Raw genomic sequence first — 72,089 nt, forward strand, 5'->3', positions numbered from 1 at the left:
TGGATATGAAACAAATGTCTTCGGAATCAATGTTGAATATAAATGATTAATAAGAAAGCATCTTTTTACTACAGTATATTAATCTATTTCCCCTCTTGATGCTTTCTGCCCCCTCCCCTTTTCTACTTAAGTCAGTATCTTTTATACCTCTTCTGGTTTAAAACTGGTCATTAATGTCCATGAGCCTCTGATCTCCCACCTCTACCTCCCAATGCTCTAAGATCACTGACCTGGAGCACTATTTCCCATGAAACATCTGAGGGTCACTTTGCCCCTTTCCCAGAGACTGAGTCAAAACATCAAGTAGTATGTGCATGTGTAGTTGTTAACTGAGTCAACACCTAAGGGTTATCTTGCCCCTATTCAATAACTGAGCTCTATTTGGAGAACATTCACAAGGACTCAGGGAGCTGATGGAAAGTTCCCAACATTTCAGTATGTGGTGCGTGGGCAATTGTTAGGTCCTTGGTTCCCAGGGGAGGGGGGAGCATTACTGCTGAGACTGAGGGTTGTCAGACATGGCTTCAGAGTTCCACAGGGATACTGCATAGGAGTCTGTGGAAGCGTCAGAGTGGGTGACATTAGGGACGTGTTCTCCTTTTTCTCCACTGTGTAATTCCCTGCTATCCCAGCATGCCTTGCAATGGGTTGGGCCGTGCCACTCACTTCCCTTCTGTTTGAATTTTTGTTATAAATGTGAACCATTTCCAGGAGGGAGGTATACATTGAGATTGCCCTCCAGAGCACTGTGGGAGACTGTGAGACAGCAGGGCATCACTGGAGCACAGGATGGAGAAGAGCAACATGGGAGGATGGAGTGGAGCAGGGGGTGGATGGAGTGGGGCATTATGGGAGCACATGCTGACACCCAGCTGCTGACATCACAGTGCACAGGAAGTAAAGAGACCACTTCCTGTGTCCCTTTGAAGGAAATGCACATAATTACTAGAAGCCATCATGGCCATGGCTGGACATAAGGTTTGTCCGCAGTGCCTGGGGGTCAGGTGGGGTCACCCCCGACCCATGCTCCTGCTGTTGTGGGTTTTGCCAAATAGGACGGAGCTACAGCTACTGGCGGGCAAAGCCAAATGCTTTTCTTCAACAAGGCAGACAAAACGCTGCATATCGTGGAGCTATCCCTACTGGTGCATGAACACGGGTGCCCCACACAAGAATGGGCTCACCGTGTTGAATGTGGAACAGGAACCACCCATTCCTGAAGAAGATGCTGGGACCCCAAGTGTGATCCCTTACCCTCCACACATCACCAGTCATCTAAACTCAGCCCAGGAGTAGCAAATTTTATGTCCAGTCCGTAGGGACCCCAATAGACCACCAGCGAGACAGAATCACCAAAATGCAAAAGCAAGGTTAATTGTGTGCACAATACAAGCCTGCAGGGACCTCGTCAAAGCAGCTGGTGCAGCAGAGGCAAGAGAAGGTACTCTGCCCTTCTAGAGGGCATTATTTAAAGGCAAAACCCGAAAAGTTACATTAGCAGGGTGTGGGGTGACCGGCTCAATCCTGATTGGCTTATATGTAGGGACTTTTCAGAAATTTTGCTTTTGAACCTCGCCTGTTGCTTGTCAAGTTTTCTTATTGGCTGACCTTCGGGTGGTGACATTCTGTGGTTATCTGTACTTTCCAGATGGCTACCCTGTTACTTTTGCCCCTAGCCATTTCTGAGGACCGGATTTTTTTTTTCTTTCAGAAAATAGCTTACACAATACACAAGATGAAAGCAGAGGACAAAATGGGGAAACTTTGGTTCTTCACTGAGCACATCCCCTGCAGGGCCATGGGGATCCCCAGAGCAGATATCATGTGGGAACTGCCAGATCAGACCTGGATGACGACCATGGGGACACACCCATCATGACCAGGATGCCATATGTGGACATGCATGGGTTGCTTACCCTCCCGTGTGGCACACCCCCCCAACTCCAGGTTCTACCCCTACATGGCCAGCAACATGCTGGGCTTCAACTCCAGATGTCCCCACGCACATAAGCATGCACACTCTGCTCAGAGCTTTCTGACAGGGAGGACAGTCAGTGTGACAATGGCTCCCTGCATGGGGTTTTCACTGCATGGGGATGGTTTAAGCATTTGGACCATCCACGCTCCTTTCCACCCTAAAAAGAAATCCTAAATCATTGAGAAATTTCCTCAGGCTGCTCCCAAAATCCCTGGGGCCACAGTGGGGCTTGGGAAGTTGGATGTGATGTCATCTATGACGAAACCGATCTCTAGAGTCCAGTAGGATCTGTCTGACAGCAAACTGGTCTAGAGTCTCCTTGGAGGGCACTCAGGCACCTCCCATCATGCTTTGCTGCAGGACCCTGGGTCATTCTTTTCACTTCCAGGTTGCTTTTTTAGGGTCACTTGACTGTTTGTTTGTAGCATTTCAAATATGATGACATCATGATGCTGCTTGGTTATTATCTACCATATGATGTCATGACATTTCTGTTGCCTTCCTGACAGAGACATGATGACATCAAAACAGTATTTGGTTAGTCTCTGAGGGCAGATGACTTTATAATGCCGTACTTTGGCTCAGTATTAGAGACTTGATGGTATCACAATGTGTGTGTGGGAGTGTCCACCATCATCATCTGCATCTCTACCCATAAGTTCCCCTGCATGGGTCAGATAAGAAGCACAGGTGGCATTTATAACATATAACCATTTATTCTAATTATGACAATTGTATGTTAATTTGCTATGCGATACTTTATGCTAATTTATTACAATGACACGCAGATCTCTCAATCTGTAGAATCTTCTCTGTTTCCAGGAAAACAGGAAGGACCTGCTGAGGAAACTGAAGCATGGGCCTCCTGTGTCGTCATGCACAGGGTGGTAACTCAAATATTTTGAGGGATAAATGATGGACAAGAAGTACCTTGTGAGCACCCACTATCAGGAAGCATTGCATGAAGATCACCCTGCTTTCAGGGAATACCAAGTGAGAAACACCTTGCTCAGGGAGTACCAAGTGAGGAGCACCCTGCTCTCATGGTGCATCGAGTAAGGAGCTCCCCAGCAGTCAGGGAGTACTATGTGAGGAGCATCCCACTTTCAGGAAGGATTGTGTGAAGAACAACCTGCTGTCATTGAGCACAATGGGAGGAGCACCCATGTGGTAAGCGCAAGAGTCAGTGATTACTCTGTAAGGAGCACTACCGCTATCAGGGAGAACTGTGTAAGGAACCCAGCTATCATCAGTTCAACATCTAGAGAAAACTGCCTGGTGAACACCCCTGCATCAGTGAGCACCACGTAGGGAGCATGGTGTTCTCCATGAGCACTGTATGAGGACAATCCCTCTTGGCAAGCACTGTGGGGAGCATCCAGTTGTCAGTGAACATTGTTGGGGAGCACAGATTCTCAGGGAGCACCATGTGGTGAGCAGCCCGCCATCATAAGCACACGTAGGGGGTACCTCAAGGTCAGTGAGCAGTGTGAGACGCATCAGTAATGGTAGAACACCATGCTGGGAGCACCGTGCCATCAGTGAGCACCTCATCGGGATCATCCTGCCATCATGGAGCATTGCATGGGGAAGCAGTCCTCCATCAGGGAGCACCACGTGGGACGTACACCACCCTCAGTGAGCTCTGTGTGGCAAGCACATTGCCATCACGAAGCACTTCATGGGAAGCACCTGGCCCTTGGTGAGAATCGTGCTCACACATCCTCCCCCGTGCAGCCGCAGAGCGGGAAAGCAGCACCGCAGCAAGGCTGCAGCCAGGGCTTCCAGAGGGCGTTGAAGACAGAGAGCTGGTGGGGTGCGGGGGTAATGGTGGCTCGGTGCTTCCTCATAGCCACTGACATCCTGCCAAGCACTGTCTCGAACAGCGCTTCGTTGTCGGGGTTCAGCGGCCGTGACTCTGCAGGGTCTCGTGAGATGTCAAAGAGCAGGGGTGGGTCGTGGTGGGTGACATCACCAGAGCATGCGCACACACTACCTCCGTGGCAGCTGTCCGAGCCCTCCGGGGAGACATTGGGAGTGACATAATGGGCCTTCCACACAGTGTTGCCTGCACAGGAGAATAACCACATGACAAAGCAACTCCGTGGACTTCCTTTCATGTGACTCTGTGATTGTCATGGAGGAGGACCCCAGGGAACATGCTCCACAGTGGGGGGAGTCAAGACTAGGTAACGTCATTGTGAGGAGACCTTTGACCAGAATGGATTGTGCTAAGGTCATGGGACAGTCATCTGAAGATACTTTCAGAGGCTTCTTCCTGATCCACTTACTCTCCCTCACTTCCTCATCCTCTGCATTTCCCCTCCCTTCTCCACAGTTGAGCTTCCTTACCCCTTCCTCTTCCATTTACCCTTCACTTCCTCCCAACTTCCTTTTCCCCTTCTCATCACTTCTGGTACCCCCTTCTTCCTCTTCCACACCTGCTTCCTCTTCCAGTTCCACTTTCTACTCCTCTTCCCATTTCCCTCCTACTTTTTCCTCTTCCTGTCCCTTTTCCATTTCTCTTCCTACTTCCTCTTCTGTTTCCTCCTCATCACCTTTGCCCCCCACTTCCTCTTCTAACTTTTCCATTTCGTCTTCTCTTCCTACTTCCGGTTCCTCTTTGCTTCCACCTGGCCCTGTCTCCACTTACAGTCCCTCTGGTGCCACCGTACGCTGTGCAGGAAAATGCCACAATAGTGGAACAGGAACTCATGGTCCGAGTGCTGCACGTGGCCCTCCAGCAATGGCATCAGGTTCTGGCCATCAATCACTCTTTGTGCAGAAAAAAGAGGAAGTCAGTGGGAGGGAAAGGGGCGGGATTTCAGTACAAATTCTCCCCTGTCAATCATCCCTCAGACCCTGCCCACACACTGCCCAGTCCCTAATCACCTGTCCTGGGGGAGGATCCCGCCACCCACGTGACTTAGTGTGGGGAGCAGGTCCATGAGGCTTGTGGGCTCCTCGATGACTCGTCCTGCCTCCAGCACTGTAGGCCACCTGAAGATGCCAGGCACACGCACTCCGCCCTCCCAGCCACCCATGCCACTGCCTCCTGTCATATGACCAGCGTGAAAATGGGTAGGTGAGAGGGCTGAGTGAGAGCGAGGTGACTACTGCCCATTCCTGGGTCCCGGGTTCAAATCTTGAATCCTACCCCACCTTGGGGGGGTAGGGAGGAGGGGAACACAGTAGCACAGGTGGCCTTTGACCTCCACACAGAGCCTGGGGGGACAGTAGTGCATTTTGGGAGCTCTCACTCACCCCTGTAGACCCCATTCCAGCCACCAGCTCGGACCCCGCCCTCCTCGGCCTCCAGGCGGCCACCATTGTCTGATGTGAAGTAAACCAGGGTCTGATTGGTCAGGCGCTCCCGGTCCAGGGCAGCAAGGACTTTCCCTGGGGGGTGGAGATGGGAGAGGGGGGTATGTGGACAGTGTGTGAACCTAATGTGAGTGCATGGGGTGGAGCCAAGGGTGGGGGCAGGACCAAGGGTGAGCATGAGGGCATGGGCAGGGCTTCAGGTGAGCACATGTGGTGGAGTGGGGCATCGGTGGTCATATGAGGTGGGGGCGTGTCCTAGCTTGTGCATGTAGGTAAGGGGCCTCCCTACAATGAGAAGGTAGGCAGCTGTGGGGACCTACAATGAGCACATGGGGCGGGAGTGGGGCCTGCAGTGAGCACCCTCAGTGTCAGCCAGGATGTGGGCGCTGCGGGTCCTTGGATCACATGGGATGACATCACATTTGATTATTGAACAAGTTATTTCCAATGATGTCAAATGACAATATGGCTCTATCACTCAGATAACAGGATGCTTCATCATTAAATCATGCCATGAATCACCAGCTGACGTTGCAGACATCTGGGCAATCATATTTACTTCACGAACTCTTTACATATGCGATTTCTGCACTCAGTCATGTGACACTCACCCACCATCCAGTCTAGCTCCTCCACATTGTCCCCATATGTCCCAAACTTGCTGCGACCCACGAAATTTCCACGTGTAGGCAGCGGCGTGTGCACGTGTAGGAAGGACAGGAACAGCAGGAATGGGCTGCGCTTGTGCCTGTGACAGGAATTCAGGGGGCCACATGACCACTCCCGACATCCCACAGCCTTTTTGCCAGTCATTTCCGAGGATAAGCCCTCAATTAGCCCATGTCAATCATCCCTCAGAATACGTCCACAAAGCTCCCATGTCAATCACCCCTCAAGACCTGCTCCCAGCCCTTCTGTCAGACATGAAGTCACCTGTCGATGAAGGCCAGCGCCTCGCTCAGCATCAACCCTGCCGCCCGTGCCTCATCAGCTGGCTGCTGGATGACATCATGGTCACGCATGATTATGCAGTTCCACCTGCGCACGAAGCCGTAGCTGCTGAACCAGGACAGGAAGAAGAGTGCAGCCAGGAATCCAGAAGTGGCCATGAGCATCCAAGGGACAGGAAACCAGCCTGCCAGGCGGGGCACCAACAGCAGGAAGGGGAGGGTGGCCAGCACTGCTGACGTCACCCACAACTGGATACGCAGCCTGCGGTGCACTTCCGGCCAGGCACCAGCACTACAGTCTCCCAGCAGTCCCAGTGGCATCCCGTAGAAGAAGTCAAAGCCGTGGTTGAGCGGGTGTGCACAGTGGTCGCCACGAGATGCACAACTCATACCCAGGTGCCACTTACCTGCGTAGGCGGGACGGGTGGCAGGGTGACGTCATTGGCATGTCATTATGTTGACATCACACCCTTGTGTCTGTCTGCTTTTCACATATTCTAGGCCTGAACCATTTTCAGTGGAAAATACAGCCTGACGAACACTGGAAGCCCCCTCTACTCTGGGTGGTACCTCCCTCCATGCCAGGACTCCAGCATGAATCCATCACTCTGCAGTAGACTGCACATATCAGGTGACCAACTGACTTCCCCTTGGTGCAGGGCTGTCAGGAGGTGTGGGTGTTGATGACTGACAGGTGTCAATCATGGGGCACCCTGGTGTCAATTTTGTCAGGAAGTCCCACTCCCTAAGTTCCACCTGGCCACACAAACTGCAACACCCCTGATCCCCCTTCACCTATAACCCCTCACCCCTTCTCACTATGACCTCTCCTCACCTCTGATCTCTTCCCTTTCTTCCTCACTCCTTCCTTCTCCGACCAGTGACCCTTTGCCCCTCAATTATGAACCACTCACCTCCTTCACCTCTCTCCGTTCTGACCTGTGACCCCTCACCTATGACCCTCCATTTCCTCACCCTCCTCTCTGACCTGTGATCCCTCAGGCCTCCCCTCTGTGACCTATGACCCCCCTCCCCAACTCACCTCTTCCATCTGTGACATGTGACTCTTGACCCCTCCTTTCCTCCTCTGACCAGTGACCCTTTCCCCTCCCACCACTGACCCCTTACCTCTCACCCATGACCCCTTCCACTTAGAACCCTCCGCTCTCCTTTCTGAGCCCTGACCTATGAGTCCTGTGCGGTATCCCCTGTGTTGCAGCATCTTGGCGAAAGTCGTCTCATTGCTCGGGAGTCCGCCCGACCCGCCCAGCCACATGACATCACGGTACATGTTGTTGGGTGACGCCATGCCTGGGGAAGCAGAGGTCAGGAGGTCACGGCACTGCCATCTGAAACTGTACCCTCAGGACACTATCATGACATCAGCACCACAGGACAATGATATCAGCACTCTCAGGAGGATATCATGACATCAGCACACCCGCATCCCATTATGACTGTAAGTCCCGGTCTCTGGCCTCCATCTTTAGAGGCCCCGTCCCTGTGCCCACCAAACCTTGACCCCTCCCCCAGTCTATTTACTGCTCCCTGGAAAGTCCCGGTGTGCTGTCGTGCCCCATCACCCCCAACCCGAATCTCATTAAAACCTGGATATCCTTTACTTCAGCTTGTTGTGATTTAGCTTAATTGGGATTTTTGCTTCGGCAGAAAGCTCGGTATCTTGATGTCAGTACTCATATGCTGTCATGATGTCAGCACCCCAAAGACAATGAGCAACATCATGACGTTGGCACCCCTTTGATTTCCCACTACAGGAAACAGAGGGGTCACCATGATGATATGGAAGTATATTTACTTATATGTAAATTTATTTGAGTGCCAATTAGCATATATTACTGAGAAATCAGCCAAGGAACACTCTTTGTAGACACAGTGCATGTTGCGTAAGGAGCCAGTAATAACATCTGAGCACTCAGGGTGGTGCATGCTGGGTAACTGGCAGCCGTGATGACATCAGGCATATATGGCATCCACCTGAGCCCATGGGGTGGTACGTGTTGGGTAGCAGGCTTACTGCCGTGATGGCATGCACACACCCACCAGTATGCATGAGGTGATGCATGTTGGGTATGGGGCTGCCTGCAATGACTTCAGGCACATGTGGCAGTGCATAGTGGGTAGCGTACTGTCCACCTGAGTGCACATAGCAGTGCATGCTGGTTAGGGGATTGTCCTTGGTGATGTCGGGTCACATCACACTCACCTGAGCGCACAGGGTAGCGCCCTGTGAGAAAAGCTGCACGGCTTGGTGAACAAACAGATGCAGCTGCCAGGTGCTGTGTGAGCATCACGCCCTCGCTCGCCAGACGGTCAATGTTTGGAGTGCTGAGGGGGGTTCAGAGGGAGGTCATACGTGGGGGTGGGGTCAGGAGAGGTCATGGTATCAACGTGTTACTCCCCAAGCTATGAATCAAGACTGACAGCTAGGGAGAGTGGTGGTATTCCTGTATCACTGCCCACATCAGAGTCACATGGGCTGCATGTGACTTCTGTGACCACACTCTTCTGTGGGCAAACTTGGGCTTCTGCAAGATGGCTGCCGCCATTGTGGGGGAGATGTTACTGGAAAAAGGCGGGGGCTGAGATGTGACTCAGTTTACCTGACAGAGGTGTTCCCATAGCAGCCTAGGTCCCCCACGCCAAGGTCATCAGCCATGAGCAGCACAATGTTGGGGCGGGAGTTCCGAGTCACAAACTCACCACGTGTGTCTGCAAAAGCAAAGCAGAGGAACAGCCACAGGCAGAGGGTCCTGGAGAAAGGTGGGAGCAGCTTCAGTGTCAATCACTCCATGGAACATTCTTATTATTCCATATCCTCCAAGTTTCAGTGACACCCAAGCTCACCCATTCAATCATCCCTCATACATGCCCACACACAGGAAATTGTGTGTCTTCTCACCGTGTGCTTTGCGGTTGCATCTTCTTCTGTACTAGAAAGAAAAGCACAAAAATAAATTTAAAAATATAAGTGCGATCACTTGTCACCTGCATGTGACCTGGCTGTGCCATCATGCTGACATCATTCTGATAGACTTTTAGGTCAACATGATCTTCAGGGTGGGACTTATTTCATGCCAAGTGGGAGATATTTCTCAGGTTTACAGGAAAAGACATGACTATTAATTGCAGCTCATTATGTGACCTGTTTCCCAGCAAGTGGCAGTAGTTGGAGACAGGGCCACTTAGAAAGGGTGGAGTAATTGTAAGCCCCAGTCTCTGGCCTCCATCTTTGGAGGCCCTGTCCCTGTGCCCACCCAGAGGATGGTCAAGACGAGTCCGCCAAAATCTTGACCACGCCCTCAGTCTATTTAAACTGCTTCCCTGGAAAGTTTCCTGGTGGTATCTTTCCTCGTGTCCCCGCTGCGGTGGTTGCATTTGCGGCTTCCCGGTTCCCCCTTGGGTCCACCTGAGAGCGCAGGAATTCCATTAAACCTGGATATTTCTAATTTGGCTTATTGTGATTTGACTTGATTGGGATTTTTGCATCAGCAGAGAGCTCACGTTAGGAAAAATTCCTAACATTAATTATGTGCATTTCCTTCAAAGGGACACAGGAAGTGGTCTCTTTACTTCCTGTGCACTGTGATGTCAGCAGCTGGGTGTCAGCATATGCTCCCATAATGCCCCACTCCATCCACCCCCTGCTCCACTCCATCCTCCCATGTTGCTCTTCTCCATCCTGTGCTCCAGTGATGCCCTGCTGTCTCACAGTCTCCCACAGTGCTCTGGAGGGCAATCTCAATGTATACCTCCCTCCTGGAAATGGTTCACATTTATAACAAAAATTCAAACAGAAGGGAAGTGAGTGGCACGGCCCAACCCATTGCAAGGCATGCTGGGATAGCAGGGAATTACACAGTGGAGAAAAAGGAGAACACGTCCCTAATGTCACCCACTCTGACGCTTCCACAGACTCCTATGCAGTATCCCTGTGGAACTCTGAAGCCATGTCTGACAACCCTCAGTCTCAGCAGTAATGCTCCCCCCTCCCCTGGGAACCAAGGACCTAACAATTGCCCACGCACCACATACTGAAATGTTGGGAACTTTCCATCAGCTCCCTGAGTCCTTGTGAATGTTCTCCAAATAGAGCTCAGTTATTGAATAGGGGCAAGATAACCCTTAGGTGTTGACTCAGTTAACAACTACACATGCACATACTACTTGATGTTTTGACTTAGTCCCTGGGAAAGGGGCAAAGTGACCCCAGATGTTTCCCCTTACTTTATGTGATCCGACAATCGCTCTCCAGCCAATTATTGGTAATAACCCTTTTAAATAAGCCAATCATAATAGTTAAAGAACAACCCCTAGACACCTCTTGCTTCTGTGGTTTTTCCCTTTAAAAATAGCCTGTATCAGACATTTTGGGTCTTTCTAGCCTCCCGAATGCTGAAAGACCCTGTCATGACAGAATTAATAAAATGTTCATGCTATTATATCAGCTGTGGTGTGAGAGATAGTCTCTGGGGGGATGACTCCTCCTCGGTGATTGGACTCTAGGGTCCAACATCTCTTACCCCACCCCAGGTCACAGACCCTCACTTCAACATGAGCCCATAGAGACAAAGGAAGAAGACCCTGTGCACACACAGCAAAGGATGTGGAATATCCTGGGCTAAAACCATTATAACTGCTGATTCCTTATTAACTTCCAGAATACCAGGGGCCCAGAGGCCCAGGTAAATGCATAGACCCTCTTCTCAGTTCCTGAAATTTGATAAAGAGGCCCATGGCTTCATTAAAAACAATTCTAGGGGTGTTAGGGGCAGAATCGTGACCCTGAATTTATAAGTATTTATACTTCCAGGGTCTTTGATATCACAGGGCTACCTCAGTCACCCCAATTACTTAGACATGGCTGTTTTATAGTAATTGTGTGATGTGTCGGGAGTCTGAGTTGCTAGTGATCAAGGATGAAGTTCAAAGGGAACTTGGGCAGTTGTTAACTTTTTCATCTCTCCCTGTGGCCTCAATTACATAGCCAACCAGGCAGGGTTGGGCAGGGTCAACAAGAAAACATGGGGTTTGTTGGGCCTGCCTGATGTCACATGAAAACTACTTGACTTTTTGTGATTCCCTCACATTATCGTAGGAGAATGTTCAGACAGAGAAACAGAAATTTACATACTCCTGTCAATAAAATATACGACATTTCTCATCATAACCTGGACACCAGTCACTCCTGTCAATCAAACTCCCATCATGACCCAGACCCCAGTCATCCCTGTCAATCAGGTGATTTCCCATCATGACCCAGACCACATTCACCCCTTTAAATCAAACACTCACTTCCATCATGACCGAGACTCAAGTCACTCCTGTCAATCGATAATTTCCAATCAAGACCTGAACCCAACCACAGCTGTGAAACAAACACACATCGTTTTCCACCATGAGCTGGACTCCAGTTACAGCTGTTAATCAAATGTACCTCATTTGCTATCATGACTGGACCCAGTCACACTTGTCAAACACACCATTTCTTATCATGACAGACAGATGGAGGGACAGATAGCTCCTGCTCCTGAGCAGATAGCACTCCTGAAACACCCTCAACAGCTATCACATTCTCCTGGCAATCCTGGGGTCCCCCGTGCTCAGGAGCCACAGAGAACCATTGACCCTCTCCCCCCACCCCAGCAGTGATAATAAACTGAATAACCAACAGACTGCACTCACCCTGAGCTCCTGCTGCGGCTCCTACATGGGGACACAGTCCTTTCCCATCAGACAGGGACACTGGCTGAGCCTCATTAGCATATCTGGTTATGCCTGCCCTCATTAGCATAATTAAGTGTCCTACGGTCACATTAGCATAATTAAGTATCCCTCTGATCTCATTACCATAATTACATACTAATTAAGGTGTCTGGCCTCAGCAACCTCCCCTTCCAGATTCTTTAAAAGAGAGTTTTAATGATAACTTGGGAAGAATGAAGCTGGGGTTACACAGAGATCAAACCACTGGCCTCACAGGAACTCAGCTACCCACATGTCAATCAGCATCATGAAGGACTTTCAGCTGGAATTAATGAAGAATAAATGGGGAGGGGCCTGATGCATGCTTGAAGGGGCCTGGAACATGATGAGATGGACCTGGGTATGATAGGAGGGGCCTGATGCATACTGGGAGTGCTTTGTGTATTATAGGAGGGGCCTGGTACAGGTTGGGAGGAGCCTGATGCATGATGGGAGGGACTTGAGTATTATGGGATGTGCCTGGGTATTATAAGAGGGGTCTTGCTTTACAGGAGGGGCCTGGTGCATGCTAGGAGGGGCCTGGTGCAAGATGGGATGGGCCTGGTTATTATGGGAGAGGCCTGTACATTATGGGAAGGTCTATGTTTTTTGGGCAGGGCTTGGTGCATTACTGGAAGGGCCCTGTGTATTATGGAAAAGGCCTGGTGCATGTTAGTAGTTTATGCATGATGGAATGGGCCTGCGTATGTTTTTCTTGAGATCACCAGAGTGTGATGGATTAAAATGTCATATTTACAATTCCTAAAAGACTTTCATTTTCTCACATAATCAACTTGTAAGAGGTCGGGCACACTTGTAGGAAATGCTGGGTGTGCACAAGGCTAACCTACTGGCTGCAGCAGACTGAAACATGAGAAGCCACTGCTACTTTCAGGGTTATTTTTATGCTTCAGTCTCTAATACACATTAAGCCTGTGTATTATAGTTATCTTTTTGGTACTTTCTAACCTGAACATGAAGAGATTTATTAGAACTGACACCAATACAAAAAGCAATAGGAATAGATAACAATGTCTGGGAGACTTGAAAGACAACAAGGAAAGAAGACAGGGGGTAGAGAGAGTCCTAGGTCCAGGAGAATTTTCTGTAAAGAACATTAAGGTAGCCGGGCGATGGTGGCGCATGCCTTTAATCCCAGCACTCGGGAGGCAGAGGCAGGCGGATCTCTGTGAGTTCGAGACCAGCCTGGTCTACAGAGCTAGCTCCAGGACAGGCTCCAAAGCCACAGAGAAACCCTGTCTCGAAAAACCAAAAAAAAAAGAACATTAAGGTGCCAGTTAGAGTCTGACCTGTCCCTTTACACATTTTATTGAAAGTTTATGTAAAAGGAATTCACCTTTAAGTAGGTTTTGCTGAGAAAGTCGGCCTGGTGACTTTTTTCCAAGCTTACAAGTTTTAACATTGAAGTTTTCAATGTAAAAGCATAGGCGAATTTACATCTTTGGCAGTGAACAGAACATCTTCCTCCCACAATTAGTTCCCATTTCAGCATCACGAGCATCTGTGCATCACTATTATTTCAAATTATAGATGCCTTTACTGTTCAAATACAGTTGTAAATCACACCCACACTGCTGGTTTCATGTTTCTTTCATATTTAGTTGCATTTGTGAACATCTATCAACCAGAAAGTCTGATACTCCTAAATGCCCTATTGCCTTCTTCTCTAGGGGCAAATCTGAGTTTGAAGAGCACCTGGCAAAATGCCTAAGGGCCTGTGTATTATGGGAGGGACCTGGGGCATGCTGGGCTATTCCCGCAGTTGCTGTGCACACTTGGGTTCCTACATGTTCAGCTACTGTTCCAGTATCACTGTTGTGCCTGTGTCATGGCACCCCCAAACAGATCACCACAGAGTCGGTATCCGATGCAAACACACTGGGGTTTACTGATTACAAGTTAGCTAAAGCCGACTCCCCAGAGGCTTCAGGGTAACAGGATTTTAAAGGGAAAAGCTGCAAGGCAGGGGTATAGGGGAATTTCAAAACAGACAAAATAGCAGTTAATGGAGTACCGACAAGGACGTTTGAAGCAAGCAGACATAAACCAATATTGTTTGTACACCCTGGTGGGGTCACTTTGACCAGGGCTGGCAGTTTCTTGGGAATGTTTATAACTTTGCTGGGCTGCATTCACCCTCCCCCGCCGCCTAGTTAGCTCTGGTCTAAAATAGAGTTCTTTGTCAAAAGCAGTTTGTTCTGCTCCTTCACCACCAAGCTAACTTGTACAGATCACCTTAAGGAACTCAGGTGGCCCTACAGCTTCTGCTGGTCTAACATCCTCCAGGGTAGCAATTTCTACAGAAACGTGTAGCATCCAAGGTTGGAGCGGCTGAGAGGGGCGGGAATTTCCCAAAATAAAGTTAAATTACGTAAGAATCTCTACTGCCCAGGCCTGTCCGGGCGGAAGACCGGTTCCAGCCGGATTCGTGTCGACCCTGCCCAACCAGACAGACGGGTTCCTCCCGGGTGGGTGGCTGTTTGGGGGGGGGGGAAACGGACGGACACCGAGGAGAGGTTAGAACCGGCTGAAACCGGCTGGCTCCTGATGCTCCGCATTTACGGTGAGTCTGGGTGGGAGGCGGAGGGGCAGGGGGAGGGGACTTTACCTGAGCGGACAGAGGGCCTCGTCGTGGGGTGGGGGTGGGGATATCCACGGCCGTAGGTGCAGGAGGACAGAGGAGAAAGTTCGTCCCTCCCCCACCCTCGGGAGAAAAAACAAAAATCAAAGGGTCCTTTTTGGTCATATGGGAGGGCCAGCACAGCCAGTTCCTGCAGGTCTGTGTGGGAAACCTTCGGGTGAAAATGTTGGTTGACAAAACAAAACAACAACAACAACAAAAAGAGTTAGTTTTGCAGAAAAAGTTTGGAGGGAGACAGGAGAGATGACGAGTTGGGAAAATAAACTGAATTAAGACAGATGAGAATAAAAAACTGAATTAGGAAATGAAGCTTATTAAAAATGAAAAATGGAAAAATTTTTTTTTTTTTTTTTGGTTTTTCGAGACAGGGTTTCTCTGTGGTTTTGGAGCCTGTCCTGGAACTAGCTCTGTAGACCAGGCTGGTCTCGAACTCACAGAGATCCGCCTGCCTCTGCCTCCCGAGTGCTGGGATTAAAGGCGTGCGCCACCACCGCCCGGCCAAAATGGAAAATTTTTAAATTAAAAATTAAGTTAAAGAAGAAATACAGACAGAAGTAAAATTTGAAAGCACACCGAAGCGAAATTAAACTAGAAATAAACTAGAAATAAAATTAAATGCAAAGTTAAAATAAAATAATAGTAATAATAATAAAAAAACAGAACACTGCTTGTTGGGCCGGTGTGTGGCACCCATCCCAGCATGGCATGTATGAAAAAAATAGGTAAATAAACAGATGAGGAGGCAACATGCGTCAGAACATAATTTCTATGAATTTTTGACAGAGCAAGATGTGAGGTGATGCTTTCAACCAAACACAAGATACTCAAAACTTTTAGAATGTTAAAGATTTAAAAAATGGTTTTTAAAATATTTTTCATGACTTCATCAAACTATCGTCCAAACCTGCGGGCCCTGGCACAATCCCAACCTTGCAGCAGGACAGGAAAATCTTCAGGAATTGGAATATTTGCACACGGCGGTTTAGAGGGCAGTAACTGAATGATGAAATTTATCTTTAAATTCAGTTTCAACCGAAGCTAAAAATGGATGAATGGTGGGTCTCTTCCATACTACACAGGCTCCTCCCACAACAAACAGGTCCCTCCCCTAATACACAGGCCATTCCCATAATACACAGGTCATTTCCATAATGTGCAGGTCCCTCCCATAACACACAGGCCATTCCCATAAAGCACAGGCTTCTCCTAGAATGCACCAGGCCCTTTCCCAGCATGTACCATGCCCCTCCAATAATATACAGACCCCTTCCTGCATTCACCAGACCCCTCCAATAAGAAAGTCTCCTCCCAGCATGCACCAGGCCCCTGCCAGAATTCACCAGGCCCCTGGGACCACACACTACACCCAGCTTTCAACAGTTCTATTCCATAATAACAGGCCCCTCCCAGCATGTGCCATGCCCCTCCTATAATACACAGGCCCCTCCCAGCATGCATCAGGTCTCTTGTAAAATACACAGGCCCTTCCCAGCATGAAGCAGGTATCACCCATAATACACAGGTCTCCCCCAGCAGGTACCAGGGCCCTTCCCAGCATGCTCCAGGCCCTTCCCCTATTTCCAGTTTCCTGCTATCAGGTCTCCATCAGTGTCCTCTCCCCCAACAGTTTCCTGACCAGCATGGCTGAAATACCCACTCTAGAAAGGGTCACAGGAATGATGTCACAGGTGCTTCCTTAGGGGCATGGGCAAGTGAGCAGCACATAGGGTGATTGACAGTTCTGTCAATTTTCACTACCCATAATTCCCTGGAAAGTGTCTCAGTAAGGGACTTGCCACCTCACAGGGGCCTGTGGGCCTGTCCTGAAGTATGATTGGCACAGGACGACTGTGGGCATGTCCTGAGGGATGATTGACAGGAACGCTGTGGGCCTGTCCTGAAGGATGAGTAACATGGTAGGTCTATGGGCGTGTCCTGAGGAATGATTGACAGGGGAGGGCCCACTGTGGGCAGTACCATTACTCAGGCAGGTAGAGGGGCAGGGACTGTGCAGGTGTCCTTCCTGTCACATGCTCACTTGTCATGTGTTTACTTCTCGCAGGAATCCTTAGGCTGAAAGTGTCATGCCACATTACCTACATACCTGGTAAGAGAATCTCCCAGCAGTCCTTGTTGTGGAAACGTAACTGATTGACAATTTATAATTATTTGTAAATTAATCCTGCATACATCCATCGTGGCAATGTAGCTACTCAGCATGCGATGGCGTCAGTGCTCCCTGCCTTGGTGATGTGACACTTATGTTTCAGGAATTACCTTGCCACTCTACTGAGTGTCTTCTTGGGCCTGAAGCTGGTCACAGGCCTGGACGTGTCACAGTCTCGACCCAACTTCCTCCTGCTCCTGGCAGACGACCTGGGCATCGGGGACCTCGGCTGCTATGGCAACAGCACCATTAGGTAAGGAGAGGGAAGGGCTGTGCTACCCATAATACTCCACATGATGGTACCCATAATGCTCCTTACCATGGTATCCATAATATTCCTCACCAGGATACTTATAATGCTCTTTATTTTGGTACCCATAATACTTCTCACAGCATGGTACCTATAATACTCACAGCATGTTACCCATAATAATCCTAACCTTATGTTACCCATAATACATCAGGATATTTGCCCTTCCCATGATACCTAGCTCTAGACACTGATTCACTTTCGGGGGGCGCAGGGGGAGTCAGCTCTGAATTTCCTATGATGCCTAGCACCAGGGAGTGACAGCAGCAGCAGGTTGACTATGCCCAGCAAGACTGACATCAGAATCACATGGGTGTGTGTGGCCCACCCTCATGCCATGACACACGCCCCTCCCCCACAGGACCCCGAACATTGACCGACTTGCAGAAGGTGGCGTGAGGCTCACACAGCACCTGGCAGCCGAGGCCGTGTGCACACCAAGCAGGGCCGCCTTCCTCACTGGAAGATACCCCATCCGCACAGGTGGGCAAGCCTGCATGCCTGACCCCTGAAGTCACTGCCCCTAGGAATTCACTGGTGATGTCACTTCCTCCACTAGGCCACACCCCTAAGTACCCTCAATAGTCCATTGAGCAATGATTCCATGCACTGTCCCACTGATATCACGTCCTCATACCAGACCTCACTGATGATGTAACTTCCTCTAACTAGGCACATGGGATGATACCACTTCCTTCCACTAGACCCCATTGCTGACATCACTTCCCCCCTGGTCCCGCTGCTCCCATTAGGCTATTGATGTCACTTCCCTTGTTCTGCCCCCACTGGTGACTCCCCTAGGTCTGAATCCTAAATCCTCCTATTGACCTCTGACTTCTTCCATGGATGATCCTGTTGGTGAGGTCACTTCCTCCCACTAGACCCCATTGTTGACATCACTTCCTCTGTCATGCCCCATTGATGATGTCTTTGTCCAATGTCCAATGATATCACTTCTCATTAGGCCCCATTCCTGAGTTCCTCCCACTGACCTCTGTCTCCATCTAAGTATGAACCCACTGCTGATTTCACTTCCTCTCACTATGCCCCACTGATGACATCACTTCCTCCTAGATAGGACTCTTAAGTTTCTCTATGAGAAGCATAGCCAGGGGCATCCTGGGAGCTATAGGAGGCAGGGCCAGGGGCTTGCTGGGAGCTGTGGGAGCAGGGCCAAATCCTACTGTGTGCCCAAGTCCTACTGTGTGCACGCCCTTTTAACTCATCTTCCTTCTGGTGCAGGCATGACTTCTGGTAATGGCCACCGTGTCCTCCAGTGGGCAGCAGGTGCTGGCGGCCTTCCTGCTGAGGAGATCACATTTGCGAAAATCCTGAAGGAGCAAGGCTACGTCACAGGCCTCATTGGTGTGTTCTCCTACTTTGTAGGATAGTGATGTAATTTGATGTGGCCTGGGTTGGGATGTAGGTGGTGGTGACATCTGTCCTGGGCAGCTGGTGATGTCATCATATCTGGAGCTGATGATGGTGACATCATCTGACATGAGTGAGTGGTGATGCTACCTGACTCTGAGTGGGGGTGAGGACATCTGGCATAGACTGAGTGGCAACGTCATGTGATGTGAAGTGAGTGGTGATGGCACTGGACCAACAGCACCTGTCCCATTCATCATGCTTTGTGGTTTCCTCTCCTCCACCCCACCACCAGGGAAATGGCACCTGGGTCTGAACTGTCACTCTTCCTCTGACCACTGCCACCACCCACTGAGTCATGGATTTCAGTACTTCCTGGGGATGCCACTGGGCATGATGGGGGACTGCTCCGGGACAGAGCCTTCAGAGAAGCGTGTGACGCTACAACGCCGCCTGTACCTGTGCAGCCAGGCATCTGCATTAGCAGCACTCACCCTGTTTTTGGGGAGGCTCACGGGGTTCCTCCGTGCACCACGGTGGCTGCTAGTCCTCATCCTGGCTGCCGCAGCCACCATGTTTGCTGCTTCACGTCATGTTGGTGACCTCATCATATATGCTGATTGTTTCCTCATGAGGAACCACACTGTGACCCAGCAGCCCCTGCACCTCGAGCGGGTCACTGGCCTCATGCTCCGGGAGGCAGAGACCTTCCTGCAGAGGTGAGTGGCCCAGGGTATGGTGCCCCTACCCCTGCCCTCCCATGAGAGCCATCAAAAGGTATCCATCAAAAGGCAGTGCATGGTGGGAAATCCCTGACCTCTCCCTCCACCTTTTTCCCCAACCCCTTCCTTCCTCCCTCCTCCCTCTCTCTCCTGTGGTGCTCTGTGAGGAGTCAGCTGTTGACGTCATGTGGCAGGAGAGTGGGTGCCCAAAGGTGACATTATTCACATGGAATTGGCTAGCTGTACACTCAAGTTTGAAGTAGACTTACAGGAACTGGGTGAGGAAAAAAATCGATAACCTGCTTGGTGGGGTGTCTCCAACCATTGGCTGCTGAAACATAAGCAGAGGTAGGGGATGGTGGGTGTGACAACAGCTTTGATGTAGAGCCGGGGACACGTGATTTGTAGATAAAGAAGTGGGTGATCGGTATTGGTTTCTTGGTTTATTGATTGGTGGAGACTAGAGGGAGCAGAGATAAGCAAGTGGGTGACTGATGGGAGAGTCATGGATGGGTAACCAATGACGGATATTGAGGGACTAGCTGACAGCTGATACAGAAATGCAGTTACTAATAGATAGATGATAGATCAATACACACACAAGACAGATATGTGATTGACAGGTCTGTAAAGGATGATTGATAGATGATAGATACAGATTGACTGACAAATACAGGATTGATTTACAGGTATATGATTGACAAATGGATATAGGTATAGATTGATTGAGAGATATATGATTGACAACAATAGATACAGACTGACAGACACATGATTGAGTGACACATGATAGGTAAAGATTGATTAAAAGAAACGTGATTGACAGATGACTAGTAGATGACAGACGATTGATGGGCAGACAGAAAGATGGGACAGAAAAACCACTGCTGATGTCAGCAGGCTACAGGCGGAAATGACTGAGACCTAGAGGTAGGACTACAGGAAATCGGCAGGGAAGTTGGTCAGAGGCAGTGATGTGTGATGTCATTGAAAAGAGGAGGGACTGTCATAGTTATCATTTTCCCATGGGCGGTGACATCAGCACCTCACTCCCCCCATGATGTCACTGCCCCCCCCAGGAACAAGCACCACCCCTTCATGCTGTTTATATCCTTCCTGCACGTGCACGTCCCCCTCGTGACCACTGCAGGCTTCCGGGGGCGGAGTAAGCATGGGCTGTATGGGGACAATGTGGAGGAGATGGACTGGATGGTAGGTGAGTATCGGGCATAGCATGGTTGCTGGGTCTGATGGGAATATCCCGTTTTACATGTTTCCCTGATCCCCCACCCCCACCCCATGTGTAGATCCCAGGGCCTGATATGGAATGCTGTGTATCACCATTGTCCCTGGGTCAACATGCCCCCTCTCCCATGGTCCCACATGTCCCCAGTCATACATGTTCATCGTCGCAGGACGGATCCTGGACGCCTTGGACCGGGAAAGACTGACAGACAATACGCTCGTATACTTTGCGTCTGACCACGGTGGCTCCCTGGAGTCTCGTGTGGGTCACATGCAGCTTGGTGGCTGGAACGGGGTATACAGAGGTAAGCTCGGTACTCTCCCCAGCCTTGAGCTGTGTTCCCATACATCCCTTGGCTGGTGGTCCTGTCTCTCTCTCCCATGATCCTTCACTCCCCTCCCCACAAGCTTCTGGTTACTCAGGTGAAATGTATCCTTGTATGGTATCCCCATCCCTTCCTCACTACCTCCCATGGTCCTTCACTCTTCTACCCACTTCTGGTTCCCTGGGGTGACAGGTGTCCTGGGCTGCTGGCCTGGTCCCTCCCTCCTAGGGGCCTTAACTCTCTTCCTCCACTTCTTGTTCCTGGGTGTCCTGGAGTTGTGTACTTGTCTCACACACCCTCATTCTCTCCCCTTCCATTTTTTGCCACTTCCTATTCCCACCAACTTCAATCTCTAACCTGACTTCTGATTCCTAGCCTTACTCCAGTCCTTCCCTCACAGGTGGCAAAGGCATGGGCGGCTGGGAGGGTGGCATCCGCGTTCCTGGTATCTTCCGCTGGCCTGGGGTGCTGCCCGCAGGGCGGGTTGTTGATGAGCCCACGAGCATGATGGATGTGTTCCCCACCGTGGTCCTTCTGGGGGGCGGGACTGAGCCAAGGGACAGGTGAGCAATGACATCACACCAGAAATGAGCCTGAGTGACAGCTGCTGTCACAAGTGTGTGGGGCAGGGGCTGGGCTGAGCAGGGTTGGCATTAACATCATATCGGAAGTGAGCTTGGGTGACAGGTGTCTGAGTGATAGCTGCTGTCACATGAATTCAGGGCTTGGGAGGTGTTTAGCAGGCCAAGCACCAGGACTGGTGAGCAATGATTTCACACCAGAAGTGGGCCTGGGTAAGCTGCTGTTATATATGAGCAGATAGGGTAGAGAGGAGGAGGATCGAGGGACAGATTAGCACAGACATCACACAGGAAGTGATTCTGAGTGACAGTGGCTATTACATGGGCAGTGGGAGAAGGAAGCCATGAAACCAGTGAGCAATGATATCACAATGGAAGTCAGTGACAGCTGCTGTGATGTGGGTGTAGGGCGGGTGTGGGGCAGAAGGGTGCATGAGCAATGATGTCACTCCAGAAATATACTTGAGTTTCAGGTGGGGCTGTTACATGGTATAGTGGGGGGCAAGGCTGCAGAGGACTTGAGTGACAGGTGCAGTGTCATGTGATACAATACAGGGGTGGGATAGCAGAGAGGCCATAGGGCCACCATATTGGCATTGTGGAACACCTGTTTGATTGACAGCCAATGTGTCACCGACCCCCCAGGGTGATTGATGGGCGGAACCTGCTGCCCCTGCTGCGTGGGGAGACCCCACACTCTGACCATGAGTTCCTGCTGCACTACTGTGAAGTGTTCCTGCATGCTGCGCGCTGGGTGCAGCGCGACCGTAAGTTCACAAATAACCCCTCCCTCTGGGGAGTACTTTCAGATCAGAGTGACCATGGGTTAGGCTTTCCTTTTGGCATCCGTGGGTCAATAAAATCTCTCTTAGGGATGTATACTATTCCCCTCCCCCAAGTAGACTTGTGTCTCTTCATCACTGGTATTGGCAGCTGTCAATCATCCATTTGACTGGCAGGAGGAAGAGTCTGGAAGGTTCACTTCATGACCCCGAACTTCCACCCAGAAGGGGCCGGCGCCTGCTATGGCAGCGCAGTGTGCCCGTGCATCGGGGATGTGACAGAACATGACCCGCCTCTGCTCTTTGACCTCTCCACGGACCCGGGTGAGACCCGCCCACTGAAGCCTGACTCAGAACCCGAGTTCCACACTGTGGTGGGGAAACTGAAGCAGGAGGCAGCTCAGCAGTGGCACTCACTAAGCCAGATCCACCAGCAGCTGGGCTCCATCTACAACATCTGGCGTCCATGGCTGCAACCATGCTGCGGGGAGTTCCCAAACTATGGGTGTGACCTCGAGGAGTGACACCCACATTACCCTGGCATAGGACTGAGAGGCAGGGCCCCACATGTTTATCATCTCCTGAACCAGAAGTTATGTTCATCCTAATGCATTATAGGTGTGGGTGCAAGGAGTTCTTTTGGTGAGGTGCAATGTGGGTACTAGTATAGGGTGTTCCACTAGTGCGGATATGACCTCGAGGATTGACACTCCATACAAGACATCCTTGAGAGTCTGTGGGGTAGGGCTCACATGTCCATGACCTTTAGATTTGGATATTAAGGCCATCACAATGCATTGTGGGTACTGGTGTAGGGTTATCCACTTGTGTAGGTGTGACCATGAAGAATGACACCCATGTGACACCCACTGGAGACATAGAGGCGAGGTTGAGGTTATGACTGCTAGGAGTGGTGTTCACATGATGCCATGAGGGGCTGAGGGATGGGACTTCACCTGTTCATCAGTGTCAGAACCGAACATTATGTCCATAGTAATGCATTGCTGTTGGGTGTTTCTGCAGATTTATGTAGGTGGTTTGACTCAGGAGTGTTAACAGCTAGTTTTGACTGCCTTGTCTCTAGTACCTTCTGAAGTCTTATCTGAAAGTTTCCTAGGGGTGCAAAATCTATGCAAAATTTGGATTGGGAAAAAATCTAGCAAACCATGAAATTCCTTGATGGAACATTTGCATTTGTCATTGTCCCTTTGAGAAGCTTAGATAAGATGTTTTGGGATATGGAAATCAACTTTTTAAAGGTGTAAATTGGATAACAATAAAAATGCCTTTGGCTATGGGAAAGGTCTCAGTCTGTGCCTGATTCCCCTTACAGTTGGAAAGGTTAAAAATCATTCTTTTTTTTTTTTTTTTTTTTTTTTTTTTTTGGTTTTTCGAGGCAGGGTTTCCCTGTGGTTTTGGAGCCTGTCCTGGAACTAGCTCTTGTACACCAGGCTGGTCTTGAACTCACAGAGATCCGCCTGCCTCTGCCTCCCAAGTGCTGGGATTAAAGGCATGCGCCACCACTGCCCGGCGGTTAAAATCGTTCTTAAGGTGCCTCTGCTTCTTCTTTCCATGAACCCATACCCAATCTTCAATATTGGCATCCGACATGGAGCTTGAAGAAAAACAGAAGATTCCTTGCAGTGAGGAGGCCACTAGTTAGTTCCCAGCCACTTACCCCAAAATAATCACATAGAAACTGTATTATTTGAATAACTGCATGGCCTCTTAGCTCTAGCTTTTAATTGGCTTAACTCTTACATATAAATTTAACCCGTATCTATTAATATGTGTATCACCACATGTCTGAGGCTACCAGTAGCAAATACTCAACTTCCAAAGGTTTATTTTGTATGATTAGATAATGAATATGATACTTGAAACAGAAATCAGAATATTCTGACCTGAATAACCATGTGGGTCACCTTTATTTCTAAGCTGAGACAGAGTAATAAATTAGTGCTGAATAGGCATTAGAAATAAAAAGTAAGAGCTATAACAGTAGTACAATCCTAACCTAGATTGTGTTAGGTTTCTCCATTCTATGGTTCTTATTTCTACTTCCTTCAAGGCCACCTCATAAATGACAGCTGTTTTATTCTTCATGGTATAAATGTTCTAAATGAAGTCATCTAAAATGTACATTTAATTCTTTTCAGATTTAAAAAGAAATACACTTATTTGTCTTTGAATAAATTTTTCTATTTAACAATCCCCTAATAGCATCTTTCATTTGAGCATTTCTCAAGGTATAGATTAAAGGGTTTAACATGGGAGTTATCATTGTGTAGAACACAGCAACTGCCTTATTAATAGGTAAAGTAGTTGCAGGTCTCATGTATACAAATATGGAGGGCAAGAAGAATAATACAGCCACTGTGATGTGGGAAATACAAGTGGAGAAGGCTTTGCATCTCCCTTCTGCACTGTGGTTTCTTAATGAGTACAGGATAACTGTGTAGGAGCCCAGAAGAAGTAGAAATGTTAATAGACAGATAAACCCCCTGTTGGCAGCAATGAAGAGTCCCAGAATGTGGGTATCAGTGCAGACCAGTTCAAGCAGAGGGTTAAGCTCACACATAAAATGATCTATGACATTAGGGCCACAGAAAGGTAAATCAATAATGAAGAGGATCTGTATGATTCCATGAAGAAAACCTCCCATCCATGACACCCCAACTAGCAGGTTACAAACTACTCTGTTCATGATGGTTGCATAATGCAGGGGCTTGCAGATGGCCACATAGCGATCATAAGCCATTGCAATAAGCAGGATGACTTCAGCAGCTGCAAAGAAATGCTCTCCAAAGACTTGGGTCATGCATCCATTGAACTGAATAATCTTTTTTTTCATGAAGCAAATCAAAAATCAGTTTAGGGTTATTGACAGAAGAATAGCAGGCATCAATAAAGGAGAGATAGGCAAGGAAGAAGTACATAGGGGACCTTACCAATTGACTGTGTGTAATGGTGACAAGAATGAGCAAATTTCCAACCACAGAGGCAATGTAGATGACCAAAAACACAGCAAATACAATTTTCTGCATGTTTTGGTTCTGCGTGAGCCCCAGAAGAAAAAACTCAGTTACATTCCTCTTTTCCATTGACTTCTTTGGATAGTTAATCACATTTCCAAAAAAATAGTGCATCCTCAACTTCATTTAATTTTGGCATTTTCATGATTAACATTTAAATGCTGCTCAATTGTAAAATTTTTTTGAATATTGTTCATGTTGTTTTTCACATGCAAAAAATATTGTTTTATGCTTTGTCTTAATCAAACTGACTCCTGGATGACTAGATGAAGATGACTGCACAGAGTATAAACATAAAGAACTCCTGTAAATGAAGCTGGAGGTGAAGAGATTCAAGTAGTTGGAGGATCAAATAATGGTCACTAATGTGAAGCTAAATATTTATGTTCTTACTTATGAAATAAGAAACCATAAAAGATAATTGAAAATATAACTTGAAAACTAACAAGTCATTAGTCTAAGAGGAAACTCGGACACCAATATAGTAAACTGACTGTCGTGCTTTGAAAGAAACAGAATTGAGTTCACTTCTCCATCAAATCCAGATAAGGAAGCTCAGGTATTAGACTATTTGTCAAGTTTTCTTTTTTTTAAAGATTTTTATTTATTATGTATATAGGTTTCTTCCTTCGTGTATCCTGCAGTACAGAAGAGGACACCAGATCTTATTACAGATGGTTGTGAGCCACCATGTGGTTGCTGGGAATTGAACTCAGGACCTCTGGAAGAGCAGTCAGTGCTCTATTCCTCTGAGCCATCTCTCCAGCCACCTTGTCAAGTTTTCTTTACATTGCTTGATAAAGATATTTTACTTTGCAAAAAAGCAAATACAGATAAGTTATGATTCAATATTTTTCATACAAATTACCAGGATCTAAAAAACTTGCTTTATTTACTTTTCTAAAATAAATACAAATAAACAAATTAAAGTGACTCATTGATGAATATAAAGAAGGTCAAGGTAATAGTCAAAGCTATTTAATAAAGAAATAAATGATTGCTATAAAATAATGCATAATAATTCACAGTATATATGAAAGAATTGTAATAGCTATAATAAAGTATTTCTTCTATGTACTGCACATTGTTCCTCATTTTTAAATACTCATTCTATGTAGCTGCTGCTATTTATCTATTTTAGAAGTAAAGGAATGATGGATAGAACCATGTATAAGTTCAATGTCAATATTAAATAAATTGACAAAGTCTACTATCTCCTAGTAGTAGTTTCTTATAGGTATTTGTTTATTTAATCCCATTTAAATAAATTTTCTGGTAAATCACAATATTTTCTACAATTTTTATAGTTATTTTTACAACTTTATATCTTTAGATGGAATTATATATTGTATGATTCTAATTATATAACAATTTAATAATTATGTAATATAAAACTAGAGAAGTTAATGTTTCTATGCTAGAAATCAGGAAAAAAATGACCTTGACTATTATTCTTACTTAATTTCATCTCTCAATTTTTTAACAAATATTGTTACTAAAAATGTTATCACCAACCTCACTAATTGTCATTTTATACAAATATTAGTTTATAATTTGCTCTGAATATGCTTATAACACTTCATTGCATTTCACATAATTTTGGTGACAACTTTATATAACCAATATTGTCAGTGAACATGTAGATAATACATGACATACTTACATTCCAAGTACAAAGAAATGCATGCTACTGGACTCTTGAAATTGTTCCCTTATCTTGGTCTAATTTAAGCTCACTTTTACCTAACATCATTATAAAATGGGATCCCATAATTATTTGGTAACCTATTAAGAACTATTGCAGCAGGGGACTAAAATATCCATTCAAGAATTGAAAGGAGAAAGAAGCCAGCTCTCTCTGCTGTCTCTCCTTTCATTTTATATTCATTTCCTCGTACCTCATGAAGCTACTTCATCATCTGTATATAAAGTGAAACCTGCCTTATAATTTCCTGTGAGAATTGGTTAAAATAGAGAAACCACCATTGTTACATAATGGTGACAAGCATAGGTTTCAAGTTATTTTTTAAAGTTGTGTATACATAACAGATAAACTTAAGTGGTGGGCAAAAACATGAAGAAACATTTGACCCTGCCATGAACTGAAGAAGAGTCATCCCTAACCGTACTTTCTAAGAAGCACAGAGCTGGATCTCACAGTGAGTTGTCTGTGTTTGTACTAAAATCAAGAACTAAATTATAATGCAATTAATACTAATATTTTGGACTTATGAGTGAGATGCCCAACTAATCATTTTTATCATCATGATTTATTTTGATTATAATAGAAATTTCAAAAGGCAAAATATTTCATAAAATAGATAGGTTTGTCTTATTATTGCAAGTTTCAACAGTGACTGCAAGTCACAGAAATAGTGATCAGTCTCATTGGGACCACAGAAGGGTAAACTCAATGCCTGAAATATCTGAGCTAAAGAATGCACACATGATACCACACAGACTATGGACACCAGCGTCCCACAGACCTAGAGGCTCATAATGGTCGTGTAGTGAAAAGGCTTACAGATGGTGACATAGTGGTCAACAGCCATGAGGATGAGGATGAAGATTTCTAGGGAGCCAAATAAATGGAAAGTAAACACTTGTATTAAGCACTCACTAAAAGAGATAGTGGCCCCTCCTTTGTAAGTGAATCCACAATGGTTCTAGGGGCTACAGTTGTAGAGAAGCAGGTATCAGACAAGGATAAGTAGAACGGGAAGTAGTACATGGGACTCCCAAGTGCTTGACTTGTCTTGATGGTAGCAATGATCAGCAAGTTACCCGCTAATGTCCCCATATAAAAGAACAGGAAAATGACAAACACTATGTTCTTCCATCTGGGGTCCTGTGTTAAGCCAAGGAGAAGAAAATTGGTCACATTGATACTCAGTTGTATGGCTCATGAATGAGAAGAAAAGTGTATAAAATGTGTCATCTGCAAAAGATAAACTAATTTTAACAAGTAGTATGACAGTTAAAATAAACTTATTTCGGGCTGGAGAGATGGCTCAGCAGTTAAGAGCACTGCCTGTTCTTCCACAGGTCCTGAGTTCAATTCCCAGCACCCACATGGTGGCTCACGACCATCTGTAATGAGGTCTGGTCAGCAGGCATACAAACAGACAGAATACTGTATACATAATAAATAAATATTTAAAAAAATAAATAAACTTATTTCTTTCCTATAATTATATATTCTACTTCTTGGTTATTAAATTGCTATTCCCAATCTCTGTCTTCAGTTTCAAGATTTTTATTAGTGTCACAGAAGCTCATGAAATTAACACTTTTTCCACAATACTATCCATATATAAACTCACTGACTTTAGCATGGTTCTGATTAAATTTGCACTTCAATTAATATAAAATGAAGTAATATATACTTTCCTTTTTTTTTTTTTTGTGATTTTTCGAGACAGGGTTTCTCTGAAGTTTTTGGTGCCCGTCCTGGAACTAGCTCTTGTAGACCAGACTGGTCTCGAACTCACAGAGATCCGCCTGCCTCTGCCTCTCGAGTGCTGGGATTAAAGGCGTGCACCACCACCGCCCGGCTATACTTTCCTTTTTTATTTAACTAATTGTTCATGGGCAAAACTTTTGATGGGGTATGATTTTTTTTGGTTTTTTTTTGGTTTTTCGAGACAGGTTTCTCTGTAGCTTTGGAGCCTGTCCTGGAACTAGCTCTTGTAGACCAGTCTGGCCTCGAACTCACAGAGATCCGCCTGCCTCTGACTCCCGAGTGCTGGGGGTATGATATTTATAATCTATTTTTCTTATTTTCAATAAAGTTCTAGTCCAATATTTTTTAAAAATATAAAAATGTCTAATCAAGCTACTCAATTTTGGGTGTTAATGATAAAAGCATAACAAAATTTATGGTTGATCTCCAGCAAGAACTCAAACCACAGGGAAGCAAATGTTGATATCTGAATTTCAAAATCATGACTAAAGCCTTCCTGCTTAAAATTTTTGTAGTAAATGAAAAGTGAACCTGAGGACATGAGGTGGTCTTTCAAGACCAAATTATGAATAAAAACTCACTCCTATAAATACTAATGATTTACAGTTTCATTGACTATATAGCTTTTGGTTTGTTTATCATCAATCTATATATTGTCAGTTTGCACAATGAAATTATTTTCTTTATGCATTCAGGCAAATATTTAAAAAAAGAAACTAAAATTATAGATTCATATTTGAATAACATAAATATAATTGTGAGTCTTCATCAAGCATTTAATGACTAATTTATACAACGTTCAATCTTGCTTAATCATTTTTCCATCCATGATAGATTTAAAGCTTCAAACAAGAAACATGTATAAAGACAAGTATGATTACATTTGATGGGTAAAAATTGTTTTGCATCTCTCTAAGTAGAAGAACTCCAAGATTTTTTGAATAAGAAAGTAAATGTAATATGATTCATTTCTAGTCAATAAAGAAATTAATTTTCTATGTGGTATGAGGAAGTATTTTAAGAAAAGTATATTTCTCATATCCACATTCTACTTGTAGTTTGTTTTAAAAGTTACTTCTTTAGAATTTATTTTTTACCAGGCTCCAAAACCACAGAGAAACCCTGTCTCGAAAAACCTAAAAAAAAAAAAAAAAAAAGAATTTATTTTTTACTTTTTCATAAAATTAGGCATTATTGGAAAAATATAATTATGCATACCTTTCACATAGCTTCTTTTGTGGAAATCTACACATCTTCAGAAATACTCTCAGAGATAAATTTAGTGTCTTTTGCAATGTAGAAGGTTCTTGGTGTTTCAATGAAAATAGTCTCTACTAAAATTTGAATGCAATGATAATTATCTAATATTGTTAATGTCATTCACATTATGAGGACATTCACATAGCTAATGTATTGATGATTTTATCAATCATGTACAGAAGATAACAAATTCATTCAAAATTTATGAAGCCAAGACAAAAACCCAAACAGTACCAACAAAACTGAGATTTATGAAAATATCTTAATGAGTTTCCTAAATGACTTGGAATGGAAGGGCCCATGTGCTGTACATCTTAGCATAGTATGAGATGCTGTCTTCCAGAAGAATGGCTGTTTTAACATAACAAACTGAGACATCAGTACTTAACCTTTGAAGCATGAAGTATAATGTTAAAAACAATATTCTCCTTTGACTGTACTATGAGTTTATTGTTTGTATGCTTATTTATTTGTTTAATCTTTGGGTTTGTGGGTGTTTTGTTTTAGTTTGGAGTTTTATTTATTATTGCTATTTTTATTTATATTTTGGGATTTATGCCTATAAATAATATCTGTCTCCATTTGTCCCCAAAAGTAGCAAAAAATTCAATTTTTCAGGTTATTAGTCATTAAAATGTACCTCAATGTCCTCAAGACAAACAGCAGGAGAATACAGCGTAATTTCTAGAAACAACTTACTTAAGCTAAACTTTTTTTTTTTTTTTTTTTTTTTTTTTTGGTTTTTCGAGACAGGGTTTCTCTGTAGCTTTGGAGCCTGTCCTGGAACTAGCTCTTGTAGACCAGGCTGGCCTCGAACTAACAGAGATCCGCCTGCCTCTGCCTCCCGAGTGCTGGGATTAAAGGCGTGGGCCACCACCGACCGGCTAAGCTAAACTTTTCAAATAAGATCAAATAACTTTAAACTGGCTACACTGGTTAAAATATAGTAAACCCAGAGTATGCACGTATTAGATGTGATGGATAAGATCTGAAATAACAGCAAACCAGAAAAGGCAGCAAATACAGAAGGGTGGAAATTAGTGTCTCCATGGCTCCTTCCATGGATTTACACTGCTTTGAAGAGACGGTACTGGGAAGAATCTGCTTTTCTAGGATGCTATCTTATCACCTGTCCTGAATTCAGTGGCACTGTCTTTGTGTCTTTCAGAGACTCTCACTCTTAAATATACTTCTCTGCATCAGTTAGCACAGTCTGAGAATATTAACTAGCTGCCATAATTTCTTTAGCATTTTAGAGCTTAAATTAAAGAGTTACATAATAAACCCTTCTCAAACCTCTCAAGCCATATTACTTAATCCCATGATTCATGCTGTATCATCAAAAATGAACACTGGGAAATACCTGGGCAGAGAAACAGAAACACATAAATTCAATACATTTAAAGTAGACTTTCTGCATCTAGTTCCCTCAATAGTCAGTAATTACTATGCAGTTTTTTATTTTTTGAGTTTTACTAGACAGATAACAGGTACATTGTGAAGGATTTAGGATTGAAAAGGTAATACCTGACATTCATATAAAAGCAGTTTCTCAGTGAGATTTCAGGAACACCCCTATACATTATTATTATTATTATTACACCTATATTATTATTACTTATTATTATTATTAATTGCATATGTAAAATGTGTCCTTATTGTTTTGGTTTGTCTGAAGTTTATCCGAGTTGAAGATGTTAGTCAACTTCTTAAAGTAAATTTCAGGTGTATATCTATTATAATATCACTTTAGAAGCATGTAAAGAATATTTGTACTATGCTATGATATACAATACTCTGCTCAAGTATTGTACTTGCTCATCACAAAGCTGCTGCTCCCCAGAAGTGCTGTCCATTATTTCATATCAAACTTTTTCTCCAAATTTTAGTTAGAGATATAATCTTCTGGGTTTTTTGTGTGTGTGTGTACATGAATAATTCTTGGTCAATCTAATCTCATCCAGAAATGTTACAGAAAAACATTTGGGAATGTTGCTATACTTTAGCAGGTCAAGAAACAATCTTAAATTTTAATATATCAGAGGCATCCTATTCTTCCCACACAATAATGATTAACTTTCACATATCCATTTCTTTTTTTATATTTTTATTTATTTATTATGTATACAATATTCTGTGTGTGTATTCTGCAGGCCAGAAGAGGGCGCCAGACATCATTACAGATGGTTGTGAGCCACCATGTGGTTGCCGGGAATTGAACTCAAGACCTTTGGAAGAGCAGGCAATGCTCTTAACCACTGAGCCATCTCTCCAGCCCCTCACATATCCATTTCTTATGTGGTATTTATTGACTTTAGAGATTTGCTTCATTCCAAAGACAGGACTTCATATTTATCATAACAATTATCCTTTAAAAGTATACTGTTCTTTTAAAGTTAATGTTTCTTTTCCAAAGCATAGTGGAGTAAACATATATTCACACAGTGTGTTGAAACATATTAAAATGTGTATATTTACCAAAGCTGTAGTGATGTATGTCTGGACTCACAATGTGGAAGTAATCTCTCTCACCTGTTAGAGGACCAGCTACATAAGTCTCACCTGCCCAACACCTTTTAATAGCAGCCAACCCAAAGGATTCTTGAAAAAAATATTTTTCTGCCCTCCTGAGGGCTTATATTAACACATACTGTTACAGAACATTGATGTTGTTTGTAGCATTATCACCTGAAATTTCCCCTCTGCAGCTAGTCAAAACCATTCCAGAGACTATAATACATCTAATTTACACTGTCTGTTTAGACTATAGCAATATTAAATGAATCATCCTTGAATTTACTAACAAGAAAGGAGTTAGGACAAAAAATTTGCACTAAAGTTGCCAGAGTAGAAAAAAAATACAAATGTATGAATGAGTAGTAAGAGAATATTAGGACCAAAAAAAAAAAAAAAGGAGAAAATATTATTGGTACAAGAGAATTTGAATCATGAATCCTTGCTCCAATGTATGGCCTTAAATTAGCCTCACTACCTTGGATGGGGGATGTGGAGAAATTGTAGCTCGCATGGTGAATTTGGAAAGTAGTTGTTAAATATTATCAGGGAGGGAAGGTTTGAGTGATAAAACTTAAAGTCTATTCTGTGGTCTACAGAAGATACATTTCAAGATCACTGAATTGTTAACAATTTCTCTGAGGATTAGTATTAATACAGAGCTCTGAATCTCACTTTAAGAAAATAACCTCTCCATTTGTTTTACAAACCCAAATCATTGGAAACAGATGTTTTCATTTTTCAAGTCTTCTTAGTTAAAATAAACATTACTCAGATACTTGAGTTAGATAATATCAAAATATGGAAAAGAAAAATTAAACAAACAAAACCCAAAACAAAAGAATAGAGTAGACAAGCTAGACATCGTCCCCAGCTCCTGTAGAAAGAATAAATAGGGGAAATTAGGTTTTTTAAGTTATAATCAAGAACACTCTCAGGTTTAATAAAAGAATTCTGTAAGCAATCTAATGGGAAATGGGATGTATTCAGAAAGAATGTCCAGGGTTTCAGGGCATGCAGCTTAGAGTTTGGTCCATTGTGCTGAGATAAGATCAAGAAAGAAAAAAAAGAAAAGGTTTTTGGGTTGGAAGGCATAAAACAGGTATCTTAGCAGTGAAGGTCTGCAAGCAACTACATTATTCAGAGGGGCTTCTGGGGCATATTAAAGCATATCTCATCCGGGAGACAGTCCTCCCATCTTACTATGTTTCACATGCATCATGTTTATTTTCTCCCTCTGGAGTCACACTGCTCTGATCAGGGTGTAAAACTTGATTTTCTCCTACTCATAGGCTTCTTTAGTTGTGCCACTGAACCTCTCTGGAGTTCTTGTCAGAAGGTATTATGAACTGCATGACCCTTTTGTCAAGGAGATTACTGGTGATTGATCACAATATTTTAAAATCCATGGAGTGATAATTTGATGCTTCTTTCTTCTTTAAAATGTTAAGTGTTAACAAGAACACATGGTATTATATCCAAAGCATAGTTAAGCAGGAATCCAGTCTTCTATAGCTTTCAAACCTGCTAATTTTTTTTTTTTTTTTTTTTTTTTGCTATCCAATGTGTCCCAGGCTTTATTTATTATTTAAGAACAAAATGAGTGACAGGCTCAAGATCAAAACAGCATCAATGAACTTCATCTTCCCCACCCTTTTTGTGCTTGAGACCTCTCCTCAGTAAAGGAGCTTCACCCCAAAGCTGTGGTGGCTCCAGGTTCTAGCTACCTCTCTCCCCCTTGTCTCAGCTCACCTCATTCCCAGGCAGGGCTGGCGCCTCAGTTTGAATGCATGGGAGAGCCCAGAGCAGCGACAGGAACAGTAGGAAAGGCCTCGCCCTCAGGAAACGGGACTGGAGAGTAGAGTGTGGTAAAGTGGGGGCTCCCATAGCTTGGGGCACCAAAATGGGGCCCTGGGGGTAGAGGAAAAGATACAGGCCCCCCTGGGAAAGGGGACACGGCAGCCTCCTCGTTGGGAATAATCAGCGCTTGATCGTTTGCCCTTCTGGCGACGGTTACAGAACCACACTGGGACCACATCCTTCTCCAGGCAGAGCTGCTTGGCGTTAATGCTTATCTGCTGTAGGGTGGGCTTCGGGCACTGCAGAAACATACTCTCCAGGTTCCCTTCACGCGGTTCTCAGTGCTCGTCCGCTTTCTCTTTCGAGCCTGCACCAGGATCTCCACTTTGCGTATCTCCTGAAGGTTCTCCTTGTTGTCGGCTTCCTCTACTCAGTTCTCCAGCAGGGGGCGCAGCTTGCACATGTTCTTGAAGCTGAGCTGCAGCGCTTCAAAGCGGCAGATGGTGGTCTGGCTGAACACCTTTCCAAAGAGAATACCCAGGGTGAGCCCCACGTCGGCCTGGGTGTACCCCAAGGTGATCCTCTTCTGCTTCAGCACCTTGGCAAACTGCTCTAGCTTTTTCTGCAGATCTTTCATGTCCTGGGACTCCTCGGTACTTGGTTCCACCTTCTCCAACTTCACGGCACTGGGGCGGACAGTGCCAGGCACAGGGGAGGCCCCCTCTGAGTTGCTCATCATCGCTCCTGCTCCTGCCTGATCCTAAGGCTGCGAAGTCTCTAGGCCAACTTGGGGCACTAGGCCCAGTCCAACCTGAGGTCCACAGTATGCAATCCCTCCACAGAATTCATACGGCAGGGGATAAGGAGAGATCCCCAACACCTCTGAGCCTGGCCCAACCCCTGGCCCCATTCCAGGCCCACCTGGAGGCCCTTGGAAGCTTATCCAAGTCCCAGGGTCCACCCAGTCTGGCTCCAGCCCTCCAGACCCATCACCCCCACCAGGTGGGGATGGGAAGACGAAGTCTGAAGCCAGGTGTCCAGCCATAGGGAAGGCGGGCACCCCAAGTCGGGGGGCCTGATGGAAGGAAGGCTCACCTAGGGACGGCTTAAACCTCTCTCCCTCCAAACCTGCTAATTTTTAACTAGATACTTGGAAATTGTGGTGAAAACACACTGAAAATTAGCTATCTAGCAATTTCAGTAAAAAGACACATTAAAGAATACATTTTCTTAAAATAACATCCAATTGTTTTAAAACCTTCATGTAATAATTTCTTATTTATACTTGAAATGTTTCCATACCCCAAATATTAAGTCTCTCTGTAGATGCAATAAATCAGATCAAGCTGAATTAAAAGTCTAGGGTTAATGTGATCCTAAGTGGCCTCCTGGGTGGCCTCAGTGAGGAAGTAGAATACCATGAGGGGTAACCACAAGGCAGGTGGGTTGTTGCATCATAAGTATTTTTTTTTTTTTTGGTTTTTCGAGACAGGGTTTCTCTGTGGTTTTTGAGCCTGTCCTGGAACTAGCTCTTGTAGACCAGGCTGGTCTCGAACTCACAGAGATCCGCCTGCCTCTGCCTCCCGAGTGCTGGGATTAAAGGCGTGCGCCATCACCGCCCGACACATCATAAGTGTTGTAGGCACGGTCCTGTGCTTGTCAGGAGAGGAATTGACCCTTGACAGGCTTTTTGAGAGGGCGGGGTCTGGAATGGGAGGAATGAGGCTGGGTGGGGCTTCCACATAAACATCCCAGAATTCTTGGGTATATGGATACACATTCAAGTCTGACTAATTCCTGCAGGCATGGGACAACATAGGGAAGGGGTAGATAGGAGTCTGTGGGTCCAGGCTTATCAGGTGATATGAGTGGAAAAGCAGCTAATTGTCATCCTAGAGACCTCAGGCATCTGTTCCTTGAAGAGGGTAAGAAGAAAGGCTGGTAAGGAAATAGTAGATTATCACCAGCCCTATGAACTGGGCTAGCCATGGGAAGAAAGAAGACTGGCAGAAAGAATGGAACAGATAAGTACCCTGGTTGTACAAAAGAGACAAGGCTGAAAGAGTGAGACATGAGAGTAGATGTGCTCTTTATTGGGACATGTTTGGAAAACTAGGTCCCAGTTGCTTAACAGGTGTCTGCTCTAGTGTGGAAAGGTGGTACCAGCAGTGATGTCCCAGGGGCTTGAGAGCAGGAGATAGCATGCCAAATGGATGGATGATGCGTTCTTCAGAAGTACTTGAGGCATCATATCTGCTACTTCAATGGAGGTGGTTAATACATCCATCCTCTAAAAGTGTTAATAAAAGTTAACAGATAATGGTGCCTTTATTAGTGGGCTTGTGGCTGAGATCAACCTACCATTACTTGCCCGGTTAGCATCCACGAAGATGATGCTGGAGCTGATGTGGCAAGAGGAGTGAACCTACAAAATGTGCTTGAAATTAGGTAGAGTCAAAGAGGGGCTCTGGAGACTGTTTCCAACAGACCAGATTTCTTGATACAGTAGCAGAACATGTCCCAGGAACCTGCAGGTATCTTTAAAACAACTGGGACAGGTTTACACCTTGTCAAAGCAAAAGGCTTTGGATTAAAAGGCATGAACAGTTTTCCTAGGGCATGGTTTTAGCCAGATGAAACAAACATTTAAGTCTAAATTCATTGAGCAAAAGAGGTTGAGTAAATGGAGGAGGATGAAACTGAACATACCTATAGGGTTCTATTCCCTCTCTTATCCTAACCTGTGTTTTAAAGCTGGGACCAGTAAAATGAGCAGAAAGTTAAGCACTCCAGAAAACTGTATTCATGGCCCTTATCAGTTCATCAGGACTGCATTTTCAGTGCTAAAACTGTAAACCTCTGAAGCTATATCTGAAACTTGTTTATCCCCTACAACAAAGCCGGTGAATGAGGAACATCTGTCTGTACTCTTAAGAGGAAATGACTAATGAACCAAGAGCTACCAAGCTGGTTGTAGCCTAGAGGGGGTGTGGGTCAGGGGAAAGCTGCTAAACTGGTAAGGCTATCAGTATCCTACTCATCCAATGTCATCAGATCTGAGAAAGATAAGCATAAGTGAGACAGATTTCCAACTACCTAGGAAGTCCCAAATTTCTCTGAGGCTGTTGTGGGACCAAAGATCCAGAAGCAGTAATTGTCTTTAGATGCCGAGTTCAAAAGATCTGACAGACATTCCTGTGGGTAGGAATTTGGGGAGAGTGACCTACTTGACTTAACAAAACAGAGCAATGGATCCTCCAATGTACTGTTGTGGAGTCTTGACAGGATCCCATCCTTGGTTTAAAGATTAAGCAGTTTCTTGCTTCATAGCTGGTTTTGCCATATTTAACGCTGTTGTAATATGAGCGGCAGGGCTGCGTCCCCAGCACCCGACCGCCCGCATGGCTAGCTTATGCCCCGAAATAATTACACGGAAACTGTATTCTTTTAATCACTGCCTGGCCCATTAGTTCCAACCTCTTATTGGCTAGCTCTTACATATTGATCTAACCCATTTTTAATATTCTGTGTAGTACCACGAGCTGGCTTACCAGGGAAGATCTTAACCTGCGTCTGTCTGGAGTGGGAGAATCATGGCGACTCCTACTCAGCTTTTTTCTCCCAGCATTTTGTCTGTTTACTCCACCCACCTAAAGGCTGGCCAATCAAATGGGCCAAGGCAGTTTTTTTATTAGCCAATGACCTTCCTCCATCATTTCCCCTTTTTCTGTTTAAACAAAAAAGAAAGGTTTTCATTTTAACATAGTAAGATTACATATAGCAAAACAATTATTAAGCAAGAATTACAGTTACAATATTTATATCCATTTTATCTCTTATCATAACTAAGGAAAACTATAACTATCTATCCATTCTTCAACTCCATCAAAGACTCCAGAAGGATATAATATTACCTAAGTAAACAAGAGATCCAAAACTCTAGAAATGAAAGAGACATTTCACTGCCTGGACAGTCACTCAAAGTTCCTCTGTACTGTTGGGGCATCCATCTTCAGCCTTCAGGCCCATAGTATCCAGCAGACATTTTCATCAAGCAGGAAATTCCAAAGACAGTTCAGTCACTTTTTGCTGTGTCTTGCAGAATGTCTCGCAGACTCATGAGTCAGGAACCCCGAAAGACCATCTCACCTTTAGGCAAGTTCAGCAGTCCTCTTTCTGTGGGTTCTCTGTGTCCAGTTTATGCAACAGTCCAGGAAAGAGCAGTTTCTTGCCCAAATGGCTATCAAACTCCTTAAGGAGCCTCTTCGGTGCCCATCTTCCTCTTGAAGTAGATTGGTGCTGCCAGGAGCAGACGTGTCTCATTATCATGAAAAGCCCTAAGTTATTAAAATATTTTAAATGCCATGTTCTGTAGTCTTTGAAAGATATGAAGAATGCCTATCTAATTGAAATATATCTCTATATATCTAGAAAATCTAACTAACATGACTACAAGCTTGACTATTATTGATGATTATCCATTAACAACCTATATTTCCTAATTATACATTACATTTTAAAATGAACTACACAATCACAATACCTTAATCAAGATCAGAAATACATATACATATAACAAAATTGACCTTAAAATCCATACCAATGCAAATTATTCATACCTATATCATATCCCCCTTTAAATATAAAAGAACATTTATAAACCATATTTGGGAACATGGGCGCAGTTTTTCTCTCCAAACTGCTTCCTGCTGAATGGGGGCGCTGTTATTCAGATCTTTCATGGTGTAACCTGTGTGTCAGGGTCATCTTGGTTGGCAGTTGAGTGAAGTAATTTTCTGAAGGTGTTCATAGCAACCTTTCAGGAGGGCGTGGTCTATCATACCATATCGGGATAGATGCAATCCATAGAGTCTCATCCTCTGTGAAAACAAAAGAAGACCCTCTCCAAAGCATCATATCCTTAGACCCATATTCTGAAATCATAATACCCTTATATCCATTCTGGTTTAGCTTGGCAGCCCATATAATGAAATGTCTCTCTGTACTTAGCTCCTTTACAGTCAAAAATTTTAAAGAAAACACAATAATACAAAGAATCCAGACTCTCTGTGAATTTTCCATTTTTACGTGGCTTATTTTTCTTTATTTCTTTTAATCTATAACTATCTGTACTCTGTCTCTTTAAAGACTTTATCCCCCTTTTTTAAGGGCATTAACTTTATTCTCTCTATATATGTATTTTTTCTCTCTCAAGCCTACGTACATTCATCCTACACTGTGACCCATAGAGGTCTTTTATGTCTGAATCTGTTTTATTGTGAATCTGTAATTTTTTTTTTTCCAGGAGCATTTCTTAAAATGTTAAGCAGTTCTTAAAAACTTAAGTTGCACCATGTAGGGGTAATATGGTACCACCTGTGTCCAGCTCAGTTTAAACCTTAACTGCGCTGTTATTATGGTAATTATGGTAGTTCCTGCCTGAGACCAGCAGAGTTTAGCATGGCGGAGTTGAGCCGCTCCTGCCTCAGAGCCATTTGGTGTCCCTGAGCCACACACAGTTCCAGGCACAAAGCAGTCCACATTGCCATCAAGCAAGCTGTAGCACTTTACTCCAAATGCTCCATTCAAAAGCTCTGTCTCCCACAGGAGCCAGATATCGCAATGGCGGCACAGCTCAGAAAGCCGGCATTTTAAAACAGCCAGTTTTTTCCTGCTACTGAGTCAGGACAATTTCTTTGCAGCACGCAACCCAGAAACAGCAAAAAGCTGTCTTAAATTCTCTCTGTGTCCTTTTTAAGCCCTCTCAGGTTTTACGTGGAGTTCATTAGCACGTTGGGTGCCACTCTGTAGTAATAGGAGCGGCCGGGCTGCGTCCCCGGCACCCGGCCGCCCACATGGCTAGCTTATGCCCCGAAATAATTACACGGAAACTGTATTCTTTTAATCACTGCCTGGCCCATTAGTTCCAACCTCTTATTGGCTAGCTCTTACATATTGATCTAACCCATTTCTAATATTCTGTGTAGTACCATGAGCTGGCTTACCAGGAAAGATCTTAACCTGTGTCTGTCTGGAGTGGGAGAATCATGGCGACTCCTGACTCGGCTTCTTTTTCCCAGCATTCTATCTGTTTACTCCACCCACCTAATTTTCTGTCCTATTAAAGGGGCCAAGGCAGTTTCTTTATTAACCAATGAAACAACAGATAGAAAGATGACCCACCTCCATCATAAAGCATGCTTCCAGGTGGAAGTTCTGTGGCCATCACTCTTTTTTGAAGAGATACAGGACACTGCCTTCAAGAGGACAATGTTCTTCTTATAAAGATTTCTTAAGAATGGTAAAATAACATGCTTAAGGCCATTGCATCCATTGGTCTTGAGTTCAGAACTATTCTTTTCTTATTGTAAAGCCTGTCCTTTCTGATTACCTCACAATCATGATGATGAGCCTAGTTAGAGTCACAATATATGATCAGGCTTCCTTTTAGCTTATTTATAGTATTAGTGACTAAGCAAGGCAAGCACTTTGGGAGCATACTTCTCTGTTAAGATTGTACCTTGAAAGTATGTTTTCTTTTATTTCAAGCTAAAACACTATGGTCCAAGCTATGCTCACTCAGGAGAATTCAGTACCTTACTGAAATATTTTATAGATGTTCTTCATGACTTTGAGCTAAGCAAGATTTCTACTCCATGTGCCTAATATGATTTTTCTTTAAAGTATAATCTTTTTTTTTTTTTGGCTTTTCGAGACAGGGTTTCTCTGTAGCTTTGGTGCCCGTCCCGGAACTAGCTCTTGTAGTCTTGTAGACCAGGCTGGCCTCGAACTCACAGAGATCCACCTGCCTCTGCCTCCCGAATGCTGGGATTAAAGGCGTGCGCCACCACTGCCCGGCTTTAAAGTATAATCTTATATATACTCACTCATGAGTATACTCCACAAATGAGCATGTTTAGGACTGGTTTTATCCTCTTGGTCAAGGAGAGCAAAAATATCACAGGAGAGGCTATTGGTTTTATGTTAGATATTTATGAGTGAAGACTGCACTTGTTTCTACAGCCATTACATGAAATGCAATAAGGGAGCCTGGGTTTTGTACTGTGAACCAAGAGGGAATATATAAAAAATAAACATGTATACAGCTGTCATAGATCCTAACCAGGAGTTAACTTCTATTGTTTGGTTAAATAGCTATGGTATGTATGTCAAATGATTTCTAAACATCTGTCTTTATGTCACATAGCTACTGTTGGTCATGAACCTTGTTCATGGAAGAAAGGTCTTTACAAATTGGTGGTAGTTACAACAGAGAATAGCAGCAGGCCACCTGTACATCCCAGCCTCCCATCCCGAAATAACCTCACAGATACTATATTAATTAAATCACTGCTTGGCCCATTAGCTCTAACTTCTTTTTTTTTTTTGGTTTTGGTTTTTCGAGACAGGGTTTCTCTGTAGCTTTGGTGCCCATCCCGGAACTAGCTCTTGTAGACCAGGCTGGCCTCGAACTCACAGAGATCCACCTGCCTCTGCCTCCCGAGTGCTGGGATTAAAGGTGCGCCACCACCGCCCGGCCAAACTTATACTTTCTATCCAGATGGACAATGTTTTCGTTATTTTTAGAATTCAAAATGTCTACTTTATATAATCAAACATGGATCTTTCATGACTGGACATACAATGAACCTTTTCAATCCACAAGCTTGGTTTCTCCCTCAAATTTGAAGATTTCTTTTTTTATTTTATTTTTTATTTATTTATTTATATTTTTTTTTTTTTGGTTTTTCGAGACAGGGTTTCTCTGTGGCTTTGGAGCCTGTCCTGGAACTAGCTCTTGTAGACCAGGCTGGTCTCGAACTCACAGAGATCCGCCTACCTCTGCCTCCCAAGTGCTGGGATTAAAGGCGTGCACCACCACTGCCCAGATGGTCATTTATTTTTTGACTATTGTTATTGACTACTCCAGCCTCGATTAATCTCCTGCTACTTTTCTCGGATCAGTCTTCCTGCCTCACATTTTCTTCTCTGCCAATGTGGAAAGCCCAGCACATTCAAGATGCCAGCAATAAGACATGTCTGTTGAGGAAAGCTTCAGGTACTGAGTAGACATAGCTGGAGAGAGAACATATGTGCTGTGGGTGGTAGAGTCTTAGGGACAGGCTTGCCCGGGTCTCCTGGAGCTCACACACCCCATGATATGGAATTCTGTGTATCAAGAATCCATTGATGGCTACATTATTGCTTTACTCCATCTTCCCCTTGAAATGGGCATGCTTTCTGTGAGGCCTTATAGCTTGAAATAAGTGATTGTTTTTCGCATTTCACAGGATCTCATAGTTAAGATTATGGAAGAGTCTTTTGACTTTGGAGCAGTATTTGATGTGTAAGAAGATTCCAGAGACTGAACTAAAAAACTGAATTTTGTCTTATGAGGCTTTGAGATGTTGAGGCTGTGAGGGGCCAGGCACAGAACGCTAAAGACTGCACCTGAATGTGTTCCATAGATTCATGTTTATAATACTTGTTTCCCAGTTGGTGGCATGGCTTGAGTGAGAAAGAAATTATATGATGTAGATCAGTCACTGTGGACAGGTTTTTGACATCTATACCTCCTGGTTCATGTCTTTCTCTCCTTTTTGGTGCAGCAGGATGTCCACAGCTGTCACTTACGCTGCTTCTGCCATGGATGAGGCTGCTCTGCCATGCCTGACTCCCCTGTGATGGACTGAAACTCTCTACAGCTATGAATCAAGATGAAACATCCCTCCCTTCAGTTGCTGTTGTCAAGTATTTTGTCACAGCAGCACGTAGGTAACTCCTCCAGGTTCAGGCACTTGCTTAGGAATTCCCAAATTGTAAGCATTATAAAAGTTAACACTTTTTTTATTACAATGGATTCTAAGAGAGAAAGATAAATTCAGGTTTATTTTTGCCTTTTTAAGATTTATTTTTAGCTTTTAATTATAGGTGTATATTATATGTGCATGTGTGGCAGGTGTGCATATGCATGCTTGCAGCTGCTCACAGAGGCCGAAAGAGGATATTGGATACCCCTGGAACCAGTGTTACAGGTGGCTGTGAACACCCTGATGTAGATGCTCAGAAGCGAATTCAGGTCTTCTGCAAGAGCAGCTCTCAACCACGCAGCAATTTATCCCATCCTTTAGTTGGTTTTCCATAACATCCCCTTTTCATTCTAATGATGCTTACTTTAAATTTAAAATGCTTACTTTGATAATTGTAATCACTTTGATCTTGTTTTCTATTTTGTCTTGTGAATGTAAGGACTTTTGAGTTTTTTTCTTTCTTTCTTTTTTTTTTTTTTTGGTTTTTCGAGACAGGGTTTCTCTGTGGTTTTGGAGCCTGTCCTGGAACTAACTCTTACAGACCAGGCTGGTCTCAAACTCACAGAGATCCGCCTGCCTCTGCCTCCCGAGTGCTGGGATTAAAGGCGTGCGCCACCACGGCCCGGCTTGAGTTTTTTTCTAACTCAGTCCTGTCCAATATACCTTCTCACACTTGTTTCTCGGTTGAGTTTTAAACTTTGCAACTTTAGCTTTCTCTTTTCTTATTGAGAATAAAAAACTTGCCGGGCGGTGGTGGTGCACGCCTTTAATCCCAGCACTCGGGAGGCAGAGGCAGGCGGATCTCTGTGAGTTCGAGACCAGCCTGGTCTACAAGAGCTAGTTCCAGGACAGGCTCCAAAGCCACAGAGAAACCCTGTCTCAAAAAACCAAAAAAAAAAAAAAACAAAAACAAACAAAACAAAACAAAAAAAAACTGTCTTGAAATTCTTAATCATAATCAAGAAACACTACCTTTTTTTTGATTTTTTCAAGACAGGGTTTCTCTGTAGTTTTTGGTGCCTGTCCTGGAACTAGCTCTTGTAGATCATGCTGGCCTCGAACTCACAGAGATCCACCTGCCTCTGCCTCCCAAGTGCTGGGATTAAAGGAAGAAACACTGCTTTTGATCTCAATACAGATAGATTATATTTTCTTTTTTTTCAATTTTTTTTTGATAGATTATATTTTCAACCAAAATGTTCTCTTTATAATTTGATTCTTATTTCAATCAGTTTGAAGTAGATCTGGAAGGTTAATAGTTTACAAAGAACACAACAGGATAGCATGGTTTGAAGCCATCATATAACAAGGCACTCCTTTCTCTTGCCATTGATGTTGTGTAGCAGTTTCCCCTGAGATTGAAACATTACATTCTGCAGGGAAGCTCCTTAATCAGGTAGATAAACAACTCAAAATAGCTTCAGGAAGTCCCTGAAACCACCCAGATTCTCTGAGTCCCTCCATGCCAGAGAAAGTAATAAAAAGTGATAGTTTTTCTCAAACTGAACAGATCTAAGCTGTAAGGAAGACTCTTGAACCACATAAGCTGTCAAGAAGAAGCAGAATAATATCAGCAGAGCAGCCCCGAAAAGGTTTAGACAAACTGAGGCACCTGGAAAGGGTGCTTTGCAACCTGTTGAGCTGCCTTCAGGCTATGCAGTGTGCTCCAGGTCCCCAGCTTCATGAGCTGTCACCCACACTTGTGTGGGTAACCCCTCACCCATACTCCTGTAAGTAACCCCAGTAAAACTAATGGGTTCGCCAAGTTGGTTTTTGGTGTTATCTGTACTTTGGTCTGTTGTGGGTTCTGATGTGGGGTGAGTAGACATGCATATTCTATCTCCCTAGGAAAGTTTTTATTTCACACACTTAAAAAAGGATGGGAATTTCTTAGAAACATAACTTTTAGGGGCCTCATGAGGTGACTCGGTGGGAAAGGTTACTTGCTGCCTGTCCAGTTTGATGGGCGCTCCAGCAAGGGAGTGCACACACATAAATAAATGTAGAACAAATAGAAAGAAAGAAAAAGGCTGAAAGGCTTTTCTTTAGGATGCTGGAGTATTCTCTCCGTTTTATTTTATGCTTTTGAGTTCCACCAATATAAAATCATGGCTGGCCGGGCGTGGTGGCGTACGCCTTTAATCCCAGCACTTGGGAGGCAGAGGCAGGCGGATCTCTGTGAGTTCGAGACCAGCCTGGTCTACAAGAGCTAGTTCCAGGACAGGCTCCAAAACCACAGAGAAACCCTGTCTCGCAAAACCAAAATAAATAAATAAATAAATAAAAAATAATAAAAAAAAATCATGGCTGGATTTTTTTTATACAAATGTTGTTGGTTTGATTCCTAGAAGTTTATATAATTCTACTTGGAGTTTATACTTTCTCTAGGCCTTGTGTACAAGTGTGTGTGTGTGTTTGTGTGTGTGTGCATTTTCTTGTTATTGGAGGTTTTATTGAGTTCTTAAGCACCTTACAACTAAAAATTAGGCCATTCTGATTCAGCCCAACTGAAATTTCTGATATGGTTTCAGTTTTTTGTTCAACTGAAGCATGATAAATACTCTGATTATAAGGAAACTTTTATAGATTTGAGAATCATGTTTCTTTCTTTTTTTTTAAGATTTTATTTATTTATTATGTATACAACATTCTGCCTCCATGGATGCCTGCAGGCCAGAGGGCGCCAGATCTCATTACAGATGGTTGTGAGCCACCATGTGGTTGCTGGAATTGAACTCAGGTCCTCTGGAAGAACAGTCACTGCTCTTAACCGCTGAGCCATCTCTCCAGTCCCGAGAATCATGTTTCTTTTTTAATCTCTCCTGCTACTTCTACTTAAGTGTTTACTGTTCATAAATGGAACTTTGAAAATCTTACTTTTATACATTTATCCCCTTTATTCCTAATTTTTTTACTTTTAAGTTATTTTTATAAAATTTTATGAAATTTTATCCACAGCACTTAATTTTTGACCAAGAAGAGTCTGTGGGAAGCAAGTTTCCTTATCATCAAAGAGTGTTGTTTCTGCTGGGTTCCCTTGTTTGCTCATTGTGGGTTCTCTTCACACACTATGATGGGAATGAAATAGATTTTACTACTTCATACTCAGGAAAAAAATGATGAAATTTGCAAATGTCCCTTATCATTTCCTTATCCGATTTGAGATATGTAGATTTTATAACATTTAATGGTACCTGAAGATACTTAATCTCATTCAGGTAAGATTGTACTAGCTGACACTAATAACTCTTGGAGAAAGATCTTAACTACAGTTTGAATTACTAAAGAGAGCCAGTATTGGTCAGGAAGGCCATTCTCCAGGAATTATTCTGAACATTTCAAACTGTATTTAATTGGACTGTTATAATCACCCTGAAGAGAAGTGTTGTCCTGTCTGGCAGGGACCTATGAATAGTATATTTTCAGTCTCAAAGTTTTTTTTTAAGTGTGTACCAAGTAAAAATGTTAGAACAAACAGCTAATAGCAGAAAGAGAGCAAAAAATAACCAAATGGGTCACATCCAACATCTATCAGATAAGATGTAGTAAGCTGAGTGAGAGAGCAAACAGTAGTGACACCATCGAGACAGACATTTGCCACATCCAACAGAAACTAGTGAGGGAATTCCACCTAAACAATCAGGCTGGGGTTCTGGACTGAGGGATGGGCAGAGCACATTGGTCCCTGGATGGACGGGCTTCTTGTTCCCACAGCAGACCCTTTGATGCTGTGAGGATGAATAACAGTGCCCTGTTTCAGAAATAGTTTACACTCTAAAGGAGGACATTTGAAATGAACATACTGGAGGAGGGGGAAAGGAGTCTTTCCTTAATTCCAAAGTCTACATTCAACAACAAAATCAGCACACGACAACACTATTGTAACGTATCTAGGGAGAACGCAAGTATCGGGCAGCAGGTGAATAGTTGACTAAACCAGGATCCAACTAAAGAAAAGAAGCCGAAACTTCTGGATTCTTCAGTTGAACCTATAGGAAACATAGCCAATTTTAAACACCCTTCTCAAATTTGACCAAAATACAAAGGAAATGAAAAGTTTTCATACCTAAGACACTTGCTGCAGTCACATCTGGTGTCTGTTTTATGTTTTAGTGTATGAAATTTGGGGCTCTAAGTGCCACTAGGAATCCTTCTATATGCCAGATCCTTAGCTTGCTAAAAGAAATCATATTCAGATGTGTCCAACCTTTTGAAATAGCACAGTGCTATCTATCCTCTACAGATTAATGTTCAAGAACCACACAATTGACTCTCACACCCCTCTCCCAATTACTTAAACAATCATGAACTTCTTTGTAGGTTAGCAGTTTTATGAAGGACTACATTCGCGTTGTTTCGAGCCTTTATGGATGCTACAACCTGCAGGTTTAGAAGTTCTAAAGAAGAATTAAAAACTATGCTCCAAGTTTGTAGACAGTATCTTCTAGAGAGTAAGCCATGCATTAGTGGACAAATCTCATAAGATGATTTGCAGCTACCCTTGCTTGCACAGGCAAGGCGCTGCTAGTCAGCAAGCCCTTCAGATGTGTCCATTACCTGCATTTGAGTTTGAGTTTGTCCCATTTGATGCTAACTGTCTTGAGCAACTTGTTTAATTGCTAATGGTCTCAGCATCGTCATTTGTAAAATGAAGATAACATTTGCTCCAGTAGGTTATACTAACAAACAGCAGTATTGTGGCTGAACCTTAATTCATTACTTGCTGATACCTTTTTAAAGCAGATCCCGTGTGTTTGCTATGAGTTGTCTGCTCATTTACAGAATGATTTTACTTCTAAATGGTAATAGCTTCCTGGCAGTGGTAGAATCATATGCTTAAGGAGTCTTTCTTCCTCAGCTGGAAGGAAAAGGAGGTTTCTAGGGTTTGAGTGTTCCATACATTCCTGTGTTGAAAACTTCATCCCCAGGATGGCCGTTCTGACACCTGGACAGAGGCAGAGAAGGCTGATTTGATCAAGGAAGCTCTGCCCTCAAGAATACTCTTGCAGGCCGGGCGGTGGTGGCGCACGCCTTTAATCCCAGCACTTGGGAGGCAGAGGCAGGCGGATCTCTGTGAGTTCGAGACCAGCCTGGTCTACAAGAGCTAGTTCCAGGACAGGCTCCAAAACCACAGAGAAACCCTGTCTCGAAAAACCAAAAAAAAAAAGAATACTCTTGCAGGGGGTGGATTTACCAAAAAAGGAAGGAGCACCCTCACTGCCTGCCTCACCTTTGCCCTCTCCTGACCTTTTGCCCTGACAGTGAGGTGATACAATACTCGAAGACTCTCCTGAGATGCCAGCATCATGCTTTTGAAATTTCCAGTGTGCAAAACTATGAACTGAATGGATATCTGCTCTTTATAAATTACCCAATCTGTAGTTTCCTGGTACAGCTGCTGAGAACACTCTACGAGTACTAGCAATGGTGTAACTAAGGTTTGCCTCTGGTAATGTTTACTGTTGCATATGTAAATAATCCTCAGGTTTGCTTTGTTTTCTTTTGTTGTTGTTGTTTTTTGTTTTTCAAGACAGGGTTTCTCTGTGGTTTTGGCAGGTTTGCTTTGTTTTTATGGATTTATGAAAAGTGACCTTATTGTGAACATAGATAGTTCTATATTTAGTTGCATCCTAAGAGTGTGTCATCAGAAAATGATCTATAAGAAAATACTCACTCTGTGACCCTGGTACATCCAGAAGATACATATGAACAGCCATTATGTAAAAGAATATTTTAATATTTTTTCACACAGTCCTTTCCTCTATTTACATGATATGAAATATTTTCATAAAAAATTTCACAACCACCCTTTTATTATATTTTAAAAGACTACACCCGAGCCGGGCGGTGGTGGCGCACGCCTTTAATCCCAGCACTCGGGAGGATAGGCTCCAAAACCACAGAGAAACCCTATCTCGAAAAACCAAAAAAAAAAAAAAAAAAAAAAAGACTACACCCTCTACTTCCTATCTCTCTTCCTTAAAGGTAAATTGAAAAAAGAAGTCTCAATATTGAAACGGCATGCAATTAACTTTTCAAAGGAATGGTTTCCATTTGTCTGTAGGTGTGTGAGCTGCGTGGATTCGGTGAGTGTGAGGCTGACAGGGATGAGGAATCACTTTTCTCCCAGTTCTCCATGGATAAACCCAAGCAGTGGCTGTGGTGTGACTGGGCTGCTTCTCCCAGTCTCCTGCTGAAATCTTAATTTGTGGGCAATGGGGGGACAGTTGGAGCCTTTGGGGAAGTCTTTAGGTCATTGGGTGGAGACCTTGTAAACGCTGTTAGGGGCCTCATAAAATAATCACGTGAGAGGGCCATTTATGACCCAGGACTGAGGTCCTCAGGACACAGCAAATATGCAGGTATTTGCACTTGAATGACCCAACCTTCAGAACTTTGAGAAATGCATGTACACACACACACACACACACACACACACACACACACACACACACCACCCAGTTATGATATTATATTAAAGCATTCCTAATGGTCTGAGAGAAAGAGAAACCTGCACCACAGAGTGAAAATGTTGCTTTAGCCAGAACCCCAAAGCCTAAGAGCGGTTTTGAGACTGGGTTAATATGTAGACGTAGGACAAGGTTTTACGCTATTGTGAACAGCATACCTCTCCATGGACAGACCACTGAGGGAAGTTCTAACATGGGCCCAGACTCACACAGACGGAGAAAGGCGCAAGGAATTAATCACATTAGAGATTGTCCAAATGCTGGTGATAAGACTGTGGACAGAAACATGGATAGTAGAAGCTGTGCAGGTGAGGAGCACATTACTGGGAACTAGAAAAGGTTCTGTCACACAGAGTCAAATGACCTTGACTGCATTGTTCCTGTGTTCCAATGTTTTCTGAGTATTAGCCTTCAGAGTTATAAAGGGTTGGAATTTGCATGAAGATGTTTCCAAAACGGTTCAGGTTTCTCCTGAACCTCTATAGTAAAATGCAGAAAGAGAAACACTCAAAGACAGAGTTCTTAATTAGAATATGACATGGGTTCTTAGCTTACTAGTACAAAAAATGAGAAAAGTGTGGTCAGTCAGCTGAGATTATTAATAAATGTGGGCTAGTGGCTTTTCAGAAATGACCTTACACACTTCTCAGGGATGCTCACCATTGCCACACACATCATACCTCATGCAGTCAGGGCATGACAATTGTTTCAAAGGAAGGGGCCTGAACCTTTCTGCCCTGCCCTCCTCAATCTCATCATTACTGAGCTCACTGTGCTGTTATAGAGTTTCTGCATTGCTTCAGGCATAGCTACAAAGAGCTCTTGGGGGGGGGGGGGTTGAAGCTTCTTCTAGCTCCTGGGGGTCAATGCAGATGCCTCCCACTAGAAGCTTTCAGCAGATCCCCTGGTGAGCCACACAACCCACCCAGGAGGCCACCTTGATATTTACTTAGTTTTCAGATTAATAGATGAACAAAAATGAACTTCTTCTCCAAGATGGCTGTAGGTACATGACCAAGGAATAAAGTTTCTACTGAGCTGGGACTATGACCTGAAACTACATTGGGAGACAGGGCTGCCCAGTGACACCAAGACATCATTTCACCTAGCTTAAAAGGCAAGGCCTCTGCTCTATTGAATTCACAGGGCATAGAATTGAGTCACTAGGGCTGGAGAGATGGCTCAGAGGTTAAGAGCACTGGCTGCTCTTCCAGAGGTCCTGAGTTCAAGTCCCAGCAACCACATGATGGCTCACAACCATCTATGAGATCTGGTGCCCTCTTCTGGCCCTCGGGTGTACATGCAGGCAGAACACTGCATACATAATAAATAAATAAATTAAATTAAAAAAATTAAAAAAGAATTGAGTCAATAAAGGTGAGTCTGCACTTGGACTTGCTCAGAGTCCATTACCGCTTCCTTCATTCATACTGCTCCTGTGCTGGGATGTCGGGTCATGTCCATCTTGATTTGATTTCACCAGTTCCCAGTTGGTGTAATCCCAATTTATCCAAGAACAGATGGCGACTGATTTAGATGGTTTTCAGATCAAACTTTAACTTTCAAGTTAGGTTGATGCTGAAACATATAAAGATTTGGGGACTGGTATTTTTTATTGAAATAAATCTATTTTACAAAATGAGACTGACATAAATTTGAGACACTTGGGCCAAAAGTATTATGGTCTGAATACTTGTTGTCTACAAGAAAATGTGTGTGATTGTGTTTATTTTATTATTTATTCACATATAATTCATACCCCACTTGTCTCAAACATGAATATTACAACAATGAAAACCTCACAGCAGTATAGACCTGATTGTCATTGATGGCATAGTAATAAAGTATGCTGATGCATGACCCATGGCATTTCCTTCCTTGTCAGGATGACTGAGGCCTCAAGCACTACTGAAGGTTATCCCAACCCTGATGACCCAAGGCATGCGAATGTGTACATTGACCTTCAAGGACGTCACAGAGTGAGGTAGGGTCTTTTGTGGGTGACAAGGTTTTTGGGGAAAAGTCTAAATAAGTAATATTTGTACATTTAGAAAACAGGCCTTTAACTACTTACGTTACCCAAGAACATTGCAAAAAGCTGGCCGTGTGCAACCTAGGAGTAGGGAACTCTCACCAGAGACAGATGATATCGCTCATTGATTACGGGTTTCTTCACCTCAATAACTGATCAGTGAATTTCAGTTCTTTCCAACCAAAAAAACTGATGGCATATTTTTAAAAAAGGTTTTTATTGATTATATATACAGAGTTCTTCCTGCATGTATCCTACAGTACAGAAGAGGACACCAGATTTTATTACAAATGGTTGTGAGCCACCATGTGGTTGCTGGGAATTGAACTCAGAACCTCTGGAAGAGCAGCCAGTGCTCTTTACTTCTGATCCATCTCTCCATCCCCCCAATGGTATATTTTTACAGAAATGCAAATATAGTGAGATACTATGTGGTACTTAGAGGATATGCACAATACCATAATGTCTTAATAGTTGTCTATTTTAATGTATAATTGATATATACATATATATATGTATATATGCAAGAGTGTATGTTTGTGTGTCTAGGTACAGGTTTGCTATGGTTTGCATATGACCACACCAAGTTAATAGGTTTTCTGTACCCAATAATAGATTTCTTTGCCAAAGCATTAAGACAGATCAAGCCAAATTAAAAAGTAAAATACCAGATTTTTGCTGAGCAAAGCAACTCCCTGGTGACTCCTTCAGCCCCCAAAGATTATCCCCAATTATGGTACCCTTTAGTTAGGGTCTTGGGATGTTGGCAACTTCAAACTTTGGAGGAGGCCCCAAAGACATCAAGAATGCGGAATTGAGCTTTTGACATCTTTCTTTGGAAGAAGGTCTCTTTCTCTGAGATAGTGGGGTTTGGACAGAGAGAGCAGGACGAGAGAGAGAGAGAGAGACAGAGAGACAGAGAGACAGAGAGACAGAGAGAGACAGAGAGAGAGACACAGAGAGAGAGACAGAGAGACAGAGCTGAACATTAAAGACTTCTCAGGAGTCTGTTCTTTCCTTCCACCTTGTTCCGAGGCAGGGTGTCTCTTGTGCTTTCTGGCTGATGCTATGTATACACCAGGTTAACACATTTTGGAGCTTCTGTGTCTTTCAGTCTCTATCTGCTTTGCCTCATTAGGGGCACTGAGATTGCATTGCTCCATATCTGTCTTTCTATGTGTGTTCTGAGGATCAAACTCTCTGACCTATCTTCCCAGCCCATATCTAACATGTTTAAACCATGATTTCATGGATATTAAGCATTCATAAACATTTTTCTTAAGGAACATAACTAAAAGAGACAGTCAACAGCTCCAAAACCACAGAGAAACTCTGTCTCGAAAAACCAAAAAAAAAAAAGAGAGACAGTCAACAATACTAGACAAATACTACCATTAGCATGAAAATTTGCATAATGGTTCAGTGATTGACTAGAGTTTTGAGACTGTACCCTCTACCTAGGGATGAATGCCTGTCACAGTACAATAATGACCAAAAAGCACATTGGCAGGTGTGAGTCACATCTAGACTCTTGTTCTTTACACCTTGGTAATTCAAAGAAATGACTGCATCTAAGATTTTGCTTCAGCTGTTCTGCTCGAACTGGAATTGATGAGAGGCACAGCGATGGGAGTAGATACCTTGTGTGTTTTCAGAGTCTGTCAGCTTCTATCCTTCCAGAGGGTGAGCTGGAGCACACTCAATAGCCTTTCCGGCATAAGCACCCTCTTCAATAATGTGATCACAGCAAAATATGCAAGATCATTTGGTGTCATAATTGTCAGTGTGTGAGCAGAGACTGTGACCATCGTTCATACTAAAGACAACTAAAGGCATTGTGTTCTTATAATTTTGACTACAGTACACGATCTATAAATTGTCTGAATTATGATCACCATAGGATGGGGTGGGAGAAACTCCTGAGCAGCTGAATTTTTTATGGGAACTGAATAATTGAAACCTCTCTCCAGGACTACTCCCTTTGGTAGTGACTGTGTTTATGACTGTGGGCTTATCAGACCCAGAGTAAAACATTTAGAAGTTCCAATTCTTCAGAGACAAACATTTTGGTTACTTTTTTTATGTATAATTCATATCCTATCTGGCTCAAAACATGTGTTACAACAAAGACAAAGTTACAATAATCTATACTTGATTGGTACTGCAAGCACAAGAATACACTATGTTAACATGCACAGTAACACGCTATGTTAATGACTGGTGTATAGTATTTCCTTTCCCTTCAAGTTGACTGATGACTCAAAGACCATTCCAGGTTCTTCCTTCTGAGGTTTCTCCGGGCACAACAAATGTTGAACAAAACAGAGATAAAAAACACCAACAAAGTTTTTCAGAATCTGATGAATCCAGTTTGATTTCTGTATAGATACACTTAGTGATTCCAAGTATTCAGTGCCTTCCTATTTCAAACCATTTATAGATAAGCACGTTAGCAATACAAAGGGTTAAGGGAAGATGTTTCTTTTTTTTTTCTGGACGAGATAGGTATGTGCAAGAATGGTACGAGTATTTCTGCAAGACATCAGAAGTAGCCACTATTAGAGCTGTTGTCTGATTTCTCACTGTAGAATAATCTACTTACGAAAATAAAATGAGACACAACTGCTCCCATTTTAAAAGACATGAGCTTAGGTTCTTAATTCTCATCACTCTGTATAGAAATCCATTTCTCTCTTTGCTATCCTTTTCAAAAAAAGTTTGTCTAATAATGCTCAGTAAATTAGGCCTCCATAGGCTTGGCTTTACCCCATCCAGCCAGTTGCCTTCCTTTGTTGTGGTGGTGGTTGTTGTTTTACTGGATTTGTGTGTGTTGTGTGTGGTGTCGTCCCCCCCCCCCCCCCCCCCCCGTACTTAAAATAGCGGCTCAGAGTCCTTGATTTGAAATGTTAATTAAGATGGGCGTGGCCTGGTGTTACAGTTTGTATCTCTTTTTATGTGCAAAAGGTTTGCTAATTAGGCTACTTTTCACCCAGGGACCAAGAGAAAGGCAGTCAGAGTCACTGAAGTCCCAGCAGATCCCAGATCTACTGTCCTGCTCCCAAGGTAAGACAGAAGCTGAAATGAGTCCTCCACACAGGATCACGTGGGGTTAATGTCCTGCCACCCTTTCCTTTCCTAATCTCATGGTGTTATTTCTACACAACTACCATAGATTGGAATTGATTTAATTACCGTTCATAAAGTCCATATACTCAAACAATCCCTTTTTACTGATTCAAGCAGTCAGACTACCTTGAGTATTTTTGAAGCTTGGATGATGGTCTCAAAGGGATTTTTCAGTGGGGTGTTTACTTTTAGTCTTTTGGTAACTTTTAAACATAGAGATGTTATTAGTCACACTGAAGTACTGTTGCTCATGTTCTGTGCACTTTGTGTGGTGTGGGTACAAATGGGAGGTGGCTGGAAATAGTGTGTACGAGGTTGTAAATGCGCTCACTACACAGCCCTACTGGCAAGCAAGATTTAGAAAGGCAAAAATCTACATTAGAAAGCAAGGGCATCCTAGATGTTAGCTTTAAATTATGTAAGATGGGGCACAAAGAAATTTATATTGTTGTGGAGAAGTATTCTAAATTAGCCTCCAGAGACAGAAATTGCAAAAAAATGCAAAAGTTATACCTTTAATTACTGCCGTGGAAGCTTTGAGATTTTGAAACATGATTTTGTAGAAATAACACTGGAAATTATTGCAGACTCTTTTTTTTTTTTTGGTTTTTTCGAGACAGGGTTTCTCTGTGGTTTTGGAGCCTGTCCTGGAACTAGCTCTTGTAGACCAGGCTGGTCTCGAACTCACAGAGATCCGCCTGCCTCTGCCTCCCAAGTGCTGGGATTAAAGGCGTGCGCCACCACCGCCCGGCTATTGCAGACTCTTTTGATTATAATGTTGGAGATGAGGACTGGTAGATTTCATTATTCTCATACTTGAGATGTTTAAAGTTTTCCCTTTTATTAACGTGAACATATTGCGTCTGGAGTTGATAATCATTCAGGCATACAGAACGGTATTGAGTAAGGAACGTCTATTTTTGGGAGTCTCAGCTCTATGGTTCTTTTCCTCACAGTGAGGTGGTCTTCCTTTCAAGCCGGAGTTTTAGTATGTGATAGAAAAGAGAGATGCTGGTGTATAGTAAACAGGGCTAAGGGCTCCAGGGAACGTTGTTAAAGCTGTTGATTCTATGATTTGTGCACTTGTTCCATAAGCTGAAAACAGTTCAGAGTCTTTGGGTCCTCCGCGAACAAGGCGGGTGGCGTTATGTGCCTTACTGCTTATATCTAATAAGATGTTTTGTTTTTCTGAGACACAGACAATATTCTGATTTCATCCAAATCAGACTTTGACGTTTTTAGGCTTTGGGTTTAATAATTTTGAAATTTACATGAAATGAAGTCTGTTAAACACGAACAACCATACCTCCCCATTCCCGGAAACCCGCCAATTGTTGAAAGTAGTCAGAATTGAGAGAGAATCCCTTCGTGCTGTTGTCGGCTTGGTATAGAGGGTTTTAGAAAGAGGAACTCCTTAGTAATGTACTCTGCCTTTCAGATACATTGGAGAGATGTGTGGTTGAATGATTTTTACTTTCTTCTTTAATATAATTTGAATGCTATATATTGTGGTTCCAGCATTTTAACAATTAAGTGTATCAATGCTTTTAAGTACTGTGAATGGCACGCTTTCTTTGTTTTAGTATGTGGTAGGAAGGAGAGATGCTGGTGTATAGCAAACAGGGCTAAGGGCTCCAGGGAATTTTGTTAAAGCTGTTGCTTCAATGATTTGTTCGCCTGTTCCATAAGCTAGAAACAGTTCAGAGTCTTTGGGTCCTCTGCGAACAAGGTGGGTGGCGTAGTATGTGCCTTACTGCTTATATCTAATAAGATGTTTTGTTTTTCTGAGACACAGACAATATTCTGATTTCATTCAAATCAGACTTTGATGTGTTTAGGCTTTGGGTTTAATGATTTTGAGATTTACATGAAATGAAGTCTGTTAAACACCTACAACCATACCTCCCCATCCCTGGAAACTCACCAATTGTTGAAAGTAGTCAGAATTGAGAGAGAATCCCTTCGTTCTGGTGTCGGTTTGGTATAGAGGGTTTTAGAAAGAGGAACTCCTTAGTAATGTACTCTGCCTTTCAGATACATTGGAGAGATGTGTGGTTGAATGATTTTTACTTTCTTCTTTAATATAATTTGAATGCTATATATTTTGGTTCCTGCATTTTAACAATTAAGTGTATTTAAATACAACCATTAATTGTCTACTAGCAGTGTATTAGCTGTATCATCTTCACACAGCCTCTATATTGATAAAGACATTTGAAATCTGATGAAAATTACTGTTTAATAATAAAGAGTTTGAATAAGCCCAACTGGCAGATGCATTTCTCACCCCCCTTCACTTATGAACGAGAGAGAAAAAAATAACAAAACTAACTAAACTTACAATGTTGATTTTTTCCTTTAAAATATAAAAATATTTTGAAAATGGGTTTGACAAATATGTGAGCTAGGAGATGGTAGTGCCTTCCTTTAATCTCAGCACTAGGGAGCAGAGGCAGGCAGATCTCTGTGAGTTCGAGGCCCGCCTGGTCTACAGAGCAGAACACAGGACAGCTAGGTCTACACAGAGAAATCCTGTCTTGGAAAAATAAAAACAAATACAGAAATAAACAAAAAACTAAATATGCCAGCAAAGGAGGGAATTAAATTTCATTTCTTGTTATTCATTTGCTTTGTTTTGCTTCACAGTTCTCATGAGCACTGTTAGCCTTATATTTCTTATGCCCTTTTACGGTTGAATATGGGGGCTGCTCATAGTGGTGGCAGTTTTCACTTAGCTGTTGCTCTGCAGCTCACCATTCTGTACAATTCACACAGTGGGCATAGTCATCTCACATTATACAATCAGAAATCTGGCTAGTATTTAGCTACATGTAGTAGCTTTTATTTATTGTGTGTGGTATGTTTGTTTGCCAAGTCTCATAATCCCTGTGGGTCAGAGTTAAACTTGAAGTCTGTTGTCTCCTTAGAAGTCTTAGGGAAAGAATTCAGGTCATCAGGCCTAATAGCAAGTACATTTTTCTGATGAGTCTCTGACCCCTATATTACATAAATGTAAGCATGCCAATTTCAGTATGGTTTTCTTTGTGTGTGTGTGTGCGTGTGAATGTGTGTGCACACGTACACATGTGCACTTGTAGAACACAGGTATCATTTGAAATTGTCTTATGTTCTTCTTCCACTTTATTCCCTTGAGACAGAGTCTTCCAAAGAAACCCAGAGTTCATTGATGCAGTTTGTCCCCCTAAGCAGCTTGCTTCTGGTCCCTCCCTTGGCCTCATCTGTCTGAATCAGGAATTACAGGAAGGCTGGCACTTGTAATTAGGCATTGGCATCGGGCATTGATGCTGCTGCTGTTGACACAAACTTGGGCCTCTTGCTTTCCTACAAAACTTCAACCATGTAATCCCTCAGAGATAGAGAGTCAAAGATTTATTTATTTTTATTCTGTGTGTCTGAATATTATGCTTGAATGAAAGTATGAGCAGCACATGTAAGCTGGGTGCACATGGAACTCAGATGGAGTCAGATCCTTTGGATCTGTGGATGGTTCTGAGACATCATGTGAGTGCTGGGAACCAAACCCAGATCCCATGTAAAAACAGCCCTCAGTTTTATGTATGATGAGTTCAGTATATCCCCCCAAAGGAAGCCTTTTGTTGATTAAGATAGAAAATTATTTTACATACATAGCATTCTAAAACAGAACGTATTGGGTGGGTTTATTTGGGCGAGCTGGGTACCAAATAAACCAGGCCTTATTTGCTAGGTTTGAAGAAACAGATATTTATTGATGTTAGACGTTCATATCCTCCCACTCAAGTGAGCTTCCCAGAGAGTTTTATTTTAAGAGATTTTCAGTGTTTCGTTCCTGAGTGTTGACAGTTGTGTGCACAGAAGGAGTCCCTTAAATGGTCCTCCACTTTTCCCTGAGGCAAAGTCTGCAGTGAGCTTGTGAGCGTCCCAAGTGCTGTCACTCAGCTCTGGGAGCTTCATGCTGTATTTTGCAGGCCTGAATTTCAGCTGGAGCAGTTTTGCAATTACTTGAGTTAGACCTTTACTGTTGTTCTCTGAGTCTGTATTGTTTCGGGAGAGATTCTGTTCTGAGGGCATGCCTAATACATGCTTAGATAACCCTGCTAAACATTTCATATGCTCTTCTCAGCACTTGAACTTCTGAGAAGCCCTTGTAGAAACACGAAAATGAAGGGTTGGAGAAACAGAAAGCAGACTGGTGAAGGGAGATCAGAATAAATGCTGCCTTAGTAATAAGAACTCAGGGAGATTCTCCCAGTAGCTGATAACTGAGAGTTGTTTTCTAGCTCCACACCTCCTGCAGTGAACAGTGTACACATTGAGAAAAGCAGCTTGATAACCTAGGTTTAGAGTCACGTTTTGAATCTCAACCTTGAGTTTTGTAGACAGGAATGCTTACACAGATCATTTCTTTTCTTTCTTTCTTTTCTTTCTTTTGGATTTTTGAGGCAGGATTTCTCTGTGTAACAGCTCTAGCTGTCTTTGAACTAGCTCTTGTAGACCAGGCTGGCCTTGAACTCACAGAGATCTGCCTTTCTCTGCCTCCTGAGTGCTGGAATTAAAGGTGTGCATTATTACCGAGTATGTGGTCTATTTTCGAGAAGGTTCCATGAGCTGCAGAGAAGAAGGTATATTCTTTCCTATTTGAGTGGAATGTTCTATAGATATCTGTTAAGTCCATTTGATTCATTACCTCCCTTAATCCTCTTATTTCTCTGTTAGGTTTCTGTCTGATTGACCTGTCCATTGGTGAGAGAGGAGTGTTGAAATCTCCTACTATTAGTGTGTGTGGTTTGATGACTGCCTTGAGTTTTAGTAACGTTTCTTTTACATAAGTGGGTGCTTTTATATTAGGGACATATATATTCAGGATTGAGACTTCATCCTGATGAATTGTTCCTGTTATGAGTAAAAAATGTCCCTCTCCATCTCTTTTGATTGATTTTAGTTTGAAGTCAACTTTCTTAGAAATTAGTATGGCCACACCTGCTTGTTTCTTAGGTCCGTTTGCTTGATAAACCTTTTCTCAGCCCTTTACTCTGAGAAGATGTCTGTCTTTGTGGTTGAGGTGTGTTTCTTGTAAGCAGCAGAATGTTGGATCCTGTTTTCGTATCCAATCTCTTAGCCTGTGCCTCTTTATAGGTGAGTTGAGTCCATTGATATTAAGTGATATTAATGACCCGTGGTTGTTAACTCCGGTCATTTTTCCTTTCTTTCTTTCTTTGTTTTGGTAGTAGAGTTTGTGTGTTTCCCTTCTTCAAGTTGTGCTGGTGAAGGGTCATTAGATGTCTGAGTTATTGTGGGCATTGTTGGACTCCTTGGTTTGTGATTTTCCTTCTATTACTTTCTGTAAGGCTGGATTTGTGGCTACGTATTGTTTAAATTTGTTTTTATCCTGGAAAATTTTGTTTTCTCCATTTATAGTGAACAAAAGCTTGGCTGGGTATAGTAGTCTGGGCTTGCATCCATGGTCTCTTAGTTTCTGCAGTACATCTATCCAGGACCTTCTGGCTTTCATGGTTTCCATAGAGAAATCAGGTGTAAGTCTGATAGGTTTACCTTTATAGGTAACTTAACCTTTTTCCTTTGCAGCATTACCACCACCCGGCTACAGATGATTTCTATTAAGTCCCATTTTCCTTATTTCTCATTGTGCTTGCAGGCAAAGTGGTACATACATAGAAATGAACAGAATTAGTAAATAACCCCATATTCCTTGAGAAGCCCCATGAGAGGCTATCCTTCCAACCTAGTCATTCCTTTAATACATGTATATTGATATGCCTGCTTATCCCCTGCAGAGCCTAGTTATTCCCAAAAGTTGATATTAAGAAAGTAGGGGAAAATGATGCTGATACTTCTTAAAAATTTGGAATAGAAATTGTTTTTCTTCCTTCCTTAATCTATGAAGGATGCCAGTTGTCTAGGTGTATATTTTGCCACTAATCATTAAAGGGTCCATGGTTTATTAGGTATATATTTTGCCACTAATCATTAAAGTGCCCATTTATTATATAAATAACTATAACTCTCTCTCTTTCTCTCTCTCTCTATATATATATATACATATACATATACATATACATATATATATATATATATATATATATAGTCTTGGTATTGTGTTTTTTTTTTTTTGTGGAACAGTCAAACTGGGTGTCCCAGATCACCATCCAACCGTAAGTCTTTCTGCTTCATCTTCCTATGTAGTTATGAATCAGGTAATCTACTACCTAATTTTGTATGTCATTATATGTCCTTTGACAGTGAGTACTGACTGCTCAAGTGTAGGATAACCTTTGACTCAGCTACACTTTGATCTGTTTATTACATTTGTTCTCTAGTGACTGCATATTAAACTAAATCAGGAAAGAGAAGGGATCATACTTAGTATTTCCCAGATAACAGTCATTTTAAAAGAAAGGTCTAGGACCCAAATAAACATTGAACAAAAGTAAAGCTAGGGCCCAGAGGTTGTTTTCTTTCTTTCTTTCTTTCTTTCTTTCTTTCTTTCTTTCTTTCTTTCTTTCTTTCTTTCGTTCTTTTTTTTTTTTTTTTTTGGATTTTTCGAGACAGGGTTTCTCCATAGCTTTTGGTTCCTGTCCTGAAACTAGCTCTTGTAGACCAGGCTGGCCTCGAACTCACAGAGATCCACTTGCCTCTTAATCCCAAGTGCTGGGATTAAAGGCCTACGCCACCACCGCCCGACCCGAGGTTTTTCTTTCTTCAGCTGACAACTGTGCTTTAAAAAAAGTAAAATTGGGGCTGGAGAGATGGCTCAGAGGTTAAGAGCATTTCCTACTCTTCCAAAGGTCCTGAGTTCAATTCCCAGCAACCACATGGTGGCTCACAACCATCTGTAATGAGGTCTGGTGCCCTCTTCTGGCCTTCAGGCATAACACAGACAGAATATTGTATACATAATAAATATTAAAAAAAAGTAAAATTGTATTTTAGGTTATCCTTTGATCAAATAAAGTTCCCATCTGTAATATAAAACTCACTTTGTCAGTTTATAGGTTATTTTCAAATTGGCTGTCAGTTATGCATCCAGCTCAGAGGAGCAGGGAGCTTATCCTTTTCAATATCTTTCTTAAGACTTTATTATGTTTTTGTCCATTGATAAAATGGGTGAATGGTGTGAGGGAGATTAGTCTCAACATGTGCACATGTGTGTCAGGTTCCAAACTGGTCAGAATTTGTAAACAAACATTTCTTCTAGATTTTGAGAATGTTAAATAATTGTATGTTTGTTTTGTTAAGGGTTGCACATTTTCCCAATGTATATTCATGGGATTCTTCAAAATCAAAAGTGATAAGAGATTATAGTATGAAACTTACAATTTTCCACTAGACAAACGAAATAGTAGTTGAATTGAAACTATATTGAATTCTTTAAATTTAAGGAATGTAGTTCCTATTATTACTTGATTCATCAAAACAATAAATAATATGTACAAAATTGAAATCCATAGGTAGTTAAATTTTCCACAGTATTAATTTGTATACAAGATTATAGAGAATAAAGTGAAAGGATTTTTTGATTGGTTGTAAGATTTTTTTTTTTTTTGATTTTCGAGACAGGGTTTCTCTGTGGTTTTGTAGCCTGTCCTGGAACTAGCTCTGTAGACCAGGCTGGTCTCGAACTCACAGAGATCCACCTGCCTCTGCCTCTCGAGTGCTGGGATTAAAGGCGTGCGCCACCACCGCCCGGCTTTGGTCGTAAGATTTTTACAGTAAATATATGCACGGAAAATATTTGACAAATAAAATATTAATTATGAAACTTGGTTGTAATAGCTACAAGTTAATTATTGTGACAAGAAATGGATATCAGCAGGAGCAGGGAAATTGATGTCAGGTGAACATGGAAACTCCCTGGGATGCACTTGATCCCAAATGAAGTGCCTGGAAAAGCAAAAAGGCTATTGTGATGTGGGTACACATCCCCTAACGAAGCCCAATTAATTCCAAAAGTTGATATTAAGCCAGTGGAGGGAAAAGTCTACACCGATCCTTTTACAAGAGTTTGATTAGAAACAGCCTGTTTCACATCTTTAACGTAGGAAGAACGTGGTTTGTCTAGGAGAATATTTTGCCACTATTCATTAAAGGGTCCACTGAGCCTTGCATCCACCACCTTCCTCCTCCTGCAATTGTTTCAGGTCCCACAATACTGAGTGTAATTTTTTCTTTTTTAATTGTCTTATGTTTATATGAAAGGAGAAGCATGTGGCTTTTAGATTGTTTTGTTTCATTACATGGCAAATTAGGGATCCTTCCACTAGCCTGGTTTTGACATTTCATTAATTCTGGGCCAAGCAATGAGAGGAAGAAAGCACTGACAATACCTGGCAAAGCCACATCTCTTGATTTCTCTTTCTTCTTTCAGCATTAGGTGTAGAGGGGCTGGGAATCTCCGCTGAGGGAAGCTGAAGATGTTTTAGCTGTTTATTAAGCCTGTGCTATCTATAAAATCTGTATTGGTTTACTGTCAGCTTTTGTTCCTAAACTTAGAATTTTAGGAGACAAATGGGAAATGCATACACATCTATATTTCACACAATTTCCAACAGTTGCCTTAATATTTAGAATTAAGGATCTAGAAATTGAAGAGAAGGCTCAGGGGTTGGGAGCTCTACTGGTCTTTCAAGGCTGGAGTTCTATTCCTAGCACCTGGGATGGGCAACTTACAACTCCAGCTTTGGAGACTCAGTGCCTCTGGCCTCCAGGGACACCTCCACTCACATGTCAAATCTCTGCTATCCATATGCATAATTAAAAATAAATAAGCAAGGAAATCTTTAAGAGAAAGAATTGAGGGTTTCAAATGGACACCAGGAGGATGTTCTACCTTTCTCCTGTTTTTTTTTTTTTTTTTTCTTGAGACAGGGTTTCTCTGTGGCTTTGGAGCCTGTCATGGAACTTTCTCCTGATTTGACTTGGCAGATCCAGTATACACAGTGTCCAGGTACACTAGTCTTTGACAGTGCTTGATGAGGAGTGTTAAATGCGGCTCTAGTAGTAATCAGAATTAAAGAAAACATGCATCTAACATACCACCTTTGCCATAAAAAGAGAAACAGTCAAAGGCATGTTTATCATGATTCTGATTCCTTAAAGCTCTCTCCTGGGATACCATTCATGCATTTACCCCTCTCAGATCTTAGCCCTCAATGAATTAAGCTTGCTTTTCATTTTCACACCCATCCTCTTTATAGATAGTATTGTAGAGGGAGTACTAAGAAATAGTACTAGGGTACTATTTCACGGATTTCAGTGTATGAGGCTGCTATTACCTAGAAAATGAGTTGACTAAATATTAATTTTATGTGTATGCATGTGTATCTGAGTGCGTATTTGTGCACCATGTACAGGAGCCCACAGAACCCAAAAAAAATGGCATTGGGTCACCTGGAACTGGAGTTACAGCAGATTTTAATGCACGCATGAGTACTGGGGACTGAATGTGTGTCCCCTGCAAGAGCAGCAAGTGCTCTTCTGGCTTGAGCATGCTCTCCAGCCTTAGCTGACTGAATCTTATAAAATGTTCCCTCTTTCACAGTTGTCCTTGCTGACATCTCAGCTCCGATCATGACACCCAGCAATTGTACCCCACATTATTTTGTACTGTTTTGTTTTGAATGCCATTAGATTTTCATAGATGTCATAACAGGTATTTGTGGGTGCTTAGCAAAATATTGCTATTCCTAGATGTTACAGTAGATAGTGTTTTCTCATAAATGAAGTTGGTTTTGAGAGTCTGAAATTATTTCACAACGGCCTAAATCTCTTCTAAGGAACAGAGTATATGCTCATATGTACAGCTATATGCAGCTGAGTCATCTCTGGTTTTCACACATGCCCTTGTACTTGCTACCTAAAAGATTCCATGACAATCTGTCATCCTTTTCCTCACAAGCTCCTGTCCTCAGAAAAACCCTTATTATAGCTGCTGGGATTCGGTGAGTTAGCATCCTCTTCCTCCATTATGAAGCACTACATTGTTCATAGCTTGTCAGTTTTCTACATAGCTGTGTCTGCTTTGGAAAAGAAACATTTTGGGGGGTGGGGTGTTATCTAGTGTATTAACACGTATGTTCATGTTACAGGGATTTAGTCTTTACATTTCAAAATTTAACTGTGGGAAAAGCAATACATTGTAATATGATATAAATCTACCAAAATGATTATGGCTTACTCCAACATATAATAGAGCTTCACTTGCCCTATTTGGTGGGATGAAGTGCATTCCGTATGGAACATTTCAAGATTATAAAGACATATTTATGGTCCCATTTTTAACAGCTACATTTTCATTAAAAATGGCTCTTAGATGTATGGAATGTTTTCATATCATAGCCTGATATGAAATGTCATCATGGCCAACAGGAGTTAACATTTTCTTAATGACTTTAGGGTCTTTATCATAAAAATCAATTGTTCTGCTCTCTGTTACCCTTAGGACTTCTGACCTCTGCTCTTTTAGAAAATACCAGAGAGGTGAGGTTGCACTATGATTTTCATATTAGTATTGCTGTTTTTCTTTGTTAGAATACAGTTTTCACTTGGCTAACAACACAGTTTTAGGAAGACTAGAGACACTGTGAATGAGTTGGAATCAGAGATCACCCTGGGAGTCCCATTCCCAGACATCTTTGAGTTACTGCTTCAACATCAGCTTTTGAATCATTTTCAACAGACTTGTCTGCTTTTGTACTATTCAAGTGCATAGCATGGGGATGGGGAGTGGTGTTTGTGTACTGTCCTCAAGAATTGGCTAACCTTTCCTCAGGTGAGAGGGAGCCTGTGTTGTCACTGACTATACAAGCCACCAAGTTACAACAGACATATTTTCTGTATTTCAGTTAAGGGGGAGGAACATCAAGGTCACTTTCTGCATTTGAACAGATGAAAAAAAATAAGTACCTCTATAAAATATGGATAAAGCATCAATCAAAGCTGCTTTTTCCCCCTGTGTATGCTATGGTAATACCAGCTATATGGCTCATTTGCCTTTTATTTTTATTTTTATTTTTTTATTTTTTTGGTTTTTCGAGGCAGGGTTTCTCTGTAGCTTTGGTGCCTGTCCCGGAACTAGCTCTTGTAGACCAGGCTGGCCTCGAACTCAGAGATCCGCCTGCCTCTGCCTCCCAAGTGCTGGGATTAAAGTTGCCTTTTATTTTTAAACACAACTAGAACTAGTACATTGGCAGCTCTTCTCTCCTTTTTCTTCTCCTTCAACCCCCAACTTTAAAAAAGACAGAGCCTTCAAACTCTTTTCTTTGCCAGGCTTGGAAATCCTGCCAGGTTAAAAAAGTTTTTGAAAAGCTTTCTCCCCTTATAGGCTCGTTTTGACAGGAAAACTTTGAGAGGTAGTGGCAGTGAGGTGCCCAGAGATTCCATCTCTCTTCTTTTGCTTTAGGAGATGCTGAGCACAAGGCTTCCTATTAGGCAAATAGAAAAAGCAGCAAATCCACCCCCCCACCCCAACAGTCATCTTCCCCCGGTGCCTGGCCTGACAGCCTTCTGTGCCCTGGACCTCCAGACAGAGCTGGCACTGAGGAGCCTAGCATAAAGATGCATGTGAAAGTTTCTGGCAGTGTTTCACAAAAAATATTTTTTTGTCTCTATTTACAGATTATTTAGCGCTATAAATTTTGCATGGGCTAATCAGAATAAAATCTATGATCCCCAGAAGGGTCTCTGTTTTTGTTCTACAGAGTTTTGACACGGGATTCCTGTCTGGGTCTGTCCCTCTGTCACTGTGTATGATTGGTTGAATTTCATGAGCCATTAGCAGCGACTTTGTAATATCCGATAAGAGGAGACTGTTGTCTTCAGAGTTTTTTTTTCTTTTTCTTTTGTTTTTTATGGGCAGAAGTCAAGTTTAAATTTCAGATGAACAGGGGCTGGAGAGATGGCTCAGTGGTTAAGAGCCTTGCCTGCTCTTCCAAAGGTCCTGAGTTTAATTCCCAGCAACCACATGGTTGCTCACAACCATCTGTAATGAGGTCTGGTGCCCTCTTCTGGCCTGCAGGCATACACACAGACAGAATATTGTATGCATAATAAAAATTAAAAAAAATTCAAACATATCAAAATACAAAATGCTAGCTTATGGAAATGTTGCAAAAATATAAGCAGATACACTTTAGAAAATAATTAGGCTGTGTAAAACTCATAGTGTGAGTTCAGAAGAGTCTCATGATTTTAGGCATACTTATTTATGTCAGTTTGTATTTTTCTTTTCAAAAAATGCCTAAAATTAGAAGTGTAAATTTTTGAATAATTTTAACAAAAACGTGATAGAATCCAGGATATATACTATGTGTGATATTAATCATACTGTAGATCCAAATATAGATTAAACAGCCTGTGTCCCAAGAAGCAAAAGCAAGGCAAATGTGGATATAGTATTTCTAACAGCCCAAAGTAGCAGAATTGCTTATATCTGTGAAGAGAAAACAATTCCAAATAGGCTGATTGTCATCCCCTCTTTCTTTTCTTTTCTTTCTTTTTTTTTTCTTTTTGAGACAGGGTTTCTCTGTGGCTTTGGAGCCTGTCCTGGAACTAGCTCTTGTAGACCAGGCTGGTCTCGAACTCACATAGATTCACCTGCCTCTGCCTCCCAAGTGCTGGGATTAAAGGCATGCGCCACCACCGCCCGGCTCCCTCTTTCTTTTCTTTACAGTGTATTAAAATTAATTTGTGTCATCTAGGTTCCTATGTTTGCCATTATTACTGAGCCAAAGTAATGAGAACAATAGATGCAGAGAAATTAAGTATAGGATCTGAGGGTAAGGTATGTAGGGCCACCCTGGTGCTTCTCAGTCCTGCCTGGGCTGAGCAGGTCCTGTCACCAAGCAAGAGCATCTGGGTGCTTCTCAGTTCTTGTGTGCTGAACAGGTCCTGCCACCAAGCAAGGGCATCTGGGTACTTCTCAGATCTTCCTGGGGTGAGCAGGTCCTGCTACCAAGCAAGGGCATCTGGGTGCTTCTCAGTTTTTTCTGGGGTGAGCAGGTCCTGCCAGCAAGCAAGGGCATCTGGGTGCTTCCTAGTTTTTCCTGCAACCAAGCAAGGGCATCTGGGTGCTTCTCAGTTCTTCTTGGGCTGAGCAGGTCCCGCCAGCAAGCAGCTGCATAGCAATAGTCTTCCAAGTTGAAAGTACAGTGTCACACTCCATTACAGAAATTCTTTAGCAAGTTTTGATGTGGACATATCCAGTTCCCTCTTGTTGATCCTGCCCTGTATCTAAGGTCACTGTCTTAACATAGACTTTTTCACTATCGTGATTGATCCTGTGATGTTAACTAAATACTTTCTGTGATTCTCTGTGATGCAGCAGCCTGAATACATAACCATTAATTAATTAGTTGCTACAAATAGGTGGAAGATAAATGAATATTTTGGTTACCTCTTCAGCATTCCTTTTCCCAGCACCTCTTTTGTTGTTTTGTTATTTTGGTTTGTGTGTGTGTGTGTGTGTTTGTGTGAGTGTGTGTTTGTGCGTGTGTGTATGTATTCAGGTCCCCATCTGGACTTGTGAGGTAGGGGGAATCTCTCATCGGCCCAGTCTACAGAGGCCAGCTTTCAGATTGTATAAGCCAATCAGAGCACACTGCACCTTTCTTAGTTCAGTAAAGGGTCTGTGTGAGGGGAGATTTTGGGGCAACTTCTCAAAGTGTTCCAAGGAATGAGTAATTCTGTTGCTCTTAGCAACCCAATTCTAGTTACTAATTTTGTTTGGCAACCACGCCAGTCAGCTGGTGAGATGACTTTTGATGTATTGTTGTTTAAGTATTTTAATGGTTAGGTTCATGCTTGAATTATGCATTTTACAGGATTTTGTATAACAAACCACTAGAGAATTTTCAAGATTACATGTAGAATGTTCCCACAGAAAGGCTCAGTGTCTAGGGTCACAGGTGATTATGGTGTATTATATGTATGTATTTAAATGTCAAACTGCGCCCTTATGGGCAATTACTATGCGCCAGTTAACCGTCAGCAGGAGGTCAGGTTGGGATTGAGGTAGAGCAGATCTTCATACTGCAGCACCCGCTGCACCAGCCAATAAACCTCACCAATGTGGAGAGCAGTTTACATCTGCCTCAGCACATAGACTTAAAAACTTACAAGCCTTGTGTGTGTCAGGGGTACACACCTCTACAGATATGTGGAGGTCAAAGAACAATTTGCATAAGTCTTCCTCTCTTTCCACTACAGGGGTTTTGAGGATTGAACTCAGGCCTCAAGGGTCAGATAACTGTTTATTGAATTGAGGAACTCATTTGTCATTTGAAGAAAGCTTACAAGGAGAGAGATGTAAATAAAAACAAGGAAAAATGGGAAAAAATTTTGCCCAACAGAAATAGAATTTTCTCCTGTGAAAATTCTCTCAAAAAGGAAATTTAAAAACTGTGTAGAATAACCTGAAAATATCAAGTCATTAAAAATATACATGAGAAGCCGGGCGGTGGTGGCACATGCCTTTAATCCCAGCACTTGGGAGGCAGAGGCAGGCGAATCTCTGTGAGTTCGAGACCAGACTGGTCTACAAGAGCTAGTTCCAGGGCAGGTTCCAAAACCACAGAGAAACCCTGTCTCAAAAAACCAAAAAAAAAAAAATACATGAGAGTGATTCTGCTGCAGAAGATGAGAGTCCTTCTGACTGAGGCCCCACCCCAATAGCCACTGGGTTCCCTCCTCCCACAGGATATCCAGCCCATGTCCCTGTTACCCACTGCACTGACCATGAAGCCACTGGCCACTGACATGTGTGTTGCACACGTGCCATTATGCCCTTCCTGAGGGACACCCTAGGGAAGTTATCCAGCTGTTCCTCAGACCCGGGGCTGGTGGTTGGTTTTGGATTTGTGTTGACTGTTGATACTTATTTACTGTATAAATATAATTTATCATTTGTAAAAAAAATACATGAGATAATATGAAGGAGACACAAAATATAAGGGACTGAGAATTCAAAATGGTGTCTGCTATTTTTTTTTAAAAAACAATAAACCATAATGCAGTGGTGGTACAAGAGTTAAAAAGAGGGACCAGGCAATCTCAGCACTTGGGAGGCAAAGGCAGGCAGATCTCTGAATTTGAGGGCAGCCTGGTTTACAAGAGCTAGTTCCAGGATAGGCTCCAAAGCTACAGAAAAATTCTTTCTCAAAAAACCAAAAAAAAAGTTTAAAAAACTGGTGAGAAAGAATAGATATAATTATTCTACCTGGCAAGTCCTGTTCCCAATATTAAGAATGCCAAAACTAAACAAAAAATAAAAGAGAATATTAATCTCTGTATAAATACTTAATGAAAGTATCCCAAAATGGAAATAACACATAGTTTCAGAGAATGTTGACCAAGCGCCAGTGGAACTTTGTAATAAATAATCAGTGTTATGATGTTTTAAAAAATCTGTTGCAAGATCCCTGGTGGCAGCAGAAATGCTGTGAGTCCCCAAAGGTGGAAGCAGGCCATATGGCAAGCCATGCCCACTCCCTCCCCCATCCACTGAGGCAGGCTGATGTTCAGTTTCTGGCCTAAGTTCGCGCTCCCCGCTCTTTTTCAAGTTCCCACCCTTCCCGGGCTTTTCTCAGTTCCCGCCTTTCCCGCACTTTTCACAGTTCCTGCCCTTCCCGCGCTTTTCTCAGTTCCTGCCCTTCCTGCTCTTTTCTGGCTGCCTCCTGGAGGGGGAGCTTCGCTTCTGCCTCCCAGAGAGGCAGACGTGTCTCCCTTCCTGGAACTAGCCACTGCTCAGGGGAACTGCAGCATCTCTGGCTGGGACTGGCTGCTTCGAGGGCCTGGTGCTTGCCGCCACATGACCCGCTACCAACATGGGTAAGTACAAATTAAATATTTTATATATCATTATGAAATTTTAGAACACTACAAATGTGGAAACCTCAACAATTTCAGAAAGAAAGATGAGGAAGAGAAAGATGTCAGGAGGAAGGGAAGAAAAAGAAAATTTTTTTCGAGACAGGGTTTCTCTGTGGTTTTGGAGCCTGTCCTGGAACTAGCTCTTGTAGACCAGGCTGGTCTCGAACTCACAGAGATCCACCTGCCTCTGCCTCCCAAGTACTGGGATTAAAGGCGTACGCCACCACCGCCCGGCTTTCAGGTTCTTTTTGAGTAATATCTATGAGGGCTCTGTGCCCTTCTCCCCAGATAGTGATGAGTAGTAACCAGACTGTAATGAGCATGGAAACAGATTCCTCTGAATGAATAAATAAAGGGGAATCTGTAGTGTAGGTAGAGCAGGAAATTTATAGAATAAGAATGAATGTAACTTGGTGTAATGAAAAAGCATTTCTTCTTGTGTGTGATGTGGAAAATTACTAAGGTGAAATTTTTTTTTTTGGTTTTTTGAGACAGGGTTTCTCTGTGGTTTTGGAGCCTGTCCTGGAACTAGCTCTTGTAGACCAGGCTGGTCTCAAACTCACAGAGATTCGCCTGCCTCTGCCTCCCAAGTGCTGGGATTAAAGGCGTGCGCCACCACCGCCCGGCTTACTAAGGTGAAATATTAAGAGAACATTTGCCCCTTGAAGGCTGCCACACATCCCCAGGGCCAGATGGGGAGGCTGCACCCAGCAACTATGGTAACGAAATAATCTTGCAACACAAGAGGGACCCCCACCCTTCTGTGGCCAGTCGATACTGATAACCTAGGACACCTGGTTATCGGAAGGATCAAACGAGGGGCAGTTTCGAACTAACTTAAAAGAGGTGGCTGAAGCAGGATGGTTATCTCACTTCTCACAATGGCTCTGGCATCAGTCCTCCATGGAAAGAGAGATCCTCCTAGCCTGCCTCCCGAAAGGCAGAAATATAAATGCCTTGCCTAAACATTTAATGCTCTGTCTCCCAAGTATAGAGCTTCATCTCCTGAAAACAGATACTTAATGCCTTGTATCCCAAATGCAAATCCGCATTCCTTGAGAGTGGACATTGAAGGTCTGTCTCCTGAGAACAGACTAGATACTCTGCCTTTCAGAATGTATCTACTGGCCACAGAAGGGTGGGGGGTCCCTCTTTTGTGTCAAGATTATTTCGTTACTACGGTTGCTGGGTGCAGACCCCACATCTGGCAGGGCCAGATGGGTGTGGCAGCTTTCAAGCGGGCAAATGTTATCTTAATATTTCACCTTAGTAATTTTCCACACCACACACAAGAAGAAATGCTTTTACATTACACCAAGTTACATTCATTCTTATTCTATAAATTTCCTGCTCTAGCTACACTACAGATTCCCCTTTTTTATTCATTCAGAGGAATCTGCTTCCATGCTCATTACATTCCATCCCCTGACTTCTGACATGTTATCAACATTAAAGGAGTCACTATGAGGCTCGGAGGCCTGAGGATTTACATAGGCTGTCGGTCCTCTTCTAC

The 72,089-nt window shown here is 43.0% G+C and overlaps 2 protein-coding genes and 2 pseudogenes across 2 annotated transcripts; 1 reads left to right on the forward strand and 3 right to left on the reverse strand.

Annotated features, from left to right (window-relative positions):
• Window positions 1-3,693: 3,693 nt before the first annotated feature.
• Window positions 3,694-11,574, reverse strand: Arsh (arylsulfatase family member H). Its single transcript, XM_057752360.1, has 11 exons — window positions 11,566-11,574; window positions 9,173-9,203; window positions 8,874-8,982; window positions 8,477-8,598; window positions 7,438-7,563; window positions 6,236-6,659; window positions 5,914-6,050; window positions 5,243-5,377; window positions 4,871-5,033; window positions 4,632-4,753; window positions 3,694-4,046 (listed from the first exon to the last, which is right to left on the reverse strand). Exons 1-11 carry the CDS (start codon window positions 11,572-11,574, stop codon window positions 3,694-3,696), a joined length of 1,731 nt encoding a protein of 576 aa, XP_057608343.1.
• A 2,634-nt stretch (window positions 11,575-14,208) lies between these two features.
• On the forward strand, window positions 14,209-23,486 carry Arsl (arylsulfatase L). The gene is made up of 11 exons (XM_057752590.1): window positions 14,209-14,599; window positions 16,740-16,784; window positions 16,948-17,097; window positions 17,516-17,637; window positions 18,397-18,519; window positions 18,821-19,244; window positions 20,327-20,463; window positions 20,663-20,797; window positions 21,219-21,381; window positions 22,045-22,166; window positions 22,359-23,486. The coding sequence occupies exons 2-11, from the start codon at window positions 16,762-16,764 to the stop codon at window positions 22,703-22,705; spliced, it is 1,746 nt and encodes a 581-aa protein (XP_057608573.1). The 5' UTR covers window positions 14,209-14,599; window positions 16,740-16,761; the 3' UTR covers window positions 22,706-23,486.
• An 856-nt stretch (window positions 23,487-24,342) lies between these two features.
• Window positions 24,343-25,285, reverse strand: LOC130862651 (olfactory receptor 4C13-like; annotated as a pseudogene).
• Window positions 25,286-34,230: 8,945 nt separating this feature from the next.
• Window positions 34,231-35,298, reverse strand: LOC130863152 (POU domain, class 5, transcription factor 1-like; annotated as a pseudogene).
• Between the last annotated feature and the right edge of the window lie 36,791 nt (window positions 35,299-72,089).

Source organism: Chionomys nivalis, chromosome 20, assembly GCF_950005125.1.
Source record: "Chionomys nivalis chromosome 20, mChiNiv1.1, whole genome shotgun sequence".
Taxonomy (NCBI): Eukaryota; Metazoa; Chordata; class Mammalia; order Rodentia; family Cricetidae; genus Chionomys; species Chionomys nivalis.

Coding starts and splice junctions, on each gene's coding strand:
- Arsh (XM_057752360.1), bottom strand. Junction 5,378..5,913: donor GGAGCTAGACTGGATGGTGG/GTGAGTGTCACA, acceptor TCCACCCCCCAG/GGAAAGTCCTTGCTGCCCTG. Junction 4,754..4,870: donor GGGATCCTCCCCCAGGACAG/GTGATTAGGGAC, acceptor TTCTGCACAAAG/AGTGATTGATGGCCAGAACC.
- Arsl (XM_057752590.1), top strand. CDS start 16,762: ATGCCACATTACCTACATACCTG. Junction 17,638..18,396: donor AAGATACCCCATCCGCACAG/GTGGGCAAGCCT, acceptor CTTCTGGTGCAG/GCATGACTTCTGGTAATGGC. Junction 20,464..20,662: donor GGAGATGGACTGGATGGTAG/GTGAGTATCGGG, acceptor TCATCGTCGCAG/GACGGATCCTGGACGCCTTG.